The 61,562-nt window shown below is 41.0% G+C and overlaps 1 protein-coding gene across 2 annotated transcripts; it reads left to right on the forward strand.

The window, feature by feature from the left end:
- Positions 1-222: 222 nt before the first annotated feature.
- On the forward strand, positions 223-37,862 carry nxph1 (neurexophilin 1). 2 transcript variants are annotated; one of them, XM_040189038.2, is made up of 3 exons: positions 401-833; positions 24,676-24,844; positions 35,884-37,862. In XM_040189038.2, exons 2-3 carry the CDS (start codon positions 24,800-24,802, stop codon positions 36,637-36,639), a joined length of 801 nt encoding a protein of 266 aa, XP_040044972.1. In that variant the 5' UTR covers positions 401-833; positions 24,676-24,799; the 3' UTR covers positions 36,640-37,862. The 2 variants fall into 2 exon arrangements, with proteins under 2 accessions (XP_040044971.1, XP_040044972.1); XM_040189037.2 differs by lacking the exon at positions 24,676-24,844 and having other exon boundaries at positions 223-833.
- The last annotated feature ends 23,700 nt before the right edge of the window (positions 37,863-61,562 follow it).

Genomic DNA, 61,562 nt, shown 5'->3' on the forward strand with positions numbered 1-61,562 from the left:
CCAGCTGCTGTTCCGTATGGTTTCGGGTTCGAGGCTCTCTAGTTGGGAGCTGCATGGAGTTATTGGCAGCAGGGTAGTGGATGTCAGCTCATTCATCTACATCTGGCGATCGAACCAGCAACCAAGCGAGGAGAGAGAGAGAGAGAGAGAGAGAGAGAGAGAGAGAGAGAGAGAGAGAGAGAGAGAGAGAGAAAAAAAACTTGGCTTTTTTATCCTCCGTGCGTCTTGGACCAATCTCCTCTCGTTTTATGCGTTACTTCCCTGCCTAGCCCACCCTTCCTCCATCTCCATCCCACCCTCCCTCATCTCTTTCCCTTGTCCCTCCCCCCTAGAGCCAGTATCTGTCCTTGGTTGTGTCGCGGGCGCGCGTTATAAAGCTGACAGCTCCCCCACTTTCTTCAGATCGGAGGACTCCGACCTGCTGTGCGTGCCAAGCCGTCTGACAGTCGGGACTCCTCCACGCCACGCTCACTGCGTTGACCCCGCCGCTCTTTCTACCTGGATTAACTGGCCAATAGCCGCCGCCTGTCGCCCCGCTGTCCCTCTACTTCCATCGGGGCCCATAGCAGCAGCGTTTTCACCGGCTCCTCCGTTCTGTCCCCCGCCCCAAGTCTCCAACTCTCACCTTTGTTCCGCAGTCATGGGGTGCGTCGTGTCCGTTTCGCCCGGGCTGCTGAGGGGCTCCCCCATGCTGTGAGCCGGATACCGGGTGGATTTATGGTCCGTCGACCCGCAGCTACCAACCGAGGGACGTTAGTGGAACTTTGAACTCCGAGAGGATGCGGGTGACGTGCTGGTGCGCCGTGCTCCTCCTGCCGCCTGCACTTTTCCTGGTGAGTCTCAGCCTTCTGTACTTAGAAGACAACTTTTCTTCCACTTTGCTCTATGCTGACAATACGCTTAGAGCTATTTTCTCACAATGAAGTCGCTTTAACACGATTCCAATATGCACGTTTGGTAGCACGCGCATTGGAGATGTGCGGCTGTTCGTTTAGCTGCCCAGTCTGGAACAGCTTTTTTTCAAGTGTTTGGCAGTAAAAGTTCCCGCAAACCCGTTCAATGTTCCCCCTGCGTGTAAAGTGGAGTCATTGTACAGCAAATGGGGTGTTCATGCAGGGAAAACATGATAAGTCAAATGAAAGACGGTTGATGATATTTAAATGTTTTTGTTTGAATGCTGAAACATCTGATGCCGGAAACAAGGGAGGGGAGGGGGTGGGGGTTGGGGAGGGGTACGGCACCGGCAGTGAGACCGTCTCATGGGGGCGCCATAATAAACCGGGGAACACATCTTCTGGAACGTGAGTGCGGCTTCCCGCGACGCACTCCAAGTCGAGCCCCGTCTGCCTGTTTTTTAGACAGGAAAATGACTCATATGTATTAGATAGCGGACTTTTCGGTTTAGTTCAATACTCTAAAAATCAATTCAACCAACAGCCAGCAGGTAGGAACAATCGTTATCCCGAAATGAGGAAACTGGTTTCCTGGGTATAAACATATACCCTAATAATACATAGTTTAGTTGAAGTACTTTCTCATGTTTTAATTCACACACCTAGTGGGGCTTTACTTTGGTATTTTAATCTGTTATTATTATGACGGAAATATGATATCACTTTCCCATCCAAACAGAGAGAATGATAATATTAAAAGAGGAAATAAATTATATTCTCTCTCTACTATTTAGATCTCAGGTATATGAGGCCTGAAAGCCCTGATCCAGCTCTACTTTAATTAGGAATAGACCTTCAAGATAAAAAAGTGTCATACTTAAAACATAACAAAAAAAGATATCATATAATGGTTTTCACCTCAATGCCTACAACTGTAATCCCTTAGAATATTGAATAATTTTACGTATTAAAATGAATATTAATGCCGGTAAGATTTATTGTTGTTATGAGATTATACAGGTATTAACCCCTTGTGTGTGGTTAGCAGGCCCAACAATTATAGTATGTATTTTAATTCAAAACACATATTTAAATGAACAAAAATACGTGTAAGTAATATTTAAAGTTGCTCTGTTTGACCTATTTTTAAAACATTGTCTGACGCGAGACACTTCTCCTGCGCTGCCTATCTGCACTACATTCTTAAGCAGGACGTAATTTATATACAACATTCATTTTTTTTGTAATTCTGACTGATCACAGAAACGTGTTAGTGTGTTTTAATGCTGTGCAGTGATGATGACATCCACTCGGTTTATCTACTAACTCCTCTCCGACCCTCCCTCCTCGCTCCCCGCCCAGAGAACACCGAGTTTACGTTACTGCTCGCTAAAAACTGCGGGGATTAGAGTTGAACTTTGGTGGCTTTATTCCGTGTTAAAGGCTTTTGTCTCCGCTTAATCCTCTTGTCTTGTCTAAGAGACGCACCTTGACCCCAGTAGAGAGCGATACGGCAGGCACCGCGGCGCGGGACGATCACCTCCGGGTTTACCGGGATCTCAGTGTACATTTGATTGAGATGCATGTTCGTGGATAAACGTGCAAGGGGGTTGCGTCTAATTCGGCTTGTTGTGTTCACACAGTTTAATAATCCAAAATCAAAAAGCTTCAAATTGACTTCAATTTAATATAATTTAATACCATATAATTGAGAATTTTGATATTTTCCCCATCCAAGTTGTCAGATATTTTAGTCATTCCGCAGTGTATGTTCTGTGGTGAACATCTGGCTGAAGGAGGATAGACATTTTTCTACTCTGAAATACCCGTTCTGATGTTTTTTTTGCCTAAAACACCAGTGTCTATTTTTTAAATTTATAATCTATATGTTTTTGTCTATTTACATGGTTTGTAGTTGTGTAGGTTGGTGTGAATTTGCTAAATTATGTTGTTCTCCTTTATTTGCCCTAATTTAAGTGTTGACACTGCTGACTTAAAAAAAAAAAAAGTAAATCTATATGGGCCTCGTGGCCCCCCCCCCCCCCCCCCCCCCCCCCCCCCCCCGCCTCTCCCTCTAGGCTTTCCTCTTCCCGGAGTGCAGTGGACCACTGGTGACACATTAAAGTGTTATTATCACACGGTGCAAATGGGGCCCGCAGTGTCACGCAGTCCGCCCGGTGGGGGGGCAGAGAAAGTCCCACTGAGATCCCCACAGCAAAGCTCACACAGTGTGACTCCCCCCCCTCCCAAGTCTTCCCAGTTTCAGTCCATGAGCTCATAATAAAACAAAAAAAAATGTTTTTGTTGAGCTCTTTGAAGCCACAATCAAGAACGGGCCGGTATTAATTCAATTATATACAGTAGCACAGGCATTCGCACAAATCTCCCACGTGCTGGGAGACCACACACACACACACACACACACACACACACACACAGATGCTCGAACAAGTGCATGGTGTGGTAGTCAGGTGATATTGCTGGAGAGTGCATTTAGAGGGTTGTGACTCTTTTTCTCAGCATAGATGTTCAACTAAGTGAACATTTCTCTCAATTCAGCCGCGTGCTGCTCAGCTTTTAAGCAGCATGGAGGCGTCACTTTGGAGCTATTCAAGATCTGAGTACAAAAGGACTGAGAGTTCAGTGTCAGAGAGCAACACTTCAACAACACCCCCCACCACCCTCCCTCACCATCTCGGCTCAGCGCGGTCACCCGCCTCTGTCACCGACGCGGTTTCTTCCCGGTGAGACACGTTTGCCGCCAGCTGCGACAAATGCTTTTATGTACATGGGGGCTCTCAAAGTGGGGGTTTAAGTGGCCTTTAAGTGGTCAAGAGATTTCTTTATTGAAGATGAAACACAAACTACGCATTTTACATGTGGTGTACTATGTATACGGTATTATAGATATGTATGGGAAAGAGAAAATATATGTTTGATGTTTAAGACAAGACTGGAGCACCAACAAGATGATTTTTACACTATCATCTATTAAGTATGTTCTAAAATAATGTCATATTTTGTTTAAACCTCAAATATTGATATAGTCATCAGCATGAAATCTAAATTAATTCATTTTTTTATGAATAATCTTTTGATTTTCATTTATTAATCAATGATTTATTCTGTCTATAAAATATACTTTTTTGAAAGTTTAACCGAAGAAATCACCTGAGCATCAGTCCAAATCTCAAATATATTCTGTATAACAAAATGTTGGGAACATAGTTTGGCTTGAAAAATGAATTAAATCAGATTTATTGATCTACTAGTAATATCTTTGAATTGTTTAATTGTATTTCCCTCTGCTTTAAAGCAGAAATTCAAAGTAAATATTGAAATGAGAGAAAACAAAATCAGGCTTTTAAAAGAGAAATTCGTTTGAAACTGGGTTGTCTGGTGTGAAGTTTACCTTTGACCTCCAATCAGAGTGCTGCTGTGAGACTGCCCAGGAAGATTGATGGTGCACAACTTTGGAATAGACGTGTGAAGGTTACCCAGTCTTCTTCCAGTGCTTTATATTGCCTCAACTGTAACCTATATGTGATCCTGACTCGGAGTCCTGCCCCCCCCGAGCTCAGCCCAGCCACCCCAGGGGCCACACGCTTCCTCAAGCAACCGGAACACTTGACCTTGGTTTTTGGCCATAAAGTCAATGATAATACCACCAACTATGGCGTCTGGAATGGGCACTTTGGGCTCCTGGTTATTTTTCTTCGCAGCATGCAACATTGCGGGGATGCCTATTCGGATGGGGAAGGGGGTCAGGGAGGTTGGGCTGAGGAAAATCCGCCTCGGATTGGGATCTTTCATAGGGTTTAATTGGAATTCTCCCTCAAAATATTCCCAGAACGACACCCAGTCCGACTTGAATGCCTGAATGTCATCAATGTGTGTGTGTGTGTGTGTGTGTGTCTCACGGAATGGTTGTTTGTGCGTATGGACAGTAGTTTTGAGGTGACGTTTGTGATTAATGGCCACAGACTCCATTCTCTCCTCAACGAGCTGCTCCACATTTCTAATCGCATCCACAGTTCGGAGGTCAAAGCTGGAGCTGATCCCTGAAAGACGTTCTCTGAAAAACCAGCCCTAGCTCGCGACCCGGGTTTGATCCTGAGGGAAACTTCACTCCCCCTCTCATCTTCTCCCCTCTTTCCTCTTCACATTCCAATCCTTCGCAATTGATAGCTGCACTTTGAAGTGGCGAGAGAGAGCGGGAGAGAAATGTCTCTGAAGCAAGTAGATAACCTCGTCCGACCTGCTTTACATCTCTAGGAAGTCCTCTGGCTGTGGAGTCCATCCCTGCCCCCTCCAGTTCCCCATGGCTGCATTAGTGGAGCAGACCTCCCTAAAAATCACCTGCTTTCCTTTTTTTCACCTTGTTTTTTTACATGCAAAAATGAAAATGCAGAACTGTTGATCTGCTTTATATTAATAATGAATTCAATGCATGACTTGTGTTATTTTCTAGTCTATTTCGATTCCATAACATGTTTTCTTTCAACCTTTTGGGAAGAAAACCTCCAGATTACACATTAGGATTTAGTGTCATGGTGATATCTTTTAGTTTAATTAGCCACCCTGTATAATTGTTTTTACACAATGTGTCTTTAAAGGTTTTTTTTCTCTTATACAGAACTTTTTCCTCTTCCATTCCAATCTACATTCCAAGGGTTTTTACAGAGGGTGTTGTTCTTATATTATTCACAACCTGATTTATTTATTTATTTCTCCCTCATACATTTGAAGTGTTTTCTGAAGAGGGAAGTGTTTTTAAGGGGGGGGGGGGGCCTGCCTTTACTGTGTACTATCTCAGCACTCTTATCAACCTTTAACCTTCAATTTGAGGAACAAGGCTCTGAAAAATCCCCTGAAGGCGAAGCACCAAACATCAGACGGACAGTTAATTACAGCAATGTTTTCACTAAGCTTGTCTCTCAGGACTCTTGACTTGGCGACAACCATGACCCTGTGTCAAATTATTCTTTTGTTTGTGCATTTTCACAAATGTTCTTACACCACACGGGATCCATTCTTAAAAAATGACATATAATGACATATCAGCTGTCTACAGGTGTTATTATCTAACACCTGAGCATGAGTGAGTGTAATGATGACGATTTGGCATTGTTGGTCTAATCAGAGTCTGGATCACTGACTCCTCTCCAATGGGGCTCCATAAAATGTGCTCCACAGCTTCTCCCAAACAGTGACATTCTGGCAGCTTCTCTTTAGAATTGCAGTCCAGTTTACACCTTATGCCTCCAATTTGCTACCTCTGATAGACATGGCCCATATGTCTGGAGCTTGAATTAGATGCTGGAGATAGAAGAGCAGACAGCGAATGACGGGAAAGAGAAAAGGGATGAAATGCAAGCACTTACATGGTTACCAATGCGCCTTCAGATTCTTTGTATCATACCTGATAATATAATTCAATTCCAATTCCACAACTTATCCAACAAAGAGAAAGTCCCATATAATTAGTTATTTTATTTTTGTTGGCTTTATAGTGTTTATATTTCATTCCCCGCAGGAATCCTTACAACTGTGAGGACAAGATGCCTCAATGCCTTACTAGCCAATTAAAAAAAAAAAGTAATACGAATTCAATTAATTTTATAAAGTCCAAACTTGTACGTATGTATTACCCCACATATATTTGATAAGAAGGAAGTCTGCAAAAAACACAAGCGAATAATAATAAAAAACAACAACACCACTTTAACAAGAAAGAGAGGGGAAATGTCGTATGTGTACAGACTGTAAAGCCCTCTGAGGCAAATTCGTAATTTGCAATTTTGGGCTATACAGAATAAAATTAATTGAATTGAAATGAAAAAGGCTCAAATATAAAAAAAGGACAAATAGTTCAGTGTTTTGCCCTTCGAATAGCTTGGTAATTTATCAGACGTAAGTATTCACTATCAAAGTTAGGACAAGTCTTATTTTTTTTTCTGATTAACAGAAATAGTCCACCAATAGAAGTCTTACTTTTCCTCACGATTTTACATTAAATACACAAATTCTAGATGGAACGTATGATCTGATATATTCTTTATGGTTGCATTTCCCTGTATATTTACTCTACACCACTATGTGGCAGAGTTCAAGGTGACATCAGTCTCACCCTAATTCACCACAAAGCATATGAGAATTTTAAATAACAGTAAAATGTTTCATTTTTCATATTATATGTGATTTCCTTAGAATTAATGATGAGATCTAATTCTTATTTTTGTTCCCAAAAATCCCTGAAATTAGGGAAATATATATAATAATATATAATTTTATAATTATAATTTTGTAAAAGAGAGATAAAGGACTTTTATTTTTACAATGCATGACCAATCAAGCGCGTTTGGCTTAGCCCTTTTGGGAGTTGTATGGGAGTTGGTTTGGGGCCATGGATATCCATTGGTTCAGAAAGTTCATAGATTGAACCAATCAGAAAGAGTGATTTCTCTCAGTAGTGTTTCTTGCATTCAGAAAATGATAACACAAAAGGCAGAATTGCAGAGTCGTGTTGGAAATCGAAAACACAAATACAATTTTTTTTAGTGTATTCCCTGGAGTCGCTTCAGCCCCCCCTAAAATAGGGCGAATGATGCCCCTGTGTCACATAATATCTATTGGGGAGTCACGTGTTTTAGCTCCAGCGGCTCAGGGTTAATCATTATACTGCTGTATGAGTTACCTGTGTGAGCGGAGGGAAAATAGCGCAGCTGGTGGCTTTACAGTTGTTTAGTGATGGACTGCCCTGCTTTTTGACCTGATGACTAACCATTGGAACAGGGCAGACTAAGATGCTGCACTATGAAATAATGGAAATGGAAAGGAGGAGGGCGCCTCCCTCCACTGTGCTGGCATTGTCGGATATGCCATTGGAGCATTCACACTTTGTGGAAATTACCAGCTGTGTCTGTTATCTCCTACTTTGGATCTTTCCATCCCATTACGTCACAATGACTGGCTAAGCGGGCGCTGTCGCCCCGCTTCAGAAACACGTACATATTACTTGTAAAAGAAATCCGTGAGTGATGAACCTTCCCTACCATCCAAAGTTTTGGACGCATGTACTGGGTGACTATACTGGAGTATTTCTGTAGCAGTGCAGTGAAATGTGGAGGGATATTGTTGGTTTAAAATCTGTCATGAACCCACCATCAGACTGTCTAAAGAGATAAGAATTAAGATAATTCTATTATATGTATTTCACTGGGGAGTAATTCATTAAAATATAGACCAGTCCATTACATTGCTAAACTAAATTACTAAACTAAAGATGGGTTTTTTTTCAGGAGGAGGAACAAATGATAAAGATAGTTAGGTTCAACAACAAAGTGACGACCCTGATGTTATTTCTCTCCCCTTCTGTGTCTTTGGCTACATGGTAGGAATGGTAGAGAGAACAGCTGTCATTGACAAAGAGAGATTCATAGCGCTTTGATTCAGATTCTTTCATACGGAGTAGCTTTAAGTTCATTAATTGACACATAAATAAATTGTTAAAATCAGGAGGGAAGCCAATGCGGAAGTGTTTTAAAACCTGCAATATCTCTATTGACCAGGAGGGGGGACTCCTCTGGTTACACATAGAAGTCCAATTGTATAGACGTTTATGGGAAAATTACTTTTTATTCCCTCAGCAAACATTAAACACATCAGTTTATGATCTCAACTTCTACTTTCATGTCGTCTGATACAGCATGTTGTTAATTTAGTAAATGATGGTCCATTGAACAGTCAAATAGAGCACAAAGCTGGGTATGCTTCAAGGCAGGGTTTCTATGATTGAACAGTCAATGATGCTACAGGGCCGTATGGTGTGCCTCTACACCATTCCGTACGTATCTTCCTTTTTTTTCATTATAAAAAATAGCATGGTAATGGCCATAATAGAAAATTGCGACAACCAAATCAAAAATCTCAGTAGTCAACTCCCATCTCCTAAGATTAGGTTTATATAATGCTAACTGCCTTGGCCATATAATTAGAAAGAAATTAAATAAGGGGGTAGGGTGGTCTTTGGATATTTAGAAACTAAAATGAAATGTACGAAAAGAAAGCAACTTGTCATCCCATCAAGCATGTCCTCATAAGAAGAACGACCCTATTGGTCATTAGTCCAAACACATAAAATGTTTTTCCTGTTCCTCATAAGTGAGTCTTGACACAGGCAACGCATTCCCACTCCCAACTTCCGGGTCGCGAACTGTCTAAGCCCTGAGACCTCGTAACTGGTGCTTCCCTTCACGCTCGCGCCGGTTTGGACGTGTGTGGGTTGGTGTATCAGTTTGTAATGACATACATATTATCTTTTAGAAATACACTTCCAATATAAAAGGGTACTTGGAAAACATAGTTTATGTTGACATAATAAGTGTAATAAGGGTGTTACACTTGTTTATTGGTCATTTTATGTAATGGCTTGAGCTTCGAATCCATATCATTTTATTTTGCGGATGCAAGAGTAAAGGTGTTTTGGGCTTTGAGTATAACCAATGTGCAATGACCTACCTTTTTGGTGTCTTAGCAGTAAAAAAGCGAGGCAATCATTATTTAGTTTTGAGGGAATTATCGCAGTTGTTTTTTTTAATGTTATCTTAGATGCAGGGCGGCACGGTGGCGTGGTGGTTAGCACTGTCGCCTCACTGCAAGAATTCGATTCGATTCCGCCCAGTGGCCTTGCTGTGTGGAGTCTGCATGTTCTCCCCGTGTCTGCGTGGGTTCTCTCCGGGTACTCCGGCTTCCTCCCACAATCCAAAGACATGCTTTGGGGATCAGGTCAATTGGGGACTAAATAAATTAAATAAATTGCCCGTAGATGTGTGAATGTGAATGGTTGTGTGTCTCTGGGTTAGCCCTGCGATTGGCTGGCGACCAGTCCAGGATGTACCCTGTCTATCGCCCGAAGTTGGCTGGGATGGACTCCAGCCCCCCCGCGACCCTGTGTGCAGGATAAGCGTTTGACAATCGATGGATCTTCGATGCATTATGTAAAGCAGAGCTGAAATGACATTTAGTCCATTATGTGTTTTCATGATTCTAACATCATAACAAGCCTACAGGGCTTCTTTTACGATAGTTTGCCTACTTTACATTATTAGATGATCAATTTCCTTAGATGTGTATATGTAGCATTCAATATTTTATATTTTACTCAGTCTTTATGTATTTAGCTGCTGGAGAGTTTTGACACACTATTGCCCCTCAGTGTCCGGAGAACACCTCAAACTTAGAAAGGGAAGACGCTCCAGGAAAAAGAGAACTTTCTTTTATGTACTACTTCATTTTGAGATTATGGGGAAATTATTTCTAAATGATATCCAAAATACCCATTGAGGTGTTTATTTAATTACTAGTAGTTCTAATTATGTATATCTGTATTTCTCCATGCGGACCAAAAAATGAGGTTAAAAAAATATTATATACAGTACGTTTACCACCTCTAGTTGTCAGGATTTTCAAGAGTTTGTTATAATGAATTATACCCACACATTACAAATTTACAAAATGAACTTATTCAAACATACAACTCACCAGGACCAGACGTATTGATTTCCATCAGGTTTGAAATAAATTACTTATAAAGAAGGAGAGGTGGCTTTCTTTTAAGTAGAAGGCACTGAAGAGAGGTGAGTGCATGGAAATGCAAACTTACTGAGCCCCCCCATTCATGAAATTACATCTTGGTCCAAAAGTAAGTGCATAATGGTTTTATGGATTAATATTTCTTTTTGTCAATTGGCTTCCCCCCAGTGGTTTAAAGGGTCCATCACTGTTTTAATTTGCTATAATTTGCATACTTTTTAATGACATGCACTCTCTGGTACTTTATGGATTTTATATACTATATATTATTATAATATATTTCTATATATATTGCACTATAACTTTATGCAAATTAGGGATGTCACTTAAAAATAAATTTTCTCCGACAACAATCTTTAATGTAGCTTATCTTGGTTTTCTAATCAGGACTTCCCAACGTACACCTTTGTGTCCTTTTTTCTCTTTGGAGTGAGGGCCGATTGTGATGTGATGGAATGGATCGATCACGGCCCTTATCAGCTCCCCAAATGCTGCAAATGACATGGCTTTCCTGCAGATTGTGGGCCCATCGATTTCCAGTGTTACAATTCTAGATATGTTTTTTGCACTGTGGATAGTTTCCAGTCATAGCGGAGGAAAGGGGAAACAGCCAGAAGGAGTGTGTGTCCGCGGCTGACAGCAGTCAATCACATGTCAGCCGGATGAGGCTCCTCTCGTGCAGAGGCGGGGACAAAGACGAGGAAAAGCCTGCCATTCCTCCCTTATCGCTCTTTCTCACTTACCGCTCCTCTCGGTCTCCTCGTCTGGTTATCTCGCTCTCTTTGACTTCTATTCTCCAAACTCTATCCTCCAACTCACTTGAATAACTCCTCTTATCAAGCTGACCCCTGGACTTCAAACCCTCTCTTCCTCATGGGAATCACATGCACTCCTCTGCCATTTTGCTAGATTTCTTACTCCTTCTTATTATCCCAATACCATACATCTGTGATTTCCTTCCTCAGAGGGATGGCCTTCCATGCAGTGGCCGTGTTCAAACATAAAATGCAAACACGCTCACATGCATATCCCTGTTTACCGTCAGCCCCCTCAGTTAAGAGAGACGCAACTCAGATCCGTGCTCCGAGGATCGATTAAAGCTAAAGGACTACTACAGGGGAGGGAGACAACGCAGCAGACGGGGAGAGTCTTTCTAAGTCAGCAGTAACAGCTTCAGGAATGCAGCTCCTGTGCATGTCAAAACCCATCAAGTGTGGTTATGTGACACAGACGGATTCTCCATGGAAGTGTTTTTGCTTTCCTTTGTATTCATGTGAACAGAGATATACAGTGTTTACTCAGGTTTGACAAAAAAATCTTAAAGTCACTGACAGTTCTTTATCAGCTGAAATTCATACTGATGCATTTATGCCTGAAGGAAAAAGTTGGCGAGAAGATTTGTCGAATTATGTGTCATTGTTCAGTCTTTGGTGGCACTAGAGCAGATTCTGAGCAAAAAAATGAATGCCGCAGGTAGAACAGAACCTCGTTCAGCTGAGACGCACACCTGCTTGCTGGACCCAACCGAGAGAAGGGAGGCAGCAAATAACCAGAACCCGGCTGCAGTGAAATGAGAGGTTTTGTAAAGGCTCTAACACATTCGTCTACACAGACCTACAAAGCCAACACACTGGTAGCTTTAACTCAAGGCCCTTTCAGCAGTCGAGACAGTGTAATAACACTCATGAGAGCAGACAGCTGGCTCAGCTGAGGAAGTCACCGGTACAATACCCTTTGGGTTTTTTATAAGCTTCAGTAAAATGTACCACTGGCTGTGGTGATCAGATAATAAGGGTAGATAACGGTGAAAGTAGCCACTCCATTCTTAGTCTGGACAGCATTTGGTTGCCAGACAGGTTGGTTCTCCAAGAAAATACAACACAGAGACCCCTAAGGGCATTCAAATTAATTAAATGAATCAGAAAAGTGAATTGTCAATGAAAGTGGAAATCAGTGTAACAAAATCTGGGTGTCACTATTTCCACATGTGTGCATAAGTTGATGAACTTGTTATTACCTCTCTATCTAAATGACCATTCAGTCACATTATTTAGAACAGTGGGTCTCAGCTGGTCTGGCTTGCCGCCACCACCATCGCAACTTAAAGAACGGCCGCGAACCAAATTTCCGATAAGGGGGCTGCGTACGGTGTGATTACTTTCAGTATTATTTAATCAATGTTTTGAAAGTATAACATAATTTAACTGATGAGAAATATCGCAGTAGAGCTGGAATATCATGATTCACTGCTACCAAACGATAATAAATAGTAGAAATTACTTTTTGAGTAATGATCCCAGCAGTAAATAGAGCTGGCTCTACCACTGCTCTTGCAGAATGTCTCCCATTCGCACATTCTCCAATATAACCCAAGTTTATATTTTCGACTCGGCTGAAATTTCAAAACCCATTGGCTCAGAGTCTCATGTTAATAGCCCAGGCAGAAAAGGCGTTCACAGAGAAAAAGAAGAAATGCATTTAATTTGTTTGCTTCTGCATTCCTATTGCCCGAAGTTGGCTGGGATAGACTCCAGCCCCCCCCCCCCGTGACCCTATGTGCAGGATAAGCGGTTTGCAGATGAATGGATAGATGGCTTCTGCATTCCGTACAGTCAGCATAAATGTGTTTAGGCTGCATGAGCAGGAGGAGAGGATGGGGCAGGAAACCATGTGAAATGACAGCGTGTGTGTGCCCGCATGCCGAGCAGTGATTGACAGATGAAAGAGTCTTTAACAACTTGCTGGCTTGTAAGAGGAAGACGGGATCTTCTTCCCCATATTCAACCTGTGCGTCACTTCTTAAAAGCCCCTCGTGCTCACCCTACTGCTCTTAGTCACCCACGTAAAATAGCACTTGTCAATCAGGAATCCTGTACAATAACTTATAACACATTAGCACCAGCTCTTTAACCAATGTCTTTGTCAACTTAGAGGGACGTGTGTGTATTTGGCTGAATGTTTTAATCATGTAATCATTTAATCAGGAAATGTTTTTAATCATATCCCTCGGGAGCGTGGCTAATAAATCATTGCAATCCAGTCACTGCTCCATTGTTACCCTGTAAGACGTATCTTAATGTTGGGAACGGCAGGAGGTCGTATTTAGTTAATAGCAAGTGTGTAACTAAGTTATTGACATCAATAGAATAACGGGGGACCTGAGCTAACATGGAACAATAACCAATACTATAATTCAAGTCTCATAACTGATATTCACTCCTGAAGACTAAAGAATTTTGAAGGTTTAACATTGAGCACTGGGCTATATGTACCGATTGTCACCACCGTACAAACACATGTTAACACGGGAAAAACATTCTTTAAGGTATAACAGAGTTTATTGAATTTCAGAAACATAGATCCAGATGAATTATATCTACAACCAACAATCCTTACGAGACGATTTTAAACCTTCTATCTACGGCTGGGCGATATATCGGTATAAACGAATATATCGATATATTTATTAATGGGATATGGAATTAGACAATTTCGCATACATCGATATATTTCAATTTGCGCTCTGCTAGCAAGCTGCCGACCCGGGGCTCTCTGCACTGCTTCTCGCCCTCGCCCCGCCAATCCTCTTTCACCCGCAGAGGGGGGAGGGGCAGGGACACACACTTCACCAAACATGGAGGAAGCAACAACGTCTACGCAGCGTGCGGAGGAGGAGGAGGAATTGGTTCGTAAAAAAAAAAGCAGTGGCTCAGTAATTTGGAGATGGTTCGGATTTAAATTATCCGATGAGAAACAAAATAACATTATATGTAGGGAGTGCCATAAACAGGTTACAGCCAGGGGTGGAAGCACTTCAAATCTTTTTCACCACCTATAACAACGGCACAAACTGCAATACGAAGAGTGTGAAACTGCGCGCTACAGAAGCCGCATGCCAGAAACGACCCGAACAAGCTCCAGCCCCGAAACAAAGCTCACTGCAAACCTCATTTTCCCGCAGTGTGCCTTATGAAAAGAGAAGTGACAAGTGGTGCACTATAACGAAAGCGGTGTCCTATCATATTGCTAAAGACATGGTCCCTGTTGCAACTGTTGAACAAGTCGGATTCAAAATGCTCCTGAAAACGATGGACCTGAGATATGAGCTTCCCAGTCGCAACTGCTTTGCAAGAGAAGCACTCCCAAACATGTATACTGAAGTCAGGCAGAGCCTTGCTGACCGGCTCGCTAATGTGACCCATTTTGCATTGACCAGCGATAAGATATTTTTTTATTTATATGTGCACCTTATGGAGCTTTGTTTTCAAAAAGAATACTCCGGTTATACACTTTATGTTTACATATTATTATTTGAACGGCTGAGCATTTGTTTATTGTTTAATTTAATTTATTTGATTTTATTTGAACTCCTTACTGAAATTGCTGGTCTCAATTAAACGACTAATGACATGTCATATGTGGCTTTGACTTTGCTTTGAAATTTGCGTTCAGGTTTTCTTCCCTTTAATGTGGAGAAAATATCGGGATATATACCGTATATCGATATCCAACCAAAATATACCGGGATATGACTTTGGACTATATCGTCCAGCCCTACTTCTATCTAAACAAACAATAAATGTGTGTGTATGTGTGTGTGTGTGTGCGCGAGATTGAACAAAGAAGGATATTAGGGGGGGAACTTGAATGCTTCAAAAATCATAAAAGTTGTGTTCCTTTGTGAAGATTTTTAAGAACTTGTAAAAGTTCGCCATTTAACTTAATTTTCATAATAACTTAATTTTCATAATAATACAACAATAAAAGGAAAACAAACACTGGCTTTTTGTTGAGGGAACCAGTGTGAGGTTAACTCGGGACCATCACATCAAAAACTACCCCTACATGAAACGGGATAGGAAAGAGGGAACACAGTAAGCACAACATTGTGTTGCATTGGATTCAATTACACCGATTTCCTTACAGAAAATGTTTGTGCTGAAAAGTTGAGTGGATAACAGAAAAGACAATATATTATGTTTCCTTCACAAAAAGGAACTACAACTGTGAATTCGAACCATTTTCTCATGACGACTAAATTTATTTATAAGATAACAGTTAATGCGCATAAAAACAAATAACATTAATGGATCAGGCCCGCTCGGAGGTCACATGTTCCATACACTCGCCGATCGTGCATGGACATCTGTTTCAATAGGCAGTCCATACAGACAATTGACCTCCATTCAGTCTGCAGCTGCAGTCTGATGCAGCTGCTGTACCAACACTGAGCTGCTTGCTGTTTGCTTTCAGAGATGTAACCCCGCACCCCACACACATCCCCATCTTCCCCTTGGATTAACACTTAATTTTATATGCATCTTTAATGGTTATAGAGTGTGGTAAGGTTCATTAAATGTAGCGTTGTGTCCGATATTACAGAGCTTTAACACAAGATATTCTTACTAGATGAGCCAATGAGTTAGACTGTCTATCGATACTTTCAGACTTCCCTTCCACGTCTGCGGCTCTCACTGCCAGCCCATATGCTCTTGAAGATATTTATCTCTAACAGGAAGGTGTAGCGCATGAATTGCAGTGGCACAGAGGAACAAAGTATATTAAGTCTGTTTTGTGATTGACAAACACATTCAGTCACACAGCCGGTCACCCTCTCACACACACACAAACATGCATTTACACCTTCCAATCTTATCTTGTCTTTCCAATTAAAACCAGCCTTTACCATCAATCTGAACATGGTAGCCAGCTCCAGCCCACCGTGATTAATGTTACACAGCATTAGGCTGACAGGCACACGGTGAAGACAATACGCATCTCAAATGCCCATTACTACAACAAAAGTCCCACACCGCTGAAGGACAATAAGCAAGGTCTTGACACAGTCAAAGTCAACCTCTGCACCTTTTGTTTAAATTGCATTGCTTATTTTTGCTCCAAACCCAAAGCGACTTGCAAGTGCATTTCAACCATAAGGATACAAACTCAAAAGAATAAGAAACAAGATACTGAAGACTTACAAGTGCAATTCCATCAAACAAGCCGATTTACAACTTGCTATAGATAAGAACCATTATAAGTAGAATTTAAGTGCTACAATTTGTTAGTGTTTTTAAGTCAAGGTATAGTCTGAAGAGGTGTGTCTTTGCCAATATTAGATAAATCTCTTTGACCAACACTTTGGTTTTCCTCATAGTGTGTAATTTACCAATGTCTGCATTAATATTTGTCAAAGTGTGCTGTGTAATAGGATGGCACGGAGAATTCCGAATCACTGGCAGCACAGCAGTCAAGAGGCAGAGGCGGAGGGTGTCGTTGGAGCAGTTTAATCAAACAAAATAACAAAAAAAACAAATAACTACTGGTATCTCCCGCGTTCATCAAAATCAACTCAAGTTTACGCAGGCCGGGCTATCTGGGGTCCTCTCCCAACCTGTCTCTCCCCACTACTCCTTCCGCCTTCATTTTGTACCCCCCTTGATGAGGTCCAGATGTGTCTCCTGGCACACCTGATCGCGATAGGCTTGATTCTCCGATGGTGTAGGTGGCCGACCTTTGGCTGGAACATACACGCCCTTCACTACTCTGCCCCTCAGCCCTTTACAGATGGTATAATTTCACCATATACGTTACCTGGAAGGTGAAACCCTTTTGATTTGAGATACTTTTTACAGTTTTTACACAGTCCCCAATCCCCACCAGCAGTCAACGTTGCACACAGGATGTTTTGTGATCTAATGGGAAGTTTGTCAGGTCTAGCATATTGCACAGAATGGCCCTTTTCCACGTTTTCAAAAATAAAAGAGGTGGGGCAAACAAGGACCTAAATGAAGCACACCTTTGAGCTCAACTGACAGGGGCTGCATGGCAAAGAGAGGAGTGAGAGTGAGAAAAGGAAGGGTAAACGTATTATCCAGATTCTGTGCTCAAAGATATAACCGATGACCATGAAATAAAACTGATCTGATACTGCAACAAGAATAAGAGAACTGGCTGGAGAACCAACGATCTTATGAATAAGGCATTGGTGGAAGTTGGAAGATACCTGGAGCCAGTGGCTGGAAAAGCCAGCGGCTCCCCTTGGACTCTCATACTCCTTTGGATTTCGTGTTTCATTTGAATTGCTAGACATTTTGTGTATGCATGGTTTGATTGAACCATGCATACACAAAATGTGGCTGTGAGAATTGTAAACTATTTTGTCTAAGGCTTTTGTCATATTCATCTAATATTTTTGTTTTTATAATGTGGCCAGTCAGCACTTAAGATACTTCAACCGCTTAGCCTGCTTGGTGTCAATGAAGTATTTAAGTCCAAGTACACTATATTGCAAAGAGAACAGCCCTTATTTTATGGGTTTTCTCTTGACAATTATCTCAACTTAGCCTCCTTTAAATTAACACAGTATTTGTAATTTATCTCATATGTTTTTGGTTTGTCCCATGTCTACAATGATGTGCCCATTACATAGCTCATTCCTTCTAGACACACCTGTCGGGGGCACATAGCTCTAACAGCCCCGGTACATCCAATGCCTCGACAGAACGCTTTGATACGATGACGTTGCTTGGCCACTCAGTCAGTTCAGAGCTGCTGAAGTGAGCACGGACCTGATATGGAATTAAAGGGCCAATTAGTCCTCAGGTAGTGCATAATAGCTCGTGTTCCTCTACTTCTCTGCTTTGATGATGCGAAGAGAGAAAGACAGACATGACATTAAATCCAGAGCGCAGCGTTCACTTAGCAGCCTCCTCCCTCTGGCTTCAGAGGGGACACGGGACTTTGATTTTCCCATTAGCAGCGGGAAAAGAGGAACCCCTGTATAAACCTATCTGGCTTATGATGTTCAAAAATGAGCCATGGTTATAACCCCCCACCTCTCTCTCACACACACAAACACACAAAAAGGGGCTTCAGTCAGCTTTATATAGGCTAATCTCTGCCTGACTGATATTCATTTACACCTGAGCTTGCTCAGAATCTACATGGACGTAGCGTGGTGGGCCTTGTATACCCTTGTCTTAGGCTCCTGCAGGGCTGAGATGCAGGTGAGCACTTTGTTGGAGTCACTGGAATGAAAATGAACTCCCTCACCCGAAGTGTGATTAAGAAGTGCAGCTTGGCAGGATGCTTTGAAAAGGAAGCAGCTGCTGTGGATTTAATTGGAATAGAATGATAAGACTGGCTAAAAGCAATCTATTGGCTGTCACTTTGATTCTATTAATCAAAAATAAAAAAGGCTTTGGAATACTTTTCATTTTTGACTGTGATTCAAGGGTGTTTTTCTCCAGTTTTCATTATTAAATAGTATCTACCTCATCTCTTGTACCAGTCTTCTAATAATAATAATAATAATAATATCTACTTTGCACACTATGACAGTAAACGACATGGTGCTGTTTTATCTGAATTATTCCTAAATATGCATAAGGAACATTCAGGAGCAGAGAAATATGCTCAACATTAGTACTAGAATCGTTTATTTGATTTTTTTTGTACCACAATTGAGAATTGAGCAGAGAATTGTAAACAGTGACCATCGACAGACATAAATGACATATTTTGTTTGTTTAAAAAATAGTTTTTCTTATATTGTCGGGCCAACAGTAGGTTAAACAAGTCATACCCCCCCTTTCTAAAATGTTTGTCTTCATCAGTTATTGGGATTCATTCAAGATTCTCATGAAAACTCAATTTCACTGGATACCATTTGAAGACATAATCATAACTTTATATATACTTTATATAACTTTAATTATAATTCCCTTTTGCCCAACACATTACCTAGTAGAGCCTAAAAACATCACACATTTGAGTAACCTCAAAGCAACATCCATGGATGTTACCTCACGACTAACATTAAATGGCTCTCCTTCGGTCGATTTGAACACAGATCAGTTACAAAAAAATCAAAATCATCGTGAGGAGGAAATAGGGTGTGTCTTCTCGTCTTTTAGTGCTGTGCTTTTTAGCATTGATTCAACAAATTGATACTCACAGAGGCATGCGATTGCCAAAGTGATTAAATTAAAGTTATTGATTCCCATCCCTACTGAGTCCTGCTAGCTCACTTTGAAAATTGAGAAAGAAAGGAAGATCAGATTTGAGTTTCATGCTTAAGCTTACATGAAATTTGACAACTTGACATCTGTGACATCCGTACACCAATCTTCGTAATATAGAAGCATATTCTACCTCCCCTTACTCATCAGTGCCGTTGGACGGTCGACTCGGAGAAGTTTGAGCCCTGGCAGATGTAGCGTGCTGTCCAGAGGTGCTCACTAAGCCAGGTTTCAGTGAAGCACTGGGCGGGGGATCTGCTGAAGTCCGTGTGAGCTTTGTTGAAGAGCAGCAGTTCATCCATCGTTTTGGACAGAGAGTGGACGTTCTCCAGATATATTGATGGAAGCGCCGTTCTAAATCCCCTTCGGCACAATTTAACAAGCGCTCGTTTGTTTACCCCATCGGTGTCACCCGCAAAACCTGAGGAAAGCAGTTGCTCCTCTAACCAAAAGCTCTGTGAAACACTGCGAAATAGCCTAACCAGCATATTGTCCAAAAACAAAAACGAAAGAGTACAGGGGAACTCAGTACCGAGACTGCCATGCGCAGCGCTATCTTGGGTATAAGACAAGAAAATGAACATAGCATTTCATATCATGGGTTTGTCACAGCTTTGCAAATAAACAACAGCCTTCTGCTAACAAGTTTGATGACAGCTGTGAAATGGTTTTGTTATAATATTACCCACCAGTATGTTTCTAATATAATATTATTTTATCATGGGACCCCTTTACAGGTTAGACTGTTTTTATGTCCTGAGCAACCACTCCCTTTCAGATAGGGCTTAATTTAGAATTGCTGATTCATTATACAGTATGTGCATGCATGGCTTCTGCCTCTTCCTCTTCCTCTTTAATGTCCCCCCATAACCTTAAAATCAATGGTGAACAGTAGCAACTAAAAATCTTTTCTGAAATGCACACAGGCAGCCAAAGAGCTGGAATGACCCTGAAACTACATCTTTTGGCCTTAGTTGAGTTATTTATGCTTTCGCCTTTTATATCATATTGATTAGAGCTTTTCGTGGGTTTAATATGAGGTTCTTGCCTCAGTGGAAGTAAAAAAAAAAGGCTGTTATAGGTTTAATTTGATTCCGGGCAACAATTCTCCATCGTAATGATATTTGGAGATGTTACTCTGCTCCTACGTCCTCTCTTTCTTGCCCTGATTGCTGTTACTCCCCAACCACAGACAGACCCCAGGTCAGCTCCAGCATTCTCCCGATTTAGCTCTCAACATCTCTGCTCTAGAGAGAAGGACAAACTTCAATATGTGTGTAAGAGCAAATCAAATAAAGCATCAGAACGGTCTCTATCATATTGCTAAATTCATATTTAGCTTATATCAGGGTCTGAGTAGAAGTATGGGATCTTACACTGAGGATCTGGATGAGTGTCAGTCTGAGCAAATTACCTCCATCCATCCAAGCCCATTCCTTACATACAAATCACAATTTTAAAAATATCCTTTTATTAAGTTGTAGGACATCTAAATGTTGGAGACAATTTTACGCTTTTCAATTTGAATGTATTGAAACTGTGTGGAATAGTGAATAGTGTGGATTTCCTCTAACTGAGTCCAATAGATTCTAGGTGTTGGTACTCGATGGATATTAAAAAGTGGATATAGCTAGAAATCTGTCATGTAGTAAAGAGCGTGTGTTTGGGGTTAGGAGGGAACTCTCTCTGAACACTTTTCTCTAATGTACTGAACCAACTTGTGAATTAGACTAATGCTAAATTACTAATCAAAATAATGACACTAAGTACATATAATTACTCATAGCAATGGACAAGCTGCATCCTTCTACTGTGAGTTGAGCTCAGACATTAAAAGAATACTACAAACAATAAATATTAGTTTAAACTGTGATCTCAGCAAGGCCTTCGTCAACAACAAGGCTTTCAACAAGGCTTTCATTGCACCTTGACGTAATTAAATTATCTCTAACTGGACCTTGGTTAATATTAATTAAATGCCACTGATCACTAGTATTAATCCTGTTAGATTGTATTTTTTCTGTGGATTCCCACAATACAAATAGTAAATAATAGTACTACTAATAATAATATAAGCTAAGATTATGAATAAATGAAACAGTTGACACTATTTTTTACTTTATACTAATCAAACACTAATTACATGAAATGAAGTAGCCCTGGCAGAAGGCAAAGGGATCAAAAGTGAGTTCATCTTTTAATTTGTTTCCATATGCTTATTTATCTAATTTTCATGACTGTAAATGACTCATTGTTTGTCTGGAGAAGCTGCAGAAATAGCTCAACAATATGAACATGTACTTTGAGCTCTGCGTCTTGCAGTGTGAATAATTTATGCGATTTGTTTAAGTAATAATCCCTCTTAATGCATCTTCTACCAAGAGGAGGAATAGATGCAGAAGAAGTTGCTTAAAAGCATTCGAGGCAATGATGGGAATGGAGACGGTGGCGAGTGCTGGGGGAGTTATTGCTCCACTTACTTTACAAACTGAAAATCTCATTAAGTGTGACACTGAAGATTAGTTTAGAGGGACCAAAGTGGAAAGAAAACAAACTCACAAAGGGGCTGTGAGGGGGCTTTGGCTTTGTTTGCCATCATTAATTCAGCATTGAAACAGCTCAAGGGAAGCTCTGAGCCGTTGATCAGAAGAGCCGCAAATATAACAGGCGAACAGGTGCCCTCTTTCCTCTCCAAACACTTTTCCCGCCTAGCTCCCCTCCTCGGGTCTTAATTGAGGTGAGTTGTGTATTTGGGCCATCTGCATGCTGACAAAATAAAGCCGGCTTTGATTTATGGTACCTCGGGACATATTAGCTTCTGAATATCCCCAGCCAGAATCTCAAGCTTGTAAACACCAAGACATTGGTAGTGAGAATGGATTTGAGGTTTTACTAAGATCTATAAAGATGATCTGAACCAAGACTGAAATACACAGTTTTTGTATAATAAAATGAATTCTCATTACATGTTTCTCTCACTTTTATAGGTTCAAGAATGTATATCAATATGTATTGTGATTTCGCAAATTGCACAACAAATGCCTTCTCACCTGATGCTGATCTGCCTCATCATTGGTTGAACAGAGGGATGGGGTTTGATCTGCACTACTCTTTGCACAATGTATCTGTAACGTAACTTATAAAAGAGGGGTTTCCCTTTGCGGATGACTCCTAACAACCTTCAGACCTACCATCAGTTCCACATAAAGATGGACAACAAGACAGCTAGCCGCCCCAATGTTTGCGTATACAACATGGGTTGAACATACATTTTCAAGTGTTGGTTTTCCTGATTTGTATTAGTTATTTGATGTTATATAAATCAAGTTGTGGCGATGCCACTGGAGATGATTGGGTCGTGCGGCAGATTACTGATTACTACTGCAGACTCTGGTTCCAAATGACCTCCACATTTCAGGGTGGAAGATTTAGGGTATTTTGGCATAACGTCTGTACAGGGGAAGAGACACAAGATCTATTTCGAGATCTATTGATAAAATCTATGGGAGGGCAGATCAGTAGCTCTTTACAGCAGTGCGGCAGCAAGCAATAGTGGTTTAACAAAGTGTCAAATAATATAATTGAGAAAAAATTGAATTACTAAAACTTTGAGTAAAACGTTATTGAAAAATTTAATTAAATCTACAAGATATTTAGTAAATCCAAATCAATTTCACAAGTAAAATTGATTCCTGTTTACTTAGAATAGCATCAAAAGTAATTCATAATGAATGTACATTTGGGTGCAATTGGCCTATGTTAACTCAATAAAGAAATTTAAATTACATTTAATTTTTTTTTACATTTATCTTTAATTGGAATTGGCTTATTTTTTGTGACTATTTTAGGTGAAATTGGTTTATATTTACTTATTATTTGGGTAAAATGAATTTTTAACTACTGAATATTTGAGTGAAATTGAGTGTTATATTACTACTAATCTTGGAAAAATTGAATTTGATTTACTGAATAAAATAAGTCACCAACTCACACTTTTTTTTGTTAATCTATTGAAATCTATTCAATAACATTACTTTGTTATTGCCACAATTCTATGTCTAATTCACTCAATACATCTTGGTGATGTAGTAAAGTTAACAAACAGATCATCATACGTAAGTACAGGAGGTTAACATTTATTTGTGCAAAAATTTGTATAAACAGGAAAATCTGCATTAAATGAGCATGGTTTGTATACATCTGAACAACACAAAAAAATCTGCATTAAAACTAATAGCAATACTAAAACTGAACACCAGAAAAACAAGAGGCAAACCTAAACTTCATCTTTATCAATTTTAAAAGGTACAACTAATAAGCATTGAACAAACATAAACCACATTTGAGACAGTTTTGAACAGTCCAGTTCCAGGAAAACTTTCTGGAACACCTTAAATGTGTTTAAGTTTCTTCTTTGAGTGTGCAAGATTGACTGCATGCGCAAACCCAACCAGCAGACAGCAAGCCCTTTAAAAGTGCCTCACTGCAGTCAGAACTTTTAGTTCATCCAACACGTTTCCGACGTCTGGACTCTCTGACTTGTCTTGTTTCTGTAGAATCTACAGTGTTGATTTTCATCTTTTGTAAGGTCCCGTGAAACAGTGTCTTCATCAGCATCCTGAAATAGCATGAAGATAGTATAAGTGTTCATTACTTTTCAATATTTAGATCATTAAAGACGTTTTAGTGGACTGCTATATATTCTGAGGTGATACTACATGTATGTAAATATGCAGTACAACAAATCAAGACATTCTAACTTTGAACATTCTAAATTTGAATAATGTGGTACCTGATAAAGTGTCAACTGAGTCTATGGCAACGAAAATGTACTCAGATGACACTTTTGATGCAGAGTAAATCAAAAGGTAAACATTACCTCCAGCAGATGTAAGTAATAAGCAAATGATATTTCAATAAATATAATAAAATATTGCCAACATAATAATGCATGACACCTTTAGTGAGATGCCTTTATCGTCAGCCCCATGGCTGCACCATTGAGTGGATGAAACGTGTTAACATGAACATCCAGAGATCCTTCGCTCCCAAACTTTTACCTGTCACAGAACAAAAACTCCCTAAAAAACCCTACAAAATGGGGGAAAATAGGAAGAAATTTGTTAAGAGAAGAAAAAGACTGAAAACCTTCTCCCACATGCTAGGTGGATGGATTAGCATCAGCGGGTGGATCGTCTGCAGGGAGTGGACCAACTGCAGGAGGTGGACGATCCGGATCATATGAAGTGGATGGACCATTTGGATCATCTGAAGTGGATGGACCAGTAGATGCAGACTGCAGCTCAGTATTTGGCCTGTCTGACACCTAGGAAGGTGCGAACGCTAAAATATCTCGGTTATATGGGAAAATCCCAGTGATGATCAGACCAGAAGTGATATTCCGTGGTGTACTGCTGACAAGAAGGCCTCATTCACAAGTCCTGCAATCTAGTAGATGGAGACTGTTTTGCCAGGGTTAGATCTCATCCACCCATCAAGGGCTCGGCTGTATAGGGTCTTGAACGGGCCATACACGGTCACGTCGAGAGGCTGCATGCGATGGCGTGTGCGGGGTGGAAGGGTGAGCAGACCAATACTGTTGCTCTTTGTTTTTTTTCACTGCCTTGAGTGAGATGTGAGCTTTACAATTATCAAGGATTAGCAGCATAGGATGGTCAGGAGTGAACCTAGTGTGCTCTATCGGGTGATCAAGGATCTCAGGCCAGGTGTCTTCATTCATCCATCCTGGTGGAGGCACCTTTGGCACCTGGAGGTGCCTAACTCTGAGGATAGACAAACATGGGGGACACTTTATCCCATAGCATTTGTCTCACTTTACCCCACAGCCACCAATTTAGAAAAAACAACATCTCTTAGCAATTCAGACTAATCTTCAGCTAGCATCAATCACATGGTTTTATATGTTTGAAGTTCATAGACATGTATGATATATATTTTTCTACCTGAATCATTTCGTTTTGACAACAGTTGAATAAGTTCACAGCAAGATACAATTGCATACATACATACTTACCACAGCACCAGCACCAACTTCTTCTTCTTCATAGCAAGGGGGAAATGGGAGGGGCTTGAAAATATAATGGTCACAATGTGTTCCGTTGCCTAGATACAGAGGGTGTCTCACATTACCAGGTGTTACCCCACTCTCCCCTATTGCGGTCTCTCTGTGTGCTGCTGTTTCTTAGCTAAAGCTAGCTAACTAGGTTAGCTTGTCACAGAAACTATGAAACAACATGACGACATGATAAAAAACACTAACGTTAGCTTAATGACTTAAATACATTTGCAGCGCAGTAAAGTTGGCATGTTTGTTAACTTTGCAGAAGAGCAAAAAACCTGCTTCACAACTTGTTACACAGGTTTTACCTTCAGGAGAACGCAGCCGTCCATGTGGTTCAAAATGCGTCGGACGGAAGTGTAACTCAATCAAAAACAAAGACCTCCAAATGAGCAAAATGCATCAATTTCCTGCATGTTAAACTTGGATGTCAAGATGTCATGTCTCATTGGATGTCCAATATCATATGACGACTTAAAGTCATCCATATTCAAGGGTTTTTGGACTGGACTACGAGGTACGCTGTACAATCACTGCAGAAATGGTGATGGCCTGAGCCACCCACTGAGTCCTTAAACATTGAGTTTCATAATGGCTCGAAACTATGTCCAATTCAATGCAACTTATTTTATAAAGCCCAAAATCACAATGGTCTCAGAGGGCTTTACACTGTGTACACATGTGACATCCTTTGTCCGGGAACCCTCAATAGTACTGGAAAATATCCCCGAAATAAAGGAAGAAACCTTAAGGAGAGCAACAGAGGAGTGATGGACAGTTAACGGGGACATGTGCCTTGCACTGTTCATCACAGGCCACGTTCTTTGTTCTCTTTGTAAGGTTATACTTGGCAAATGGGAAACTCTATTAGATGAAACATGTTGTTGAAATAGCCATTTTAAAAGTCCTTAATTTGCTGTATTGATGGATCGTGATCAATAAATGTAAGGATGTTCAGCATTTCTTTTATTCTGGCTGAAATCTTGTAGTCATTATTTTGTAATTACCTAAGTTGTACATTTTTAGAAACTCACTTAAATGAATATGCTACAGGGTTTTACAGCGTGTTCACTTATGAGTGTACAGTCTGTGAGCCAGACTCGTTTTTTTAGTGCTTACTCTGCTGAAGTTGAGGTTAATTGTGCATATATTCAGGGTCAATCCTCCTCAGTCCTGTTCTCCCTCTATTGTAAAGCTAACATCCTAAAATTCTCCTCTTTTTCTTTCTACCTTTCTCTATCCATTCTCTGGAGCTTTTGTGAGGATTCTTTCATGCACCACATAGTGCTCAGGCCTTCATTCTTGGACGAGCCTTTCATCCATGCCCTGCTTTGCAGCTCTCTTGGCCTGATTTTGTTGCTCGGAAATGTTCAAAGGATACAGAATATCTGAAGCTCATCTCAGATCTTTTGTCTTCAGTAGTAAAATTATTGAGATAGTCTGTACAAACGTTTTACTGGTACAGTCTTTACTTATGCAATTTTCTTCTCCAGTCACTGAGTTTCAAATTACCATAGAGGTCACAACACAACATGGATTGCAATCCAAGTGTTTGATATATTGCCCCATTCTTCAGCTGTTGGCAATAACACCGCCACATCAATAATACCTGTGTGTTAAGCAAAAAGCGACAAGTTAATTAGAAGAACAAGTGATAGAAATTCCTTCTGAAAAGGGCACAGTTTAGGGCAGTGGTTCCAACACTCGCCATCACCAACCCATTTTTATGTCAGAGGGGGTGGTGCGGATAGGCAATGTCTCTATATCCTCAAAGGGGTCCCTGACAGAAAAGGTTTGGGTACCACTAATTTAGGGCACCAGGGATAAATATATGTGGATGACTCTGTATCGATACTGTGTATCCAAATTAAACATCAAGTGTTCTTGAAGGTAGGTGTAAAGATGGATTTCTTTATTTTGGTAGGTGTGATGCCAGTGATTTTTTACTTTTAGGCGCTTTTTATGTTCTGTAAAGTTCGATGATGTTTTAAGTTTGAGATTTAAATGTAAACACAAATTAATGTTTTTCTTTCTATATTTTACAGTACATCGAGTTGGTAACTATACTAACGTTAAAGTTAGTAACTCTGTCAAAATGTTAGGCATAATAAACACAAAAATACATGGCAAATTGAAGTACTCTTATTTTATTTTCCCATATACAAGTGAGTCTCCTGCATTGAACAGGTGCTTATTGAATAAAAAAAGGAATGGGAGCAGGGTAACACGCCTACCAGTGACATGAAGCTACCCAAGGACCTACGCAACTCAGACAGCAGCAACTCAATGAAATTAAGTGAACACAATTGCATGGGTGACATTAGTGTCCCAGGGTCAAAGATCTGATCGTGAGGTTGATTTCTTGGGTCACAAAAGGATTGTGACAATCCAAGTAATGCAGATTTGTTAGTATATTTAAGACTTTGTAGTATCACCCTGTTCCCTTACCAAAGTTCAATGTGACTGAAGGTGGAAAGCCTTTTGAGGCTCCAGAGGGAGCTGTGTAAAGCCTTAAAGTGATGTCATTTGAGACAGTGTGTGTTGGGGCTGAGTACTCCACGTCTGTGGTTGATTGAATAAATTTTGTTTACCAAAACCTCTGTTGCCCTCTCATCTCTGCTGTAAGCTGGATAGGCTCCAGGTTAGGTGCTTCTATATAACTTTACACATTAGAACCCCATCTGACGGGTCGTATTGTGTAAAATGTAGGATCATTGATTTGATGAGGTAGCACAATGTAAGGAATAACAACAATAACCAATTGCTGTGTGTGTGGAGGAGAGATGACCCAAAGGCAAGGGCAGGTAAAGTCTGTTTTAATCAACTTAGAATGTCCAAGGCAAAAAATGGAACTAACTAGTTCCAGGGCGAGGGAAGAGCGCTCCAGCAGGCCACCCACGTCAAACGGGAGGCTGGGAGGAACAGAGGTTAGGACTCGGACAACACAGTAAAGCACGAACCGGCAGGGCAGGGCAGAGGATACGGGACAGCAGGTACAGGTACGTCAGGTGCGTAGTTAATACTCTGGCGGAGAACAAGGGGAAGAGGTAGGCTAGAAATGGAGCGTCTAATTACAGAAAGTAGGAACAGGTGAGGGGAAGAGAGGATGACAAGATGAGAGAATGAGAAGCAGCTGGGAATGCATGAGCAGGTGTAATTAAGTGTGTGTGTGTAAGTGAGGAAAGGGTTGGAAAGTAAAAAAGGAGGAGGATACCCGGTTCATGACACATATGATTCTGCTGCATTAATGTTGACTTTTTTAATAACTTGTGAGTTTATCAATGTTATACAAGTGCAATGGGTGAAGAAGTGGAGTACTCTAACTGATGTTGGGATCAACTTCTTATTCAGGATATATTGATTGAATTAATGTTTTATAATAGAGGGAAAAAAATACGCTGCCTTTGCAGAGGGTTAGTAAAGGGAACATTGATATATGTTGATATAATACATTCACGCTTCAAAAATAACAAAAGGGCATTGTAAAAGTCAGTTTGACAGCAAAATCTTCTGCAATAATCCAAAATCCAAGGGAAAAATCCCATTGGCTTTTGTGAAGGGAACCAGTGCCATCCTAACTTCTGAAGTTAGCAGTGAGTCACTGTAGCCGTGATAGCGCTACCACCGGCGGGTTCCGTAAAGACGCACGATGAGAGAAACCAGTCTTTATTCTCAAAAGGGGAGGGCAGTGAGCAGGAATGAGGTCGCTCGTCGTGCACGCTCGGCTCCGCTCTGTCCGGCTGTGCTCTGTCCGGCTGTGTTCTGCTCTCGGGCTCCGCTCCGCTCCGCTCTGCTCAGCTCACGTTTCCCCGACCTGGAGCCTGCTCACTGCTTTTATAGGAGACAATCAGTGCAGATTATTCCCACCTGCTTACTCCTTACCTACCAGCACCGTCCCCTGAACCACTCCCCCGCTCTCCCCCCTGCAGCTGAGCTAACCACGCCCCTCCACCACAGTCACAAATTGTGGTAAGCGTGTGTTAGCCCATGCAATATCCTGGCACAGCAACACATTGAAAGGAAACGCTATGTTGAATATTTAATTTCTTAAATCTTAGCAGAGTAACATGTCCTCACCATTAACTACAAGCGACCCTGTGTTGAACTCATATTTACTTAATGGGGGATCATAATTGTCATGTTGTTGGTCTTGATTATTTTAAACATGATAATCTCTATGAGTGACTGATTAAACGCCTGTATAAGTGTATGAAAGCATTTACATAATACTGTACTAAACCAATACATACATACATACATTACATTCAGCTGCACAGGGTAAAATTCTTTTAAGGTGCCTTGTAAAGCCAAACCCATTGGCCTGTATAACTTTTTTTATTTACACTCATATTATATCCAGCTGGTTATCTTAATTTGTATTGAGTTTCTCTACTAATCAGTGTCAACAGCTTATCCCTCACAGAACCTGTCACAAACACTGTGATACACCCTCTAGCTCAGACATATTTAACTCACGGCACGGTACAATTTATCCGTCCCGCAAGAAACTGTCATTTGTCTCTAATAACTGGCCCGCCAGTCAATAGGACGCACACAGGCTGATGCTAAAAGTTCCAGAAGGCCCTGCAAAAGTTACTAGCGACTAATCTAGCAACTTCTCTACTGTTGTCACTCTGAAAGCTCATCCCATCCTCTGTTACTGACTTAACAAACAGGTGAGACCGTGAACCAGCCCAAAGTACTCACAGACGCGTGTGTCACGCTATAATCGCTGAGCAGCCCTTGCTGCAGACAGAGCTGAGGAGCAGACGACTTCTTTGGTCACAAACTGCACTGTGCATGGCCTCAGAGTGGGAAGAAGAGATGTATTTCTCTCAAAACAGAGAAACCTCTAAGTATACAGACTGACAATACCTCTGGTATGACAGTGATTAACAATGGGCACCATAAAAAGAAATGGCTGATTTGAATGGCAAAATTAAAAAATAAAAATAAACAAAAGAAAGTACATGCCTTTTTTAGTCACTTTTTGCAATTATGCAAATTAGACCTTTTTGGCCCTCAACGTAGTCCCCGTTTTGAATGACGTCCCTGTCTGTGATTGAGTTTGACACCCCTGCTCTAGCCAATGACCTGTGACTGGAAACAGCTATGGCATCGAAATGACCACTTTATAGTGTTTTAGCTCAAGCCCAGCTCAGGCCAAAAGGTCAAGGGTTACGAAAAGAATGGGAGAAAATGGAAACAGAAGGCGTGTCTCCCCCAAAGAAAGAAACTTAAAAAGCATTCAAATGTAAGCATGCAGTCATTGCATTGCATTTAGGGACAGGGTTGGTTTCTGGAATTCACATAAAAATAATGTTCTACTTTGAAACACAAAGAAAAAAAACATCAGTATCAAGGAAATTAACATATCGACTTAACATTATTTTCATTTGATATTTATTTTTCTTGCTATGGGTTCAGCTCAGAACTTTTGTATCCTGTGATTTTAATACTTGAATGTATATAACACCCGTCCCATGTAACTATATAGTAAATTATTTGACAGATACAGATGGACCAACTGAAGACAAAAAAAGTTGTTTGGCACTGCAGTGTTAATTTTGGCAGCTATTTTTGATTTAGTCTTAGTCTTAGTCTTTAGACAAAAAATGCATATTAGTTTTAGTCACATTTAGTCATTTTAATCTTTCTTAGTTTTAGTCTAGTTTTAGTCAACGAAAACTAAACTAAAATGTAATTAGTTTTAGCCACATTTAGCCATATTAAACTCCTTTTCTTCCCTTCTCAGGCCCAGGGACCCCCTGTGTTGTGTCTACAACTGCATAATAGTCTAGCTTGCAGTACTTGGTTGTCCGTTAGATGTCCCTCCTAGGACAGGTCTATAGCAGGGGTCGGCAAACTTTTTGACTCGCAGGCCACAATGGGTTGTAAAATGTGACGGAGGAGCCGGGCCAAGAACAAATGGTTGAAGTGTTTGTGTGAGCGAATATAAATGACATGTGAAACATCATTACATGAAAGGATTTGGATTTTAACAAATAGCAAAGCATTTATTTGTAAGGCAATTTAACAAATTGGCAAAGGTGTAACAACTTCATTAGGACCAGGGATCTAACGGAGCGTCAGCCGAGGAAACGCTGCCTACCGTCGCCAGAGAACAGAAAGATTTTTGTCATAGTTTTCGTTGACGAAATTAACACTGTGGCACAGTGAGGTAAAAAGAATAGAGCGTACCATTAAGTATTAACCAGGACCGGCTTGTTGCTGAATGAACCAAAATTGGGTTGCTCGTTTAATTGGGAAGTTTGCAGCAACTTCAACAAGTGAGTTGCAGAACTAGAGCAGACAGAGACGGTGCTTCCTGCCTGGGCCAGCAGTCTTCCTTGCCTGGGGGGGACAAATGGCTGTCTGGCAAGGAATCAGGTACCTGCGAGTCCTCCGGTTTACCAGATGCACAGTTCCCTAAGGTTTAGCCCACGACAGCTGGCAGCTTCAGGATCCAGCAGACCCGCTAGCCCTTGGCCCTGAAACATGCTGAGAAGTGTGTATTTGCTACATATAGAGCCCACCTATTGGACACAACAAACAATGAGTACAAATAAACAGCCATGCTCTTTGATTGTTATATGTTATTGTCAGGGAATGCGTGGGAAGGCTGGACTCAAACACAGGCGTCGAAAGCAAAAGGACTTTAATCGTCAAAAAGGCAAAAAGCAAAGGCCAAACACACACAGGAACTGGGGGAAAAAGGCACACAGGAATCGAGAACATCCATGACGATAGACAATGACGCGACAAGTGACACAAGAGACACACAGCTTAAATACACTAGGGAGGTGCAGGTGATTGGACACAGGTGGAAACAATCAGACAATTACAGGGCGATGACAGGACCAGGCAGGAAGTAAAGTTACCCAGGGAGACAAGAAGCAGAAAACTAATATAAGACAGGAAATAAAACCACACCGTGCTAGTTATTACTGCAGATAATATGCACTCTCGTTCAAGTAATTCGGTGACATTTTTCATCATTAATATATCAATATAAGTCATTTCAGTCACCATCAATCACTGAATGAGGTACCACCGGTGATAGAGCTTATATGGTATGAGAATATTGCCAGATTTATATAGTCGCAGTATCACAAACTGTGGGCCTTTGTTGATATCCTTGAAAACAATTCAGTATTACAGTTTTTCTTCTTCAACAACAAGCTTCCAACATCAAATGTGATCTTGGTTCTTTGTGCAACGGGCTAACCAAAGTCATACCTAACCACACACACAGAAATATGGAGACCAGAATAAAAGTCTTTTGAAGTTGGCAAACAAACATTCAATTTAATTAAACAGTTTCCCGGTTCAGGATTTCATCCCACTATGTGGCACTACACACTTCGCATGACGCAAATGGAGCCGGCAGCGTTTTGCCGGTGGCCGTGTGGCAATAGGGAATCCTTAAATCAATAAATTTATCTCAGGGTTTACACACATTTTGACCAATGGATTTCCATGACTTCAAACAAAATTTCCATGACCAAAAATTGTGTGAAACTAACAATGAGAATTCCAAGGCATACACAGTGTTTCCCCTACCATTTAATTAGGCACCAAGAAAGTCTGTTTTTATGTTTACAATTATCCACTTCGCTACAGTCACCTTCTGATGGGGGTTTCTGTAGTAGCTTCGCTAGCAGCGGCACATTGATGTCTGCTACCTTTAGCATAGCTCGTTAATGCCGCCCTCCCATGTTTGAAATATCTAATGTTTTGCCTCCAATTGCCTCTGCCATTACTTACAGTCTTTGTTTGTCGTAACTCATGACATGCAACTTTCCATATGTAGCCAACCACGGTCAAATCTACACTTACAGTCGGCACGGTTAGCTACACACCGCCAACCCAGTCGGCTTCATGTGGAGAGCCGTTGAGAGGCAATCAAAAGGCTCAATTTATACTTACTTGCTAGAAGACTGGAGTAAAGTATCTTCAATCATCTGCTACTGCTGTTAGGATCAAAAAAATATTGTCTGATCCTGGTTGTCTCAGTGTTTATGTTGTTTTCTTGAGGTACCCACAATTACAAGAACTCTCTCCGAGAGCATTAGGCTGAAAGAAAATAACTAGTTGCTTTAAAGCAACTGCATCTGAACTACTTTGTCTTCTGTATTTTATGTTATTTTTTAATCAATTATATTGTATCCAATGTGAGGAAAGGGACCATACATAAACAGTGAGTCACATTACCATAGATCTTCACCAACATAATCTTTACCCCCCACCGTCCGCTATTCTTCAGTATGAGAAGGCCACCTCACCTATTTGAATAGGAAATGATTGCTGAGTGTGTCTTCCTTACGCAGCAAAGGGCTCTCAGAGCCCAGCCCTTGAAGCTAAAGATAGATCCCCTGAGACCCTCTTTAGCTCCACTGAGTGGGCTGCTAACTTCAGTCAGCTTCTTTTTGATTCTTCCCTTTTTTTCCTCAAGTTAAATGTAGTTCACATTCTCTGTGGTAGGGGCCTTATTTTTTTTAGTCTACTTAGTGCACAATTAGGTCGGGGTATAATACATTTCATTCACTTTTACATTTTTCCAGATAAAGTTCTATTAACTGATTTGGAACTGGGAAATTATAAGCGTGAGATGCTAATGCTAATTTGATCATTTGATTGAATCATACTAATTTATGGTGGTTACTTCGTTACCAGAATGCAAATTTAGTTTGATGGCAGGTAAACTGAATCAATCCGGATGAATGGCATTTTCATGCCAATATGTTTTACCTATAGTTGCATAGAAGAAGTCGGAGGTCTGAGGAATTTGCGTGGACAGGTCAACTGATCTAGCAAAAAAAAAGAAAAGAGACTTACACATACAATTGTTAAAATAATGAATTATTGTAAGGACATTGTTACAAGTTGAGCCAGAAGCAGATGTATTTAAACACAATCACTGTTCATATAAGATGTATGATTCATCAGTTTTTATCTTACATGTCAACATTCCTCTCAGAATCATATATTGATATAAATGTTCTTGCATGTCTGTTGCATATTTTACAGTATAGGTAGGCTATATATTCACCCTGTGTATTGCTTACCCTGCACCCCCTGCTGTTAAGAGACTCACTGTGAGGCAATTCAATTCTAACTGATTGGTACCGAAACCTTATTTTACAAGTATCGATCCTGTGGGGAAACCACAAAATGTGAAAAACCTTAGAAAGACAGATCTGCTGTCACGTCTTACAGTAGAACTCAGGCAATCAATGTCACATAAGTCCACCGGGCATGTATCAGCTTCATTCCACTCATCGCCACTGAATGGTGAAAACCCTAGGTTTCATCAATCTTCCATTCAGGGGCCACTCTTTACTTAATAGTCCACTCTTTAACCCCTGAATAAGCACTGCATATATCTGGGAGCCACACACTACTTCTCCTTGTCACAGGAAATATATGGGAAGAATAGGGCTTACTTTGATTGCTGCATTCTATTTCTAAGTCAGCTTGCTTCACTATTAGGATCTGTCTTTTGTCACCATTTATACATTGAACCTTTTAGCAATGATAGATCTCTGCCCACCATGGAAAACATTTGATTGGTCAATCTAGAGGAATATGACATGCCCAAATGTGAAGATCAAAATTTCCAGAATTGGTACAGACAATACAGAGAAGTAATTAATCTCACGACGCACCCTTTCACCTCCTGTATTGGCCCTTAAACTGAGACCTTCTTCCCACCGACCTGCTTAAAATTCAACAGAACTATTATATACTAAAACTTGTGGAAGGTGTGGCTGGTGGCACTGGGACCCCTATCTACCCCTTAGTAATAACAGACAATTCACCTATAGTCAGTGCGGACTCAATCATGTATTGGATAGATAAACATCAGTGTCTTAGATGTGTGTTGTACTCGGCCTACACCCAAACAAGGATGCACATGAATGCACACGACATAATGCACAGTCCTACCTTTTTATGCTGTTCCACTTATGCAACATAGTAACACAGTAATGTACCAGCAAGAGGAATTATTTATATATATATATATATATATATTAGTATACATTTTCTCTAATTCATTCCTTGATCATTTCATGGCCAGAAAAGAAGACCTACATGTAAGATTGAGAAAATATTTACTGATCTTCTTCAACGGTTACAAACTTGAACACAATGGTGACAATGTATTGAAATTGATGAATTACAACTAAAATACATCTTAATTTCACCTATATTAAATACCAAATTAGAATTCCAGAAAAAGTTCAAGTTGAAAAGATATATGGCCAACCAGATTCTTTTTTTCTCTCCACAGGTTACAAATGCCCACGCCTCAAAGTCGGACATTGTCAAGTCAGGAAGCCCCAAATCCACACTCAAGCATATATGGACAGGAAGCAGTAAGGATATGTCCATCAGTAGGCTGCTGTCACAGACTCTACATGGTAAGGAGAACAGCACAGCCTTGGACCTCCGCTATGATACTCCAGAGCCCTACTCTGAGCAGGACCTGTGGGACTGGCTGAGGAACACTACGGACTTGCAGGACTCGCGGCCTCGGGCTAAACGACGGCCAATGGTTAAGACGGGGAAGTTCAAGAAGATGTTCGGCTGGGGGGACTTCCACTCTAACATCAAAACCGTCAAACTCAACCTGCTCATCACTGGTAAGATTGTGGATCATGGCAATGGCACCTTCAGTGTCTACTTCCGCCATAACTCCACAGGCCAGGGCAACGTGTCCGTCAGCCTGGTACCTCCCACCAAAATAGTGGAGTTTGACGTGGCTGCACAGCAGTCTGTCATCGATGCAAAGGACTCAAAGTCCTTCAACTGCCGCATAGAGTACGAGAAGGTGGAGAAGGGTGCCAAAAACACACTCTGCAACTTCGACCCATCCAAGACCTGCTACCAGGAGCAGACCCAGAGCCACGTCTCCTGGCTCTGCTCCAAACCTTTCAAAGTCATCTGCATCTTTATTTCCTTCTACAGCACCGACTACAAACTGGTGCAGAAAGTTTGCCCAGACTATAACTACCACAGTGACACTCCCTACTTCCCCTCCGGCTGATGTTCATATAATGTTGGCTCATATACTGAAAACTGGACAAGTGTAGCACAGACTGGGACTTCTACCCATCCCAGAGAAATGTGTATGTTAGCCTTACTGTCCCTAACCATTTCCATATCACAGAGTCAGCTATCCTAACTACTTCGACAACTTCAATGTTCAGAATTTTGCAGAGTTCATTCACTTTTAAGTGAAAAGGTGGTATATAAGACTGTCAAGTGCTTAAAATGACCCCAAAAACTGATTACAATCATAATTAGCAGTTAGAATTTTGTTCCTGAGTTATGTTCTGTCACTGTTGTGTAAAAAAACAGCATTTTTGTATCATTTTGGGATAACTTTTGAACTCTGCCGTTGTTTGCATTATTTTAACAACACACTTCTTTTCAAACTAACTAACTTGGTTTTCCTCTTTTAGTATATAAGCCCGGACAACACAATATAAACTGTTCACTCCTGCTGTGCTATTTACGCTCTGCAGTTTATCCTTTATAACTGGAAAACAAAATGAATTTCCTCATCTAAGAAGAATAAAAAAAACCTCCTTTTTATTAAACCTGCAAGGTGGCTGACAGGAGGAATTTGATGGGCGTCTCATGCTTGTGGCGATATAAGGTGGTCTTACCTTTCTAGGGGTGAGCTAGATCTGACCAGGCTTCCTTCTCAGGTTTGGAGAGAAAATTATTTAATGTGCTCAGTCACTGTCACACTCTCAATCTTCAGCTGATTCCAGTGTTCCTGATCGTATAGCTTGTTGTTTGTTGTTTGATTGGCTCATTCTCAGCTGATTGAATATCTGGTTACCTGGTTTGATTGATCTGCAGGTCGTTTGTGGGGGAGGGGGCTTTCTCATTGTCACTTAATATATAAAATGTAATGTTATGAATTCTCTATCTTAGAGCCTAATTTGTATGGTTTGTATTGTACATAGAATATTGCCCTGCTTCTGTACATACCCCCCATGAGCTGTGTGTTCACTCCTTACATGCTAAGTCCTCTTGTTCACTCCATTTATGCTCGTTCTTGGTTCCTCTAACAAAGAAAATGATGTTGCTGCCCTAGTTGTGAGTTCCTTGAAATCAGCAATCATGTACAGAAGCTGTAAACTGACTAAATATATTAAAAGTATTAAATTACATTTTATTTGTTTTGGGTGGGGTTGTGGGTTGGGGAGGTTTGGCGATATGGTACATATGAATTAAAGAACAATTTTATCAATTGAATGCTGGTATGCGTGGTTTCTTTCGTTTTCTCGTGTTGTAATAGTGAGTAAGTAATGACTAACTCCATTCCAAGTCCATTCTAAACCCATAATTATAACAATTGTAATCATATACTTATACTTTTGTTACATACTTAACAAACACCACATATGTAAGCCAACTAACGAACATATTTATTTTAAGCCAAGCCATAAACTTTTCCTAACCTGAACCAACCAACTACTTTTGTACCCTAAAGTTTTTTTTCCACCCTTCAATGTGGCGGGATGCAGTTTGGCCCGTCTGAAGTATCACTATGGCATTGATAACTACTGATTGAGAAACTACCATGAAAAACCCAGTATTTAAGATGTATGTATGTAAAATGTATGTAAACCATCTGTGGAAATCACATAAGCCCTTTGCCGGATTTCTTGGCGCAGATATTTTCTAATAATCGAATGTGCCAGAAAGTTGGACACATAGCGGTGAAGTTGTATTGTAGACTCTGGGAGTTCTGGAGATTGGGATGCAAGACTGATAGCGTCTGTTCTGGGACTTCACAGTGGCACCTGCCATTGAATCCTCCGACTCGGCAGTTAGGATCAGCTGTCGGCTTTAAACAGATTAGGGGCTCTGGGGGAGGGAAATCCACTGCCTTTAGCTGGCTCACAACTTATCAGTAATTAAAGTGGATGCCAGGTTTGTGTGTTCATTGGTGGTCCACAGGGTGCTTTCAGAGCTGTCCTCATTAAGGAGCTGCCTTCAAAGGTTTGCCCCCAATGCTATATTTTAACAGGCCAGTAGGGGTTCCATGGTATATGGATAAATAGCATCCGCGTAAAAGCAAGCATGTAACAAAACAATGCTAGTCAAATCTAAAAGTGATTGATAAAGATGAAGCACTTTCTTTCGAGCTCACAGTCTTCAAGAACAGACCATCCTGGTGAGGACACCAGGCTACTAGTAAAGGCTGTGAACAGAACATTTGTAATTTGAATAATTATTATACATCTTTTTTATTTGAACCATTTATTTGGCTTTACCTTGATGGTATTGCCAATTCAAATCTATGCTAAATATGATCAAGATGCATACAAACTAATGCCGATGATTGATATAAATGTGGAAACAAAAACATTGATGTTCTTGGCTGACTCCTGAGCAGCTAATTCTGTCATAATGACCAAATGTTTACCTCATGTAAAAAAGTGGTGGATATACATATTTGCAGGAAGTATCAGGACTGATGGTAAATGAAAACTTCACTGTTTTATTGAAATGTGGTTATTTAGACTATGTGGTTATTTAGACTATCATCTCGGTTAAACAACCATTCACAACCATTTTTATTATAATATTAAAAGTTTTTTTAGAAACCTGATTGGTTGATTTAAAACTATCACTAGCACGGAAACCCCCTTTTCTACCCCAAAGCCACAAAAAATGGAGTGATCTGGGTCCAAGAAAGGTGAAACTTGGGTCCCAACCACAGACCCACAGGTTATGCTCAGGTGTTTTCATGACACAGTCACATTAAGATCAATTTATCTGTTTGATGATGTCATCCCTCTAAAAAATCAGGGACGCAATCTTTCAACCAACATCCAGAATTAAAATGATACATCCAATATTGCCTGCGAATTGGTCTGGTCCAGCTAATTTAACCTTTTTATTTCCTACCTGTACATAAAAAAAGTATTCAGACTTGGTTTCTCCATACACCAAAGTCACAAATAAATCCAAATTGAGCACCTCCCCAGTAGGCTCTTTTGACAGCCATGTGCATATAGATGGTATAGAATTGATTGATTACAATTGATTAAAATGTTGATTGGATAACTTATACTACAATCAGCAAGGTTTTGTAAACTTTACCTATGATGCAATTGAAGGCCTGCATTACCACTTGCATGAAACCAGCCTTATAGTCTGGTAAAATAGAAAGTCCTTAGACAATATCTTAGCTGAGAAAAGCGGTGTTTAAATATTGTTTGGGTCTGCTCGTTGTACTTTCATCCCTTACAATGCACCCCCGGATGTTTCGGTAATTAAAGCCTTGGTCAGACTGACAGCTCTAAGCCAGGAACCTTCAACCCTGGAATCAATGACACTCTCTGGTTGGACAGTATGATTGGACAATTGAAAAATGCACTCTTGTCCATAATAACCACTTGTTGTGTTGTCACCACAGTCTTAATTGTATGTGGGTGCTCTATCCACGGCCTACAAGGTCTCCTGCAAAGATTTTACCGATACTACTGTTTAGCTACTGGGGATCTAGGCAGGCCAGTGGTTGGACAAAGGCTTTGGTGGTTGGGATACCCATGAAAGCTGTAGATGTTTAAAGTTAGGAAACCAAAGATCTGGAGCCTCATGTACAAAGGGTGCGTACGCACAAAAAAGTGGCGAACGCACTTTTTCACGTCAACGATCAGATGTATCAAGAGCAAAATGACCTTGGAAATGTGCAGTGCCTCACGCCAACTTCAGGGCTGTTGTAAACCCTTTTCTACAGCTGTTGATTCTTTGGCGACATTTGCAGGTGATGTTGGGAAAATGTAACAATAAATAAATGTGAACACAATTTGTCCTCAGGGTGAGTGATGTGCACATCTGAGACACATGAACAATCAACACATGTCTGCAATGAGGACAACTGGTCCACATGAGGACAACTGGCTCATCAGTCGCTTTAGGTTCCCGTGGGCAATCCTCGTCGAACTGTGCAGAGCTACGGCCGGCGTTGGAGCGCAGCACAGCGAGGAGCCACGCACACGTTTGCTGCTTATTCCAGATGATAGCGTGCCAAAGAGCACATTTTTGACTCGCGAGCTCTCAGCTATCCCGTGAGCTGTATGATTTGTTGTCTTTAAAGCTTACCAAGAAACACCTGTGGGGTGGGCCACATTTGGCCTCCACGGAATACATTTTTAAGTGATTAAATTTGTGACTTCACTCGTTTTTGTTAAAGAATAAACATTTAACATTGTTAAAGAATAAACAAATAAACATTAGTTTTAGTTTTATCTGAAGTGAAGTTTAAAGTAGTGAAATTTATTCTTGATTAAATTAATTTGTAATTGACATTATAGTTCATATTAAAACAGAAATTGAATTTAATAATTATTAAAATAATTATAATTATTCAAATTATCTGTAACAAATTAGAATGTTTTAATTAGTTCCGCATCAAATCAAAACTTGTATGTAAAATAAAATATAATTTTTGAATAATTAAGTTGTATCAAAGAAAAATATTGACAGTCTTCATAATCAATATTAATTGTACTCCTATTTTGATTTGTATTTTATCCAAACCCTGGTTCACACCAAATCAAATAATAATAATAACAATAATTTTAGAAAACAAATGCATTTAGATTTTTTAGAATTTCTGTAAGAAGGTCCCCAACATAATTTTAACCAGTTTGTCCTTATTGCTAGACTACCGGGCTACGCTTGTTTAGCCTGCTATGCTTACATTTTTAATTTCTCTGATCGAATGGATCCTGCGTACAATATCATTGTGTTCTACAGTAGAGAGGGGTATTTGGGTACTAGTAGTGCTTATTGTGAGCACAGAGCTCTCTAAAATTATCATAATTAAAATTTTGTAAGGCCAAAAAGCAGAAAACAAACATGTATTTAAATCTAAGCAGCAGGCAGTCATTGGTCTCACATCAGCCTCTGGGTGGCAAAGTAGAGAGGATAGAGTGGGAGTGACACTGTGAACCACAGAGCCAGCCATCAGGCAACTCACCTTATGACACAATATACTGTGAGTGAACACTTTATAACCCCCACTCAGAAGAATCTAATTGCTAATCTATAATCCCTTTAATACGCTTTTTCCTTTTTCCGATTGATCCCTTTCCAACTGGAACAGCAGCACCAGGGGCTACATTAATCCTGTTATTGAAAGCCTGAAGTGTGGCTGTGGAAATCCAAATAGCTCTTTTACCCTTTTCACCCACACCCCCCACCAATCGGGTCCTGTGTTATTGTCTGTAATTGATAACCCCATTAAAATGAAACAAAAGGAACGAACACCAGACAACAAGAGCTTTCTCTGCAACGGAAGAAAGTAATTGCTTAGTATGCGTTGACAAATCTTTGCTTTTCAGGGAGCGTTATATTACAGTCAATGAGTCAAAACACTCCACCATTCATTCCATTGAAGGACATGTAAGGAGAAATTTCAATACTATGTGGAAAGGGTAGTGTATGAAAAATATTGCTCGATGAAACCCCCGCAAATATCTTGACGTAATATAACTTGTGTGTCAACGTGTGTCAAATATTTGAAATGGTATACCCTGGCATAATGGAACAATATATCTATCTATATCACAATAGATAGCAATACACGTGTTACAAGTTATGAATTTTGTTAAGGACAAAAAGAAATATGAAATATTTAAGCCATTAATTTTAATAGCTGCCAAAAAAGGACTGTTGCATTGTGGACAGTCTGTTGCAAAAGGACTGTTGCATTGTGTTCCTCCAACCCATATTCAAATAAACTAACTTATATAAAACATTACATTACATGTCATTTAGCTGACGCTTTTATCCAAAGCGACTCACAGTAAGCATTTCAACCATAAGGATACAAACTCAAAAGGACAACAAGAAAGTGCAATTTCATTAAATAAGCCAATTTACAACTTGCACAACAACATTATAAATACAAGTGCTACAATTTGTTTAGTGTTGATGTCATCAGAGAACTCATTCCACCATTTCGGAGCCAGGACAGCAAAGAATTGTGATCTTGTTGAGTGTTTTGCTCTCATTGAGGGAGGAACAAGCAGTTTGGCAGATGCAGAGTGGAGTGTGCATGTTGGGAAGTAGGGTTTGACCATGTCCTGGATGTAAGCTGGACCCGATCAATTCACAGCATGGTACGTGAGTACCAATGTTTTGAACTGGATGCGTGCAGCCACTTGTAGCCAGTGAAGAGAGCAGAGGAGTGGAGTATTGTGGGAGAATTTATAAAGGTTAAAGACCAGTCAAGGTGCTGCATTCTGGATGAGCTGCAGAGGTTGAATGGCGATAGCAGGGAGACCTGACAGGAGAGTGACAATAGTGAAGGGGGAGGTGACAAGAGCTTGAATCAGTACCTGGGCCGCCTTCTGAAGGAAGGCTCTGATGCTCTGATGCTATAGAGCTTCTATCTACAGGATCGTATTGTCGCTGTAATGTCGGGAGTCAGGAAGAGTTGGCTGTCAAGTGTCACACCAAGGTTCCTGCAAGTCAGTGGGCGTTAACACAGAGTTGCTTAAGTTAACAGTCAAGTTCTGTGTAGGAGAATGTTCTCCCAGAAAGAGAAGTAGTTCAGTCTTGTCGGGGTTGATTTTCAGATGGTGAGTGACATCCACTGAGAGATGTCAGTCAGACAGGCAGAGATCCGTGCCGCCACCTGAGTGTCCGAGTGAGGGAAGGAGAGAATTCGGCTCATCGGCATAGCTGTGGCAGGAGAAGCCATGTGAGTGAATGAGCCGAGAGAGTTGGTGTAGAGAGGAGGGGACCCAGGACGGAAGCCTGAAGAACTCTAATAGTAAGAGGACAAGGTTTCGACACAGATTCTGTCCCGGTTGCCCGGTAGGTGCGGCCGTCAAGATAGGAGGAGAGAAGGGAGAGAGCAGAGCCTGAGACGTTTCCTGAAGGGAGGAAATAAGTAAGTCCACACAAGTCTTTGTACATGAGGCCCACGTGGTTTACTGTGTCAAATGCAGCGGGAATGTCCAGAAGGATGAAGACAGAAGCTCTAGCAGTGTGGAGTTGCTCTGAGACAGTGAGGTGAGCAGTCTCTATGGCCTGCTTTGAAGCCTGAATGGTGGGTGTCAAGGAGGTAGTTACGGTGGAGATAGGAGGAGAGTTGGTTAAAGATAGCATGTTCAAGAGTTTTGGACAAAAAGGGAAGAAGAGAGACCAGTCTGTAATTGTTTTCTTCAGATGGGTTGAGGGTGGGTTATTAATATTAATTTGATTCATGTGACAGATATACAAATACTAAATCAGCAAAAATGAAATATATTATAGTTAATCATAAAGTTTAGAAATGTCAAGCTAAACTTATTTACTCTTTGTGCTTTCCCTCCCCACTGGCTTCTGTGGATGGTGGTTCTATCTGATGTTGGTTGTCCCTGCCGTACACCTGGCTTACTACTCGCAATTATTTGGATCATTTCTGTTTTGGAATTATTGTACATATTTTACATTGTTCATTCTTTACCCATGCCATTGTAATCTGTCCATCCCGGAAGAGGGATCCCTCCTCTGACATACTGCTTAAGGTTTTTTCCCTTTTTTCCCCATGGATGTTGTAGCTTCCTGTTCCCCTGCATGTCTGTCTTTGCAGATCCCGCTGTCCCCGTTCCTACCTGCAGTACCGCCTGCCTCACGACGCTCCGACATCCCCACCTGCGTCTCTCGGATCTCCCGTGGAGCTCGGCCCCATTCCCAGAAACCCCGGTCTCAGCCTTGGTTGTTCCCCCTCCCGTTGAGTCTTTGCGCTCATTAAATTGCTTTTGCTGATTATCTGTTTCCTGTGTGCAATCTCTGTGTGCTGGGTCGTATATACAATTCTAACAGTTTTTTTCATTTTTTGGGGAGTTTTTCCTGTGCCGATGTGAGGGTTTCGGGACAGAGGATGTGTACAGACTGTAAAGCCTTCTGAGGCAAATTTGCGATTTTGGGCTATACAGAATAAAATAAATTGAATTGAATTAATTGAATGGTAGGTTACTACAACTAACAAAATGTCCCGCTCTAGTAAGCATCTCAACAACAGATATTTATTATCCCGTCTTTTACCAAGCACTTAGGCCTGACCCCTGAGGTCATATTGAGGTGTCCTGCCTTGCATTCCACTCCACCCCCCTAAAAGAGCCGGGCACATTTGGTCATACCAAGTTCCTCAGCCAGAACATTTATAAAGAGCAGTTTGCCGTAGTCATTGCAGAAAGAATGCTTCCAGAGGTCAAAAAGATACTGCTGGGGAGAGATGTTATAAAGAGCGGTGTGTGTGTAATTAATTTTCAATTATAATAGTTCTTGTTTCATTAGACATTTTCCAAAGCCCCGAGGCTGCTCCCTTTTAAACAACCATTATAAATGAAATTGTTTTTCCATAGCGTTATTGAACTTTAATAAGGATAACAAACACCGATTGAGAGGCCTGTTCATGTCGGAGCTGCTGGAGGTTAAGTAAGTTGTAATCATTTACCTCAGTTTGCTGTTTTACTTTGACAATCACCCTCTTGTTCTACGTGTTTTGACTGCCTGCCCTCAAGTCGTTCCAGTGTGCTAATTACAGCTGTCTCACCTATTGTGTTCACCTGTGTCTGCTTGACTCACCTCTCTCTGTGTACTTAAGTTGCACGCTCTGTATTGTTTGTTGTCAGCTCGTATGGTGCCGTTGTCAAGCGTCCCAGCACTTTTGTTCCCAGTCCTGTTAATTTTTGAACCGAGTCTACATTTTTGGATCCCGTCTCTGCCTGACCCTTTTCTTCCTTAGCCACCCACCTGTTTTCCTGTAACCTTGCCTGTCCTCAACCACGTCTCAAGAACAAAACCCATCTGTGACTTTGACATCCGTTCCTGAGCCGTACAATTGCTATCCTTGACAGTACCTTCCTCTGGGAAATGTATATCATTTAAGATGAGTGTAACCTTTTATTTTATTTCAGACTCACTGATGCAGGTCTAATGGAATTGGGAATGGTAGTGTGATGGTGATGAGGTTAAAAGTTTGATAAAGTTTGTATGCATCATATGCCACGCATAATGACTGTCGAAATAATAGGTACTTAAAGGTGACATTAGGGTACTAATGATCAAGTACTGTTCAATCCCACACATCGATTTGCCATCCCCCCTGAATCCCCCCATGGTCCTAAGTCCCTCCGTGTACTGCTTCTTATGAACGTCAATGTTACAACACGGTTGAACAAATACCTCAACCGACCAGCTCACATTACCGGGAGCCGCTGCCCCGTTAACGGCAGCTCGGCTGCCCGCATCCGCCTGTAGTTATTAGTGAAAAATCACTTTAATGCCTCAAGTTTGACACGTTTCAGAGGTTGAATATCTTACTAAAGCGGTCTTATAATGTGGACACAGACCCAAATGCAGACTCAGGACAATCAAGATCTCTAGGACAAGGAATAATTTATTTACAAGATTTTTTCGAGGAACCGAGATAGCCTGATGTCAATCATCTCGGTAATTTGAGCTGGATAATCGGACATTTGATCGACTCAGTTGAACCACGTACGAGGAACAGGGCCCTCGGCACACAGAAACAAAAATACAAGCACGTGGCAAAAGAATAACATGAGGAGAGAATATCGGGGAAACAGAGGGAAAAACACCAGGGTTAAACAGGAATCCTCACAGGTGTTATGGATAGTTTATGATAATATGAACATAAATGGATCAAAGTGAGCTCAAGTAGTAAAGTTATGAACCCAAAATATCACTTTCTAAGTCAGTAACGTTACAGACTTTGAGAATGAATTGACAAATAAACTGCTTTGCTAACTAACTCTACATTTAGTTTTGTTTTATGGAGCCAGAAGGAAGCAGGATCAATTCTCATCATTCTGGAATATTTTACAGTTAAATTAGCTCGTATATGCAAGAAAATAATACAACATCTGCTGTTGTTTTATTTGACTGTATTGATTTTCTTCTGCCTTAAGATTTATTACTTTTAGCTAAAAATACACCGATTTAAATTGTATTGAAAACAACCGGAAAATGTTCTTCTTACAAATAGCATGCGCCGGTGGTGAAACATATCTTCCTAAATGAAATTAAATAAGAAGATTGCCTCCTTTATCTTATTTTTCGGCTTTTAAGGCTTTTACTGTCAAGCGCAGCAGGTTGCTACGGGTGCGGCGGAGAAAAAGCTGATGGCGCAAGCAGGAAGTTCCCCTCTTGGGGCCAGGCTGTCCCATTTCAGGGGCCGCTTGGTTCAGCCCTTGCGGTCGTTGGAAGACACAGCCCTGGTTGACCGATAAGGCTGGGTCCTCATGATAATGCAGCCCACCAAATGAGACAGCCAGTTTATTAATTAAACCACAGCGGTAGACTACATTAACACTCATTGTAGTAAACAGTAGAAGGAAGCACTATGGCAACTCTAGTAGTGGCTGCGAGCTACGAGGAAAACTGGAACGGAGAGCTTCTACACAATAGCAGACAAGAGAGGGAGATCTCAATGTGAGGCATATGATAAATCTGTAATCGATATCCATCAGAATGGTTGGAGATACCGTATTTTCCGCACTATAAGGCACACTTAAAAGCCTTTAATTTTCTCAAAAAACGATAATCCGGAGCGCCTTATATATGGATCAATTAGTTAATTGTTTGATCCATACTGGTTGTACACGGCGCTCAAGGCAGTTGCCAAACATGCCAAAGCTCGGTCTACGACGACGAGATGCTGAGCGGGCGCTCGAGCGCGTGAGATGAGCTTGTTTCAGGGCGCGTCGGAGAAATAAAGCTGTCGTTCTTGCAGAGCACTTAATGAGATTAAAGAGCGAGAGACGGTGCCCTTTTCTTTACAATAGCTGAACCATCTTAACGGGGAAAATAAGTGATTCTAAAAGGGGCCCTTGGCAGGCGGCGTGGCTGGAGAGCAGCCGAAGATTTAAGGCGTGGATGGCGAGGGGGCGGCGGGAGCGGACGCACCTTGCAGCAGCGATCGGACCCTGAAAGCACAGTCCTGGGCTCACTTCCCACGTGACGCGGTCCTAGTCCAATGAGAGCTCTCTCTGTTTTCACACCTCTCCCACCTCTCCTGTCTGCATGGTCCTCAGGGCCCAACAATATATAATTTGGTTTTAATGATAATAATAAAATTTCCTTCAAGAAAAGTTACTCTATGGGTGTTTCTTTTTATCTTAAAGCAGTTTTCATAAAGAAACCAAACAGATGTAAACGTGTTGTCTGACCCAAGATGAACATGTTTATTTACCACTATGAACTGGATCACCCAAAAACATGCAGGAAGTGACAAGCAACAGTCTGGAATGGCCAGTGTCTTAATTATGAAGATTCTGAAGTGATTAATAACTAATTATTTTATGCCAATTAAAATTATTAAAGCTGGAGGGCTTTTTGCAGTTAGTCTAAAATGCTGTAGGAATGGGGTGGCAATAAAGCTGAGAAGCAAATTGCATTAGTAAGTTGAAGAGAACTGTATTAAAATGCAAATGTACAGCTGTTAATAGTTCTTCAAAAACCAATAATCCCCCACAGTCAGTCATGTGTCAAAGTGGTTAATGGAAAAATATCCCAGCGGCATGCAAGGTCCATTTTCCATTCCGGTGTTGATTATAACAGAAATTCTGTATGGGAAAAAGCAGCGTTTAGGTTAGGATGGGATTGGCAAAGATGATTTAATGTAGACAGGATCCCAAACTCGTTGTTCTGAAGTCCTGGTTTCACTGATATGTCTTCCAATGGGAGGACCCTTTATCGTGACAACAATAACGCCAGGCTGCATATCAGATCTGCACTTATTACAGGGAGAAGATGAGTGGGACACAACCCGTGCTGCTAAATAAGGACATGAAAGGATGTTATGTGCTGCTGAATGGAGAGGAGGGGGGTTAGAATAGTTCAGTGGCACAAGCAATACTAAATACATGATTGTCTTAATTATACTTCTTGATGCTAAAGAATATGAACAAAACTAGCCATAAGAGACATTCATCTTGTCAGATTAAGTAAATTGAGGCTTGGTCATTGTCTATTTCTTCGCAGATTATATGCATAAGTGTAATTGTAGTGGATAGTTGTGTTTTTCACTTTAACAAGTAACAACAGTTATATTTTGATCTGATGGAACAAATTAGGGTATCCAATTATGCAGTATATATTTTGTTATCAGAGTACACAATCAGAAAATTTAAAAATGTTACGAAAAACTAATTTACACCTGAATCTCCTGAATCTCTCTCCCGGAAATTTGGGAAATGTTAAACATGCAAAAAATCATGCAGTTTAACAATAACATTGTGAGACTGTTGGCATTATGATGATAGCATTCAACTCAAAGCACATTTGTGCCTCAGTAGAATAGGTTCTTGACAGATGTAGGATGATTATGATATTGGTTTGATCGTTATTGTCAGGATCCCACCAGCTTCAATCACTCTTCCCACTCGTTCAGTCCCCTGAATTCTAATCATCGTCACCTGCACCTCATCAGTTCACCTCCCTTTATATTTGGCTCCTCTCCACACACTCGTGTGTGGTCTCGTCTCTACAGGACACTACAGACTCCAAGCTACGATCCTGAAATCCCTACCGGCTGATCCAAGGGACTCTCCTCCAGTCCGTAACCGGGAACTCAGACTACCCTCCTGTTAATGTTCCATCCTGATCATCTGCCTGCCTATTCCTCATATCTCCGTCTGCTTCCATTATCGTGTCAATAAACTATTGAACTCACCTCACAGCTGTCTCCTGTCCCCCATTCGTGACAGTTATACCCACTGTAAGACCTTTTCACTTCCCCTGCAGTTGATGAGAACTACTCCTGTAAAATACAATAGCTGGAACGTCTTTGAGCCCAGTCAAGGAAAGAGGGCTCCAGATGGGAGGGCGTAGCCTCGAAAGATCATCTGATAAAAGTGGACGAGGTGTTTCAGGGACTTGGGCACATCAGTTGAACCTTTTCTTGTGGAAGTGGGAGAAATGTTGAGAGGAAACTGCAGGAAATAATGGTTGCAACTCCGCTTTTGCCTCTCAAGGAAACAATACAACACTGAATAGTAGGAAAGATCTGGCCATGAGCAAACACAGAGTGTCGATTTGAAAAAATGGCGGGAGTAGCTACCTGTCGCGTAACATCCCCGCCACCCCTATTGGCCGTAGTGTCCTCCGCCGCCCTTATTTTTCTGTACTAAAGGTGGCAACCCTAATTTCATCACATCGTTTTGTGTCTCCCTAAACTCTCAGCGAGGTAGCTCGGCTCTGACCAGATGGCAGACAAGTGCTTTGCAAGCTCCAATGAAACCCCTCAGCAATTTAACGTCCCTCCCCCATCGTCCTTCAGTGCTCTGTATCTTCACATATAAATCAATAAACATTTTATTAACAGGCTTTAGCTCATCATGACGTAAGATTTTTTAATTTCTTCTTACGCATAATGAAATATGTGCAGCGTGAAATACAAACCAATAGACTAAGGCTTAACCGTTCATTTACACGCTTGATAAAGTATGTCTTCAGCTGAAACCTTTTCACTCCGTCTTAACCTTGTGTCATAAAACTGACACCTGACTAAATACAACTGCTGGATGTTTCCTGGAACCTGCAATTTTCCGGGACCAGTGTTTAAATCTTGAGCCACTTATTTACTGCCAAGATGATTCCGAGGAGGTTTGGCAGCAGAAAAGGGTAATGGCAGCAAAATATAAAAATGCAGGGACTATACTTTTAAATATTGGTTCATTTATATATTAATAAAACAATTAATCAAGCTCGCTGGTGCACTTTATTTTTAACTTTTATTTTTAATTTAAATTCCTCTTGCACTATGTAGTTCTTTCACCATGTTGTCTTATGTCTTGTTGTCCATTGTCTTACTGTCTGATTTTATGCACCAACCGCCAAGTAAAATTATGTCTGACATATTTTGGTAATGTTCCTGATTTCTGAACATTTGATGTGATAGTTATTTTAGCTTGTTGCCCTAGCATATTGCTGCCAGACAGGAGGAACATTCTCTGCATCATGTTGTAGATGCAGACGCCTCTGAGCCGTCGCAGGAAGTAGAACTCTAAACTCTAAACAAGACTAGAGTCCACTCTAGTCTGCTGTCCAGGGGTCCGTTCCAAGTAGGAGGTTTAACAAAGTCAAACCCTAAACTCTTAGTTGATTTACCCTGAGATGGCAAACTCCGAGTTTTGGGATTCACAACAGCTGTTTAGAGTTGGTTCAATTAACTCTGAGTAGGTTGACTCAGAGTTGAGCGCGTATATATTGGCGTAGTATGAAGGCAGCATGAATGAAGCCATGATACAACAATTTACCATGGCAACCACCTCAAACAATATATTCACCCCTATTGAGCTGGAAATATTAATGCAAGCGTGCGGCGAGTATGAACCCGTAATTAGAAAGAAAAAGCAACACCGCTAATGCAGCAAAAGAGAGAGAAACGGCGTGAGTTCCAATATAGTGTTGTCAGTTAATATTTAATGTACACACTAATCATAATCCACATGTTTTACTAATTTCCAGTGGGAAAATTATTTTTTTTACACCTTGTTAAAATGCACTACACACCCATGCTCCTATTTAATCACAATAATAATATCGCTGGTAAAACTGGTACAATGTTATTGAACCTAAAATATATTTTATTCAGGTGCCATCCTGTGGAACTCCTCTTTGATGGCTCTCACTGGTTTGTGGAACAAAAAGGTTTAAAAGACGTTTCAGAGTGAGGCACACGTTTCTGACTGCTCTGTATTCAGCAATTTTACTAGTATACTAATACATCTCACAATGCCTTTCGGGCTAAAAGTAGAAGTGAGGCAGGAACTGGACTGCGTCCAATCTCTACAGATTTCTGGCCTCCGCAGCCCTGTGTCGTAGTATTGGGGAAAATCTCTAGGAACAAATGGACTTCTTCATTGGTTGTGACAGCTATGTGGAATTTGACGGACAGGAACTAATTTTTCAATCATCCACAAATAAAAACAAAAGGAGAGAAAATGAGTGGGTTGTTAGAGGCAGGTGTTGAGCAAACTCTATGCATGTAGATATCAGTTAGCCTGCTTCATTTCTATCATAATACAAACATATCTGGCATATTTGAAATATGCAATTTCACTCTGAAATGTTTTACCTAGGCTCTCTCAGCACTTGCTGTTTTGCAATTTGTTACATAGATGTATCCAGCACTCAGTAACACAGATAAAAGTTAAGGAAATGAGTTAATGATGTGTGTTTTCCAAAATAATCTTGTCCTTCAAATAATATGAAGATGTACATACATGTGTCTATCTACTATCAACTAGAACAGTGGTTTCCAAAGACAAACCCCAAAAAATGAGACCTGGTGAGTATTCACTTGATGTAATAGAGCTAATTTCTAATAGCCATCTTCGTTTCTTAGAATAGCATTGATTTAATTAGTGTAGTTATTTTCCTAAGTCACGGCTTTCTCACAGTAAAACAAATAGATTATAGTGTGGTTTATTTGTTACCAGTTGCTTCTGTTGATTCAAAGGGAGTGAATAAATCTGCAGACAACGTTAATTTTTTCACCTAACATGTTTCTGTAACAATCTTCCCCTCAACCAAACTAAGTAGTTTTGTTACCTAAAATTATCCGTGTGTTTTGAGGGGTGTATTGAAGCCTAGTTTATGTGTCTGCGTTTTCAGAGAGACGTAAGGACACGCAAAGAGCCCTGCGTGCCTTTTCACCCCTCCTTGCGTGCTTGCGTGTGTCGACCTATTTTTCTAGACTAGCGTCAAAAGCTACGCAAGCCTCTTGCAGTCCGCATGGCTGTGATAGGTCTGCTAACTACATCCTTCACGGAGTCTCACATTTACGGTTTCATAGCACAATACCGCCATTATTAAAACGAAGATTTTTTACGAGAGAATGAATCAGATTGAAGAGCTTTTGTAGGAAGAAATCCGTCAATATGACCACTTCTACAACCCGTCATTGGCAGACGCACGGATGCCTTCGATTCATGGAGGGAAATCTCCGCAAACGTCGGTTGCTGGTCGAGGGGTGCACAAATATGTCTGCGAAAAAAGGCGCTAATAAGCAGCAGTGGCGATGCATGGGGCAAAAAAGTCTATAATAAATAAACAAACAAATCAACGACTCCCACACGCAAAGACGTCACTCTTTAGGTCGTCTTCAAAAAAAACGTTACTCCACCTATTGTTCTGGCAGTGAATTGCTTTGCAACACGCGCAAGCCTTTTTGTGTGTACAGTGTGTAAAGACGCAGACGCCAGCCTTTAGTTGACTCAAACGCATGCGCAGAGCAGTTCAATTTCTTGCCAATGATTTTATTAAGGAAACCAAAAACACAAGACGAGTGAGGCAACTATTGAAAAGGGGCCGTCACCCCTTTTCATTAGTTGCCTCACTCGTCTTGTGTTTTTAGTTTCATCAGTGCTCCTCAAGCTAAACTGGAGTCGGGAGGGGAGTGGAAAACCCGAGGTCCGACACCGTAGTCCGAGTCCGATTAAAACGAGTCGCGTGTACTCCGTGGTACCCCGCGGGTGAGACACTGCTGGACAAAAAACAAAAACATGCAAACTATCAAAAAGTCAAAATAGGGTGACAAGATCTTAACGGCGCCTGGGAACTCTGAAGCCTTTATTCCAGTCACTGTGATTTCCGGAATGAGCCGCAGCTGGGCTACTGAGAGAGGGGCGGGCCGAAGGCAGGACACGGGTGGAATCTCAAGGTTGAAAAACAAAACAAAAGCACAGACGGGGAAAACAAAAAGCAGATACACAGATAGCAGGGTCCGCTTCCTCGTATGTGGTTCAACTATTGGCTGGCGACCAATCCAGGGTGTACCCTGTCTCTCGCCCGAAGTTGGCTGGGATAGACTCCAGCCCCCCCGCGACCCTGTGTGCAGTATAAGCGGTTTGACGATGGATGGATGAAATATGATATATATACTGTATGAGCTTATGTATGTCTAGATGACCATATAGAACTAAGAGTTTTGTGAATGTGTATGGGAGAATCATTATATATCCATTGTTCATAATCAGACATTTGATCAACTGGAGCAGTGAAACATCCAGAAGTTTATTAAGCGACAAATAAACCAACAGAACTTTACGAAGAGCATGACATGCAGCAGTTTTCCAGATGTTCTCTGCATTGCTGCAACACTGTACAGAAATGTACATTTTTAGAGACAGTGTGTGAGACATGAGAGAGTGTGTGAGAGAGTATGAGAGACAGTAGGAGACAGTCTGTGGGACAGTGGACGCTCGGCTGCAGCGTGTGGTGTTCATCACGTAACGTTTCGGCTCGGGAAAATAAATGATTCCTTGTCCTCAGCATCCTCCAGCATCCTCGTACAGAGCGTCATTGCGGCTAAACGGGTCTTTGTGATCTCGGAGAAGTCTCTCCCTATATAAAACGTTCATCTAACTCATCAATGAGGAAGTGAGCTGCCCTTTTATTCCAGGGGAGTAGCAAACTAATCCAGCAGCTCAAATGAACCTGCGCTGGAGCAGGTTCAAGTTTTTTGATGTGTTGCTATGGTGATTTAGACAAACCTGCTTCGGGCAACCGAAAAGCATGATCTTCGTCATCTCATCCTGAAAGTTATCCGGCTAACAGATCCTAACAGCCTTCACACTGGTGGAAGTTTATTTTGAAAAGATAATGATAAATGTAGGCATGTACCAAACACAAATGGACGAATGTTTCTGACTTAAGTAGGAAAACAGATGAAAAACAATCTGTAACGGTTACTAAGAACATCAGCTGTATGTTGTGTGTGGGAACGTTAGTTTGAGTTGATTGGCAGTATTTTCCATCATCGTCAGTAGTAAATTTTAGGGAAATTCTTAATATTATACATTTTTAGGATTGAAGACTATATTTATGTACTGTATCAGTGGTGGCTGGTGGAATTCTTTTTTGGTAGGGCCAGCCAACCAGTTTCAATAAACATCCCAGTGTGATTTGATGCAAAATCCATCATTAAACTCGCATTATTACTTTACAGTTAAATATTTAACATTTTTAAGGGACATATTATTCGAACAACGCTAACGGTATATTAATGAATATATATTAAAAAAACAATATTCAGAATATATGTATGTATGTATCTCTTTCTGTGTCTGCGTTCTATTGTGTAAGTTTATTTTGAAACAAGTGTTTGTTTTTTTAAAGAATAACATTGCGTCTGCTCATACTGCCTCATAGACTGATGTAAGTGATGTTTATTGTACTGTGTTTTACTATTATTATTGTCATTTGGATTGTCTGTAACAATACAACTCCATCTTAATGAGACTAGATGATTAAACAGACTACAAATGTTGATTATATGGAAGTATCACCCTGACATTGTGTGATGGAAATCCCCAGGCTCTGTTGTACTGCAGCCTGTTTGTGTTCACAAACCCATCTTTCATAGAGCCGCCGCTTTTTTTTTTTGCTGGAGCACATTATTCATCATTTGAAAAGGCAGTCATGCTTGAACAACCAAAACAAAACTATTAGGCTTTTCTGCAGCAGGTTCAGTCCTGCTTTACACTAAGATACTGTACACATACAACTCCCGCATGGATGAAAGAACAGGATATTGAGCATGAGTAGGTCCAAGGTGTTATATAGATTTTGGTGGTAGGAACATATTAACATTTTTAATTACAATTAATAATATGAATCTTTTACATTATTTAGCTGAAGCTTTTATACAAAGCAAATTATATTGCATTTTTAACCCATTCTTTTTACATTTTTTAATCCATCCAACACATGGGGACTAGCGTGCAGCCGTAAGAGCGCGCAAGAAGCCGTTAGTTTATTTTATCAGCAGAGGTTGTTCTTCCTGAGGCAGCTGAAGAAACTCAACCTACCAAAGACGATGATGGTCCACTTCTACACGGCCATCATCGAGTCCATCCTCTGCTCCTCCATCACCGTCTGGTACGCTGCAGCCACAGCCAAGGACAAGGGCAGGCTTCAGCGTGTCATCCGCTCTGCAGAGAGGGTGATCGGCTGCAATCTGCCGTCCCTGCAGGAGCTAAAAAGATTGCGGCCGACCCCTCCCACCCCGGACAAAAACTGTTTGTGCCCCTTCCATCTGGGAGGAGGCTGAGGTCCATCAGGACTAAGACCTCCCGCCACACGAACAGTTTCTTCCCGTCGGCAGTCGGGCTCATCAACAGAGCCCAGTCCCCCACTGCCTGACTATAACACTCCACCGGTCACTCCCCTTCATACTGCACATGCCACTTTAACTGCAATTCATCACTTTGTCACTTGTCACTTTGTCTCTTGTCTGTTACTTGTTCGTTAGTGCACTTTATGCTTAATATTTTTCTTAACTTTTTAATATTTAAATTTTTTTTAACTTTATTCCCTTGTTTTATACTAACCCATAGCCTTAGCCTTATTCTACTAACCCATTGCATTAGCATTTCATTCCACTTTATTTTATTACTTGTGCACTGTTGTCTTGTCTGTCTACTGTCGCGCACTAACCGCCAAGACAAATTCCTTGTATGTTTGACATATTTTGGCTAATAAATGTTTCCTGATTCCTGATTCCTGATCCTGATTCCTGATAGGGGTTGGGTGTTTTGCTCAGACATTTCGGCATGGAACATGAAGCAGCCAGGGTTCAAACCGGCAACCTTGAGGTTACTGGCACTGGCACTCCCTCTCTACTCTGCGCCATGGTCGCCTTGAATCTTCTACTTGCATCGGACCAAGAGCTAGTCTCTGTTCTTGTCTTGCTGAACCTCAGTGCCGGCATTCGACACCATTGATCAGATCAATTATCAGTTTATGTTTGTAAACGGTGAATCCTCAATGACCATCAATGTTGGTAACGGAGTCCCACAGGGTTTTGAGCTTGGACCGATTTTATTTACCCTATATATGCTTCCTTTGGGCGATATTATCAGAAAACAGATGCAGACGATACTCAATTGTATCTGTCGATCATGTCACGGTGTGGGTTTGTTTCCTGTTTTATTTTGTTTCCTGCCTTGTAACTGGGTTAACTTCACTTTCTGCCCTGTTGTGTTGAATTTCTTCAGCTGCCTCAGGAAGAACAGCCTCTGCTGAGTCTTGGTGATGATGGAGCCCAGGAAACGGAAGGAATCCACAGTTGTGACGGGGGAGTCACACACGCTGATGGGGGAAGGTGGGACTTCGTTCTTACTGAAATCTACAATAATTTCTACTGTCTTCAGAGCGTTGAGCTCCAGGTTGTTTTGGATGCACTACGTTACCAGATGCTCAGACTTCCACCTGTAGGCAAACTCATTCACACCAGAGATCAGTCCAATGAGGGTGTTGTCATCCGCAAACTTCAGGAGCTTGACGGACTGGTGACTGGAGGTGCAGCGGTTGGTGTACAGGGAGAAGAGCAGAGGGGAAAGAACGCAGCCTAGGAGGGAACCGGTTCTGATGGTCTGGGAGGCTGAGACTTGTTTCCCCTGCTTCACGTGCTGCTTCCTGCCAGACAGGAAGTCTATGATCCACTTGCAGGTGGAGTCGGACATGTGCAGCTGAGAGTGTTTGTTATGCAGCAGAGACTGGATAATGGTGTTGAAATCAGAGCTGAAGTCCACAAACAGGATCCTGGCGTAGGTTCCTGGGGAGTCCAGTTGCTGGAGAATGATGTGGAGGGCTATGTTGACAGCATCGTCTACAGACCTGTTGGCTCTGTAGGCGAACTGCAGGTTGGTTGAGCTGTGGGACATGGTCAGGTCAGGACATTGACCTTTGGCCTCTAGTTTGTGAGGTGTTTAAAGCCTCTCCAAACCGAAGCAGAGTCACTTGCTGAGAACTGCTGTTGACGTTTCTCAAAGTACAGTCGTTTGACTCTTTGTACAAGTCTTTGTCCCCACTCCTAAATGCCTGATCTTTCTGCAGTCGTAGTTTTCTGAGTTTCGCTGTAAACCAGGGTTTGTCGTCACCCTGGTGCATGATGGTACACAGCTATCCTCAGAATAGTCAATGTCAGAAGTTACAGCATCTGTGAACTCATCCACACTATTTGTTGCAGTCTTGAAAACAGGAAAACCAGGTCCACTTCTTGAATTCCCTCACCACAGGTTTGCAGAGCTTTAGTTTTTTGCCTGTATGCAGGAGTCAGATTGACCATGGACCGTGATCAGAGTGTCTCGGTGCAGCACGAGGCGTGATAAGCCCTGCTGTGTTCTCTTCTATGGTTGGGCATTTAATAGACATGGCTGAGATTTCCTTTGTTAAAGTCTGAGGACAACGACTAAAGACTGGCACATGCTTCTGCGTCTTTACGTGTCGACGCACTCGTTTCAATTCATGGTTCAAAAAGGCTTGCGTGTGTTACAGAGCAATTCACCGCCAGATCAATAGATGGAGTAACGTTTTTTGTCAAAGACCTAGAGAGTCACGTCTGTATGTGTGGAAGTCATTGGTTTGTTTATTTATTCATCAGAGACTTTATTGCCCCGTGCATCGCCACTGTTGCTTTTCAACGCGGACACATTTGTCCCGTATTTTCCTCCACAACTTTGTTCCCCTCGACCGGAAAACCAACATTTGCGGCGATCTCCCTCCATGAATCAGAGGCCATCCGCGCGTCCTAATAGTCCGCCATGACGGGTTGTATAAGTGGTCATATTTAAGCATTTCTGCCGACAAAAGCTCTTCAATCTGATCCATTCTTGTTCTCATTCTTCGTTTTTAATAATGGCGGTATTGTGCTATGAAAACGGAAATGTGAGACTTCAGAAAGGATATACTTAGCAGACCAATCGCAGCCTAGAAAAATGTGTTTACGCACACAAGGAGGCGTCTCTCTGAAAACGCAGAAGCATAAACTAGGCTTAGAGTCCGGGTTGGTCCGCTCCACACGTCGTATCTGGTCTTGCACATTTCCCGGTAGTGGTGTGTAAACACCAACCGGGATGAACATTACATATACATTACTGGTCATTTAGCTGATGCTTTCAACCAAAGCGACTCACATTGCATTACATCTTTAACCCATGGCCTTTTTGCTTTTTTGCCCGGGGAGCAATTAGGGGTTAGGTGTCTTGCTCAGGGACACTTCGACATGGGACATGGGACTCGAACCACCAACCTTGCAGGTCCCAGCGCAGCCTCTCTACCCCTGCGCCACAACGCCGATGAACGAAGCAAACTCATGGGAGGGTAAAAAGTTTGACAGTTAATGATGAAAGATTCCAGATCAGTAGAGCAGTGTTACATCGTTGCACCAGCTGGCGTTGAAGAAGCAGATTCCTCCACCCTTCACCTTGCCGGAGAGCTCTGTGTTGCGGTCCGTTCTTATTTACTTTTTACTCTTACTACACCTGGTTTTTACAATATTTCTCTCATAGGAATTGAATGTATTGTACATATATTAGATTATAGTCCATCATAGTCTGTCCATCCGGGGAGAGGGGTCCCTCCTCTGACGTACTCCTTAAGGTTTCTTCCCTTTTTTTCCCCATGGAAGGGTTTTTTCATTATTTGCGTTGTTTTCCCAGTGCCAATGTGAGGGTTTCGTGAAACAGGATGTCGTACCGACTGTAAAGCCCTCTGAGGCCAATTTTTCGATTTTGGGCTATACAAAATACAATTAATTGAATTGATAGTTTTGCCCTTAGTTTATTTAAATGACATTCGCTGTTTTTCACAACAGAGTAAAATAAATTGTGGTTCATTGTTGTAAATGAGTGAACAGTTAACAAAAGACAGAGAGGAAACCACTGTTTCTAAGATCCTCCTCCAACTGACTTGACAAAGAATCCCCCTATAATCAAAACATTGTTGGCGCTTTGCTGGTGCTACAGTGTTATGTTGGCGCTATGATTAATAAACCTTTCCTTCGGGTTATGAAACAGAAGGCCTTGTTGTTTAGCTTGTCCAATGTTTCAACAAACTTGTATAGCAATTTATTCATACACACACTGAAAAGATTGAACGCACATGAATGATTTACATTTTTTTAACTATTGTATAAATGAATAATGAATATATATCTAAGATCAAATAGAGGATTGATTGGGAGAATCATTCTTCCACAACATATTTTCCAAATGGAGTGTCTTTTGCTTCATAAGCATCTTTTGATGCCAGTGCGACAGTTCAGCAGCCAGATCAGACTCTTGAATCGTTTAATAGTTGACTAGTCGGTCTCACCGTAACTTTTAATACGAAATTAATTCACTACAAGTTTTCATCACTACACTAGATTTTTTGCTATTACTCCGGTTTGAATTGGAGTGTTAGTGCCCCATAGTCGGAATGTGGAGCTTGCTCAGGGCATAAATTATAGAGTAATTGGAATGCTGCAAATATGTGAAATGATTCAGTGAGAAATTCCTAAGGTGATTACACTCAACGAGTTCAAAGCACTTATCTCAGGACCATTAAAACAGCCATTACAGCTGCACAGATGACACCTAAGATGTTAAAAAAAAGACTGGAGAATGGGGATAAAGTGTGTGTGTGTGTGTGTGTGTACTGACTGTCAAGCATGGTGGGAGGTGGGTGGTGGATCCGAGAAAGCACTGAACAGCTTTTTTAAAGACTTATTAAATCACTTGTTAGCTATCCCAAAATGGCATAAGTGAATTTATACAGGCTTTGGTTCAGTGATGTCAGAAAAACCCTGGACAAAGTTCTGTCAGACTTTGACTGTGAACCGGATCTGACTAAGTATCTTTGGCCATGCTGTTATGGGGACAGTACTGCTTCGAGCAAATTGTTAACGTCAACTACCCATTATTTAAAAAATATTGTCATCACTCCTAATTCAATTCTAAGGGTCCTTGAAAAAAAGATGTACATTTACAATTTCTTATTTACACATTTAATTGTCTTCTTAGTTTATATTGTTTTGCTATTTATTTACACTATTGTTATTTTGAATTTATTACGATGCTTTATTTTCTGCTGAGTACCAAGAGTCAAACCAGGATTATTTTAGAAGAATTTTTTTGTCCAATATTGTGTCTCCTCAGTCCAATAATGTGGTCTTGACAAGTTCTTAGTCTGCATAAGCACTCCTGTCACAGCAGACGAAGAGGAGACCATGAAGAATTTCCTCTAGTCATCATTGTCATGGGGGTAAGCCTTGGTACTTAGTCCTGTCACCTGCAATTAATGTCAATGGGTAAGTGTAACCTTCCTGACACGAAGTTTAACTCTATGACAGGCTGTCAGCCACTAGATTTTTGCCATCACTTTACCACCTTCCGTGGTTCACCAAAGGGCAGAAGTATGACTTTGTCGGTAGCATACAGATACCTGTGCAATATATTATTAACAATAAGGCCACTCGCACTACATAACACTCTGCAACCAAATGTGCATAGCACACTCGCCTCTGTTGCAAACTGGACACATGGACAGGCTTGAACCAAACACATAATCCGTAAACTCCCAATAATGGTGGAAGGCACTCTTGCGTCCATAAACTGTCATGAAGATACGTATGCTGGCTTCCTGCAACCGGTGTCTTTTCGGCTAAACTTGTGTCAACTTCATTATGTATACTGTCCACAAACTGATTCATTATATTTTTATTGAATATAGAATTAAACATTTAGGCTGCAAAACTAGATGGTTTGTTCAAACAACTTTAGGCTTAACTTAGAATCCAAATATGCTTTATTTGCCATGTATGCTTCTGCAGGAAATTTTACTCTGGTTACATGTGCTCGCTATTAAAAAAACGCAGTACATACAATAACAAGGAATATACAAAAAAAATGAAGATAGGGAATATATATGATGGTAAAATAATTTTACAATATACAGATATAAATGTCAATGTCAACTTTATTTATATAGCACTTTTAAAAAGGCCAATGGCCAGCCAAAGTGCTTTACAGAATAAAATAATCAACACCAATAAACAATACGAGCAAAAGTAGAACAACCAACAAGAATAAAAACAGTAAAACAGTGAAAGGCAAACAGATAAAAGATCCAATACAGGTGACTTAACTC

Source organism: Gasterosteus aculeatus, chromosome 10 (genome assembly GCF_964276395.1).
Source record: "Gasterosteus aculeatus chromosome 10, fGasAcu3.hap1.1, whole genome shotgun sequence".
Lineage (NCBI taxonomy): Eukaryota > Metazoa > Chordata > Actinopteri > Perciformes > Gasterosteidae > Gasterosteus > Gasterosteus aculeatus.

Coding starts and splice junctions, on each gene's coding strand:
- nxph1 (XM_040189037.2), top strand. CDS start 780: ATGCGGGTGACGTGCTGGTGCGCCGTGCTCCTCCTGCCGCCTGCACTT. Junction 834..35,883: donor TGCCGCCTGCACTTTTCCTG/GTGAGTCTCAGC, acceptor TTCTCTCCACAG/GTTACAAATGCCCACGCCTC.